Raw genomic sequence first — 72,089 nt, forward strand, 5'->3', positions numbered from 1 at the left:
CCGTCGTATACCTGCCCGTCGCCCCCTGGACTCCGACGCCTTTCCACGGGGAGATCCACGAGGACGTTGAGGATTGGCTACAACATTACGAACGAGTGGCCCGCCATAACCAATAGACACCGGAGCAGTGCCTTCAGAACGTCTACTTCGCTCTGGAAGGCACAGCACGCACCTGGTTTGAGAACCACGAAGCGTCGGTTTCGTCGTGGGAAGAATTCCAGGCCGAGCTGCGACGCACCTTTGCCAACCAGCAGCAATGACAGCGTGTCGAAGAACTCCTGCGAGCAAGAACCGAAGGGCCGACCAAGAGCGCCACAAGCTTCGTCGAAGACGTTCTCCACCTGATGAGTCGCGCCAACCCAAACGCTCCCGAAGAGAAAAAGCTGCGGGTCTTGATGCGTGGCGTGAAGGAAAACATCTTCGGTGGCCTTGTGCGGAGCCCGCCTATCACCGTCGAAGGTTTCATCACTGAGGGAACCAACATCGAGCGCGCGCTTCAGGCGCGCGCTTCCCACTACCAGCGACATCCAGGCGTCGCTGCACCCACGCTGCTTAACGGCGAAAACACTCCGGGTACGCCTGACATCCGGGAAATTATCCGGGAGGTTGTCCGGGAGGAACTGCGAAGGGTGCTGACAACGGCCAGTCGTCCGCCAACCCTTTCCATCGCCAAGACAGTCCGAGATGAAGTGCATCGGGCGCTCCAACCAGAGGTTCCCGTCACCCCGGTGGCACCGGAGGAACCGACGTTGAGCTACGCCGTCATGGCCCGACGCCCGCCTCAAGCTCCCCGCCAAGCCACGGCGCCACCCCAAGAGATGCCCCAACGCCGCAGTACCCCCGAAGACAGGAAGGTCAGGCGCACGTTCGACCAGAGCAACCTGCGCCGAGGAAGACAGACGTCTGGAGGAGGACCGACAGACGCCCGCTGTGTTACCACTGCGGGGAAGCTGACCATGTGTACCGCCGATGCCTATACCGACGACTCGGGCTGCGCGGGTTTCACCCAAACGATCCGCGCCCCCGTTATGGTGAACACCCTCGGGAGATCGACGAGTACCTGCGACGACCTCAGTCCCCCGAGCCTGCGTACCGCCGAGAGTCCCGGTCGCGGACGTCCAGCTTCGCCGATGCACCGACCCCGACGGGAAAGCCTGTCACGCCTCACTCCTCGCCGGGGAAACTAGGCGCGGCAACCCCTGGAGGTGGAGTTGCCGAAGACGACCGACGCCAAGATCCTCCACGAACGTCGGAGGGCCCCCACCCGAAAGCCACCAGAGACCGAAACGACGCTTCCGCAACGGTAAAGAATAGCCTAAACGATATAAAAATTAAATAGCGCAAAGGTTGGACAAAGGACAACGGACAGAACATATAGACAGGACAAGCGCTAACTCACAACTGGCGTTTTAATAGAAAAGAAGAGAAGGAAGCAGCATATAAATACACCGAAAAAACGAAGAAAGAAGATTTATAATAAAAGGAGAAAATTGGAAGGTATAAACGAAAAGAAAAGAAAAGAAAAAGAGAAGAAAAGAAAAGAAAAAGAGAAGAAAAGAAAACTGCGTAACTAAATTAATTCCGGAGAATATATTGAAATTAATAAAAACAATTATAGCTTAAAGAAAGAAGAAGTTGAAAAGACTAGGAATTCCCGCTGAATCAACCTCAAGTTGGCAATCGAAGGAAAAATAATTCTTTTTCAGTTAATGTCACCGATGGTGCACTCACACAGGCCTCTTCCTTTTCCTTGATGGTTTAGGCCTCGTATATTTCTCGTGAAGTTTTATCTCGGAACCGTCGTAGGATTTTGGTATTTGTCAGGATCGGTTGGCATTTACAGTCTCTAACACGTACTGCGAGATGCCCCGCTGGGCAACTCGCAGTACATCTATCCATTGAAGCGGAACAGGGAGCTTTCCAGTGAACTCTTCTTTCTACTGCGGAGAGATTTGAAACCGGCGCATCACGCTTGTGGGAGGAGCTTCTCCTACCTTCTTAACTTGTAACCGACTATAGTCTCCCAAGGAGTGACACAACACAGCGAGAAGGCAGAGAATGGGTATACTGTACTTCTCGGTTGCGCGTTCTCGAGAGCCGGCGGTCCGTGCCCGCCGACCGTGGTTGTCGCCAATCGTTCAGAGCTCGCAATCGGAGCTCGTGTCCAGGCCTGTTGATCGTCCTTCCTACGCCAGCGCTGGGTAGGCTAGCTGTTCCAGGCTATCACAGCCCGAGTCTCGCTGCAGAACCACCTCGGGATCGTCATGGTCCAGCCCGGTATGGCCACGGTTCGCCGTTTCCCACCGGTCCTGCTCCAAACCTTGCTGGTCGACCGCTCCGGAAATCGCCATGGGCCAGACTGGCTCCATCGTTCCTTCCCCGGCTCCAGCCTCGCACAGAGTGTTCTGTCCGGCGCCAGCTCGTGCCTCCTCGGCCCAACCGCTTGTCACGTTTCCCTCCGCCCCCGTTCTCTTCCCACCCTTGTCTCCAATAATCTTCAACCTTCGCAGACGCGAAACAACTAGTACTACAATAAAACAACAAAAAAAAAGCTTACGTAGGGAACAAATGAGCGACAAAAACGGGCGCCGCGCGGCAGTTTCCATCTAACTTGTGCGCACGCTGTGACGTGGCTGCTTGGCATAGGTTCACGTCACGGCGTCCTGTGCTGTTGCTATGGGAATCAGCACGCGGCGCCCGTTTTGGCCGCTCATCTGTTTCCTGATTTACGCAGTCCCCTGAAAGCACAAGGCGTTGAGAAATGCACGTGACTTCCTTCGAGTCCCTCCTGCCGACCGCCGCGACGTCTTTAAAAAAACCGTGACGTCACAAATGCCGACGTCACTCTGAAACGCGTAGCGTCCCAGTGTACCACATAAGCCCGCGGGGGCGCTTTAGTTTATGTATGTTCTGATTGCTCTAAAAAAACAACCAGGCTTCTTTGAAACAAAAATAAAAAAATTGGGTAGTGACCTGACAACTCTTCCATCGCCTCGCGTGAAAAAAAAAAATATATATATATATATATATTTGGCGCGTCAGTGGTTTCTAAAGGGGCTATAAAACGGTATTACATTTTAATGTTACGAACTATACATACGCATTCTGTCAGAAGTGGCAAACAACAATAGTCGGACGAGAAAAAAAAAACTGATTAAAGGGCAACTCCGGCCAAAACTCAAAATGAATTAAATTACTGGTATAGCTTTAGTGACACAAAATACGACCCCAGCCAAAATTTCACGTCCGTGGGACGCCGCATTCTCAACTAATGCCGATAATAAAAACGCGACCCGCCGCGAGCCGCTGCTCCTTAGCGGGCGGCCAGCGGGTTGGCGATCGCTAAAGCAACATTGGGCCGTGATGTCAACATCGTTCTCTTTTTTTCCTCCGTTCCGGACGGGCGCACGGCGCAGCCGTCGCGCGCGCTTCTTTGAGCCGCTACCACCGCTACTTCGGCTTGTAATTGCGTGTTTAGCCGTTGCTTTTACCCGTAGCCCGTGTAGCTTCGGTATAGCCTTTTGTTTATTTGCTTGTGAGGACTCCTAGACTCGTTTTAGCGAGCAACTCGGTGCGCCCAAGACTGCCCAGCTGTTCCTCGAAAGATGCCGAGTACAACTTGTAGCGTTGTGGGCTGCTCAAACAAGCCGCTGCGCAACCCGGAGGTGCTTTTTCACAAGTTTCCAACGGATCGAAAAATGGAGGAGGTGTGGGTGAACGCTGTTCGACGCGTGGACTTTGGAAAGCCTTGGACGTCGACCCCCAGATCGAAGCTCTGCTCCGATCATTTTTCGCCGGAGAGTTACGAACGACTCCTACGGGTGTTGGTTGCTTGTGGCTTGTCAGCGAAGGGGTCGAGACTTAAAAAGGATGCCGTGCCGTCGCTCTTTGCCCATCGTACATGTACAGAAAAGGTAAACAGGATAAAAGTATCCTGATCAATAAATAAAACAGTCATTGTCAAGTGCAGTGTTGAAGATTGAGCATTCACGCTCCATTGAATGTCTGTTGAATGGGGAATGGTGGGGATGTAGAGTACAACCACTAGCTAGCTCCAAACACTGAAGTTTGTAATGAAAACGAAAACAATGTTCTGCTTTGCGTCACTGCTTGTTTACTACGCAATCTCGTGCGTAGTATTCAGGTCCGTAACGACTACAAACGAACAGCCGGCGCGTGAAGCTCATGCGATATAAACATTCGCCTCCCAATCGTTCGAACCCGTTACGCAGCAGTATTAATTAACATTGCGCTTGTGAATACCACAAGGGACTTTAAAGAAATCGCGAAAGTTCGGATTTGTAAGTTACAACTCTCTAATTTGCCCGAGTTCGGCTGGAGGTAAATATAATATTTAAAAATGCAAAAAAAAAAAAGCAACACTTGCCTTAGTTAAAAGTTACGAAGGAAAACTTAAAATTCTATGTATTCTAATAAAAAAAAATTGTTGTGGGTGGGGGTGGGAATGTGGAAGGGAAAGAAAGTGTTCTCTCCTTGCTAACGTTCTCTGTTTTCCTTTATCACCCACAAAAACTTTTGCTAGCTTTGAGAAGAAAATGACTGCCCAAAGAACTTTTTTTTTTTTTAGTGCGGCAAGTTTTTTTTTTTTTATTTGTACAAAGATTCACTACGTGGACGAACTTATGGGGTGAATTAGTGTCGTAGCTTACAAATTCGGCTTTTACGCGCCTGAGGAAAAATAACGAAAAAACAGACGTCTACAGCTTGACACACGTCTGTTCGGTTGTCGCGGAACGCGCCGGACAGCCTCAAAGCTTCGTGTCTGGGACTGACCCGCCGCGCGAAAGCGCCAGCACTGTACGTCACAGGCAGCGCGGCGTAGAGCAACGCCGCTCCATCCACGGAACCCCGATGACAATTTCGGCCTAGCGACGAGTGCGGGAGACCGCACGCACGCTGACAGCTGCCGTGTACGGCACCGAACGAGTTCACTCGTTTTCCAGTCGCTAGCTTTTGGGTATACAAGCAACGAGTACGGCACGGCATAGCGCACGCGCGGCGGCGGCCGCCGAGTACGCCACCGAACTGACGGGTTTTCCAGTCGCTAGCTTTTGGGTATACGCACTAACTCTTGCTACATATGCTGGATAACTACCACGTATACAGAATTTAAAAAAAAAAAAAAATCAGCTTACCTTCTATCTTTAGACGGCTAGCGCAACAGAGGTAGGTGCCGCTTGGACTGCGTACTCGCTGAACGAGAACGATCTTGGCGTCACGTCCACATAGCGGCTGATTTCCAGTGTTGCCGGAACCTCGAGCGGCTAGTTTCGGTTTTGTCGGCCGCGCCCCAAACAAAACTTTGAGAGTCGATATCTTTAAAACTACGCACAATAATGAGAAAAAAATTACACCTTGCAATTCAGGGGCGCTAACTGCACTAAAAACAGCCATAATCCCAAAATCGAAAGTATGGACCGGAGTTGCCCTTTAAGAAGCGGAAGCTTCTTTGTCGCGGAATAAATTAAAGTATACCGAGTGTTTTACCTGCAGTCTTTCCTCACAAAGTTATTTGACGTGGTCGTAAGAATAATGATAGTGACATGGTCGTAGCACTGATCGCAGGCGGATCAAGGGGGAAACACGAGCAGTGTGGGACCGCTTTACATGTTTTTGGTTACAATAGACTGATCTCACCTGCCAGTTTGACTATACCGCCGCTGCCGCAATGCATCGAGGGAATTTTAGTCTTTCTGCACGTGCAACTACCTCTATGGAGGTCTGCGCGTGTAGAGCACGAGACGACACGAGCCACCTCGTGCACTGCCGTTTGCCTCCTGTGAACTAAAGTTATGGCGGCTTCACGCATGCGCCGAACGCTTGGTGAGATCGGTCTATTGTTATAGTGACCTAGAATGGGGTAATCCGTTCACCGCTCTTTCTTGCTCAGGCTTCGAGGTGAGGCGCTTTATGTTGAAGGCCGACGGGGGCGCTGGTGTCAACTCCTCCTTAAAGACCGACCAACGAAACCATTTTCCGCAAGGTAGGAAAATGACCCTCGTGCCCTCCTCTTTTCACCCTCTCCCAAAAATCACGTGACGGCAGGGGCTCGTTTCGTGTCGGCTTTTTCCGTAGGGATAATCCTCAAAAACCGCGAAATGAGCGGCTAGCTGCGAGCGCCACAACGACCTTGAGACGTCCAGGTGTCTTCCCTCGTTGACGCGGGCACGCTCAATCCGCGAGATTGAGGAAGCCAGCGCGACCGAACGCTTTTTTCCATGAGCTGCAGGTCCGAGGCCGCTCGGTCGGTGGAGATCGAGGGGTCTTGGTATGCTGGGTTCGTTCCAGCAGCCGCTTTCTGGCATCGCGCGGCTGCTGGAACCATTCCCGTGTCTGCACAAGGATTGGCTTGCGCAATAAAGGGTTCAGGTCGTTGATAATACATTTATTTTTGAAACTTATAAATCAAGTGGCTTTCCCTAATCTCTTCATTACTGTTTGAAACACATCTCCTCTCATAGGTTGTTCATCCCATTTTGGACTCTTTTACGTATTTATTCGTCCTTACCTCTGCTTGATGACTGTCTGATAAATTGATGAAGACCTTTAAATATTGGCGCGGGCTTGCGAGATCAACGCTGTCCCGGATTTACCCGAAATTGGAAAGATTGGCATCAGGAGGAGTTGAAGAAGCAAACTGAAAATCTTGCTTCTAATGAAGACGGCACAATCGTAAGATAGGTCTTTGCTTCACTTGCCTCCACAACGCACCATCGTTTGCACTATCGCAACTTCTCAGTAACATAGCTGTATACCACATTTTACTCGTGGTTACTATAGACATGGCCCCATAGGCTTTTCCGTTATGAGCTAGTCGACTTTTTAACGACCGGCGATTCTCCTGAGTGAGAATAAATATTATCACCTTCCCACAACATCCACCCCTTTCTCCCCCCTCCCTTTCCTGAGTTGGGGAGATATCAGGCCACTCCAGGAAGCAGCCTGCAGACTGCGCTTTTCGGCTACTCATTCTCAACACATTCAAACCTGGAAGTAAACACATTGCATGAACGACGCCCAGTTTATTTGCAACCGAAATAATGTGGCTCTATACTATTGGGACCCAATCAATTTCATCATCAATCATTATTTGTTACGATTTCATGGTGAAAGTGTGTTCGTCATGATGCCACAAAAGTGATTAATACAAAGGGAGAAATAGATGATTTGCAATTTTCCCAAGCGCCCCGGCGTGCGCGCGCGAGGAATTGTGGGAGAGACTGTCCCTCGCCTGGCCACTCTGCCTTGAGATCGCATTGCCTTTTCGCTTGCCTTTTCTTAATCCCCTGTTTTTCGATTCCATTACCTATTTTTATCTATTCCAGTGTATTTTTTATTGCTTCTAATTGTTTCTATTCTCTTCTGCGCGCGATATTTCTTGTATATATAGTATTTGTGTCTTTATTTTGCCTTTTTCGACGGGAGTGCCGACAGACAACACGCCGCTTCGCGCGTCGTTCCCGGGGTGAGTACTACCATTGCTACGGATTCCTATCGCGCTGTTAGGTGTTCATTTTGGTTTACTTGACCCGCGTGCAGTCGAGAGGAGCCGTTTATGAACACCCGCGCAGATGTCATAGGGGTAGGCAAAGCTCTGAATCAACAATCGCGAGGCAAGAGCCGAGTGCGCCGTGATTTGGCCATCCACGGTCCCTCCGTCGACTCGCACTATAGCCTATGCCTTCGAGTGCCGCTTACTTGACCAAGATACAGCACGCCGCTTTGCCGTCGCGAATCATTTCTGCGAATGCCTGCGAAACCGTAACACCATTCGGCATATCCAACGCTGCGGCGCCTGACAACTGCACGCAGCGGCTCGAGCCCTTAGCAAGCGCCGGCGGTTCAACGTCGCGGCTTGTAGGCGCCTTTGGCATGCATTCGTGATCAGTCTGCTCGGTGATTGTCAGTTGCTGACATCTTGACTCGAGAAATAAAATTATCAAAGGAACTACGAGTTTCAAGATGACTGCCTGGGCGACAGCACATCTCTGCACTTGAAAAAGGGTGTTTGCGACTGACAACCGCTTAGCAGATAGATTAAGAAAGCATACCATAAGCGCATACAAGCCGCGGCATTGGGCCACCGGCGCTTGCGAAGGGCTCGCGCCGCTGCGCGCAGTTTGTCAGGCACATCGCACGTTGGATATGACGAACGGTGTTACGGCTTCGCAGGCATTCGGATTAATGATTTGCAGCAATACACCTCTGCACTTGAAAAAGGGCGTTGGCAACTGACAACCGCTTAGCAGATGGATTACGAAGGCATGCCATAGGCGCATTCAAACCGCGACATTGAGCCGTCGGCGTTTGCGAAGGGATCGCGCCGCAGCGCGCAGTTGTCAGGCGCCGCAGCGTTGCATATGCCTCAGCCTCGCAAACATTCGGACAAATGGTTCGCGGCGACAAAGCGGCGTGCTGTATCTTGGTCAAGTAAGCGGAACTCGAAGGCACACGCTACAGTGCGAGTCAACGGAGCGAGAGCGGGCGGCCAAATCACAGCGCACTCGCGGCTCTCGCGTCGCGTTGATTCAGAGCTCTGCCTACCCCTATGAGACGTGCGCGGGTGTTCATAAACGGCTCCACTCGACTGCAAGCTGGTCGAATGAACCGAAATGAACAGCTAACCGCTCGATATGAATCGGTAGCAACGGTACTCACCCGGGGAACGACGCGCGAAGCGGAGTGTTGTCCGTCGGCACTCCCGTCGAAAAAGGCAAAATAAAGACACAAACACTATATATATACAAGAAATATCGCGCGCAGAAGAGAATGGAAACACAAAGAAGCTATAAAAATACACTGGAATAGATAAAAATAGGTAAGGAAATCGAAAGACAGGATTAAGGGGAGGCAAGCGAAAAGGCAATGCGATCTCAAGGCAGAGCGGCCAGGCGAGGGACAGTCTCTCCCCCAATTCCTCGCGCGCAGGCCGGGGCGCTTGGGGCATTTTGCAAAAGGTCTATAGGTCCTCGCATTTATTTTGTGGAAATACTCGCTCCTGTGACGCTCTAGTGCGTAAGGTAAAAGCACCCGAGGCAGTGCTCTATCTCTCTCTCTCTTTCTTTTTTATTCGCGCCACTACAAAAAAATAGCGGCCGAGCAACGAAATTCTATCAAAACCTCGCTTCTTAGAGAAAGTACACCAGGCTATAGGGTAGTGAATCTGCCAGGGAGTTTGTAGAAATAAAGGGCGACCATTGAATCTAGCCTTCTGCACATCCATGCCCGGGATATTTCCATTTTCCTTCCACGCGATTAGAAGGCAAGACGCTGGGAGAATTTATGTGCACTAACATGCTGCTTCTAAAAGAAAGTACCAGATTTCTAGTGCATGTCAACCTACACGTAAATAGTTTAATCAGTGTGCACAAACATTCGCAGCCTGAAGAACGACATGGAAGCATGGCGTAAAGCAGCTTGCTGGAAATATAAGTCTCTATTGCATTGCACTGGTGTGAAAATTATTACGTATTTTTGTTTTATTTCTTTGCGAAAATAAAAACAGCGTTTAGAAACCGAACACTGTGCGTTTCGAGGTGCGCTTCAACCCCTCCTGACGCCAATCTTTCCAATTTTGGGTAAATCCGGGACAGCGTTGATCGCGCAAGCCCGCGCCAATATTTAAAGGTCTTTATCAAGTTATCACAGTCGTCAAGCAGAGGTAAGGACGAATAAATACGTAAAAGAGTCCAAAATGGGATGAACGACCTATGAGAGGAGATGTGTTTCAAACAGTAATGAAGAGATTAGGGAAAGCCACTTGATTTATAAGTTTCAAAAATAAAGGTATTATCAACGACCTGATCCCTTTATTGCGCAAGCCAATCCTTGTGCAGACACGGGAATGGTTCCAGCAGCCGCGCGATGCCAGAAAGCGGCTGCTGGAACGAACCCAGCATACCAAGACCCCTCGATCTCCACCGACCGAGCGGCCTCGGACCTGCCGCTCATGGAAAAAAGCGTTCGGTCGCGCTGGCTTCCTCAATCTCGCGGATTGAGCGTGACCGCGTCAACGAGGGAAGACACCTGGACGTCTCAAGGTCGTTGTGGCGCTCGCAGCTAGCCGCTCATTTCGCGGTTTTTGAGGATTATCCCTACAGAAAACGCCGACACGAAACGAGCTCCTGCCGTCACGTGATTTTTGGGAGAGGGTGAAAAGAGGAGGGCGCGAGGGCCATTTTCCTACCTTGCGGAAAATGGTTTCGTTGGTCGGTCTTAAGCGTCCTGCATCCCGGATACGCCCGTCCGCGTGCGTTTACGTTCGGCTTTGGTGTTGGCGTTGAGTGAGTGACTGAATTTCCAGTGTGCTCGTCTGCGTGCCCTTGCCGTGTGCTCACTGTGATTAGATTACTGTTGTCTTGCAGTTTTGTTCCTCGACTCAAATGCCAGACTGTCTAATCGCCGGTGAAACTACTGTTTTGCATTTGGCTGCAAAACAGGATACGCTCGAGTGAAGGACATGCCAAAAGTGTCTGTTCGGTGCACCCGAAGACCAAGAAACGCAAACACTGTGGGATAAGAGCTTGTATCGAGTGGACAAGACATTGGATGTTACCTCTTTTGTGTGCGAAACACACAGTACACAATTAGAGATTACGTGCACGTCGTCAAATGTGAAGAGGTACGGATTCAGCGTGAGAAACCAATGTTTTCGGCCAACTCAGATCTTACAATTTTTCCAAATCTTTTCAGCTATCTGGCGAAAAAACACCGACGCACACACGTGCTGATCCGTCCGCGATCGTAGAAGCGCTCGGGAGAGCCTCAGGAGGAGTTGACCGGAGCGCCATCTCTCAATTTAGACGTGAGCATGCCTCAGCAAGTGGGCGCCCGGTGAGCCCACTGCCCCATTCAAGGCCACTGTACAATTATCGTGCCAGGAACACGTCTCCGTCTGGCGCTCGTACCGCGTTCTAAAACGTGGTCACCGGATTGCTGCCTAATGACGTCATACAAGTGGCACGCTGCCGCCGGTCGCGATCCTGGCGGTGTTACAGCAGCGATGGTGCATGTGGCCGACGCCTGTTTCGCTGCAGGTCGCTCTCCAGATGTTTAAGAGTCTGCAGAGGCTTTGGCGGTCAGGAGTTGGAACTCCGCGACGAGAGCGACACTCACGTTCGATCATTCTTTTCTTTTTTGCCGGGAGTTTGAGCAGCAACCTCAAGGATCAGGACATCCGGCAAGATAACACACCTGCCTCCGTGACGTCTTTTGTTTCTACTTCTGGACCACCTTGGTGTATGGGCGGGATGGGGTGCTATACACACGAGCCCAACACGCCTTCCAGTAATCGTAATTACAATCAATGCATTGGCAGACGTAGGTTGAGAGCCGCGTTAGATCACTGTGGTGACGGAAATGACCGAACTTTATGAACATCGAAGCGCATCATGTGGCCTGCGAACTGCCAACTCCGGCGCGTAGATGTAGTGAACATTGGTGGTGTAGAATTGGCATCGGGTCAGGTGTCTGCCCCGCTTGGCCTGAGAGCGAAGCAAGAAATCAGTACTCGTTTTTCTCAAACTCTTGCTGCACCTGCACGGGTATGGAGGCAAAAACTAATGCGCATTTCACAGGCTATGGACATTAATTATTAATTTTAAGCCGTATTTAAGATTTCCTGCTATTCACATTTTGTAAAAAAAAAAGAAACACAAAGAAATTTTTTTTTCTGTTTTTCAAAATACTGCAATTTCAAGAAGGAGTTTCTTGAAATCGCAGTATTTTGAAAAACAGAAAAAAAAATTGCTTTGTGTTTTTTTGTTGTTTTTGTTTTATTTTAACGTAAGTATGAAACAATTTTGTTGCTTCGTTAATAGTTGGTTACTTTTACCTTGTACGGGCCAAACTCCTAGTTCCCTAATATCCTTGTCTCAACTGCCAACTTCTTTCAGAACAAGTGAGTGAGACGGGTGGTGGAGGCAAGTATAATGGGTACCTCTGCGCGATTTTTGCATTTACAACACAGAGGCGTCACGGCGTGCGTGCCACAAGTGGTACAGGGAAGGTGCTCTCTGCCGGGTTGCTGGAAAATGCGAGTATCTTCCCCGGTGCTTTAATGTTTCCGGAAATGGCATTTTGATGTTGCGTAATCGGCTCAAACGGGACAAGAAACTAAAGGTACCTAGCGTTCTAGGAAAATGACTGCCCTAAGCCTGTCCTCGCATTGACTATACAAGTCCGATTGTGTACAGAAAAGAGGAATGAAGAGGCTTACAATATGAATAAAACAAAATCGTCTCCTTGGTGAACTCTGGGAGCGGCATTTGAAGGTATTTTTGGAAAGGTGGTGTTAAAAGAGAATTAAAGATTAAAGGGATGGCTGGATCGAAATCTGGATTCCACAGAACACGGTGGCCAAAGCGTGCAACGGGATGCTACAAACGCCAAAACATCACTCATAAAGTGATGTCTCGATCGAATGACCATATTTTTCCAAAAAAGAGTCGTATTTTGCTTACGTCTTCTTCTCGGAGAAGAGACTAGACGGAGAGGGAACGGCCTCGCGTCCTCTCCGCTTCGTCGCCTTGAGGGGGCGAAGCGAAGAGAGGAGGAAACGAGATATGTTGATATCACGCGCCTCGTCAACCTCGTTTAATCTCGACCTCTTTTTCCGAAAATACGACCGTCCATTCGAGATATCGCCTTACGAATAGTGTTGTAGGGATTGTAGCTTCCCGCCTACAGTTCCTGCATTGTTTTCCGAAATCCAAATTTTGGTTCACCATCCCTTTAAAGAAAACTTCAGGCAAGCCTCACGTCTGCTGAGCGGTATATCGGCTGGCACGCTAGGTACTTTCTCCCCACGGAGCCGTTCACGTAACCTGAAAATCCTTTTTTGTTTAGCTATTTTCGTTTGCCGGGAAAAATACGCCCATCCACCAACAAACCTGACTAGTAGCAGCGCGAGTCCAGCCACAGAAGCAATACTGTAACCGGGACCGACTGAAGCGGCGACGTGACCAGCAGCATCAGTAAACAAATTGGAGGTTGTAACAATAGAACCGTTATTACGGTTACGCGCAAGCCTCTGCCTCCGATGATCGGGTAACCCTGAGCTTGAGCTACCGCCTTCCCTCCTGCTGCACCCAACGCTCCAGCGGCCTTTGCCAACACCCTCTAAAAGTGAAGGTAGGCGCCTTTGCGCCTCGAGCGCCATCACTGGTGGATCCACGCATGGGCCGTCCACCTTGCATCAGCACTGCCGCCACGCGGCGACGCCAAGACGGACGCGTCTGCCACCTTGCGGAGACTTTCGTAGAACTTCAGAGTGTTTGCCGCTTAGGGCGGGTGGGCTTTGTCTTCTAGGCGGTATGGATTCTATGCGCCACTTCTCGGGCAAGCATATAGCCCACGCTGCTGAGCGCGTGTCTTCCGCAGCATACGAGTTGCGTTAAATCACAATACTCGTGGCAAAATTTTGGTTCGTTATTACAGTACTGGAAATTACAAATCGAAACAAGCAAAAGGGCAAAAAAAGTGACCGCGAACTTTGCGGTGAATGAATTTTTACATTTGAAGCGTGAACCTAACTCATTGCACATTTTGGCGTCCAGATGATGAGGCCAACTTTCCCAAGACACCCGGTAAGCATCATCAAAAGCAAGGCTCATTCGGTGTATGCATCGTCAGATGACTGGTGTTTACTCGAAAAAAAATTAAAGTCAAAACCATAAATACAGGCAAAGCGATTATTTTAAAGGGTAGGTCGCATAGGATATAGGAACAAAAAACGGGCCTGTGTTTCTGCGGTGCTTTGCTCCAGACGGCTTCGAAATATGATTGCACAACAAATTTTTATAAAGGCTATAATCTTCTGATTAAATTGCATCGAACCCTCTAGCGAGTTACAAATAGAGCGAGAAAATATCCGGCAAACGGGTATTCGGATAAACCGGAAGGACGCGGATCCGGCTTAGAAAGCCGGTTATCCGGATTTTAGATAACCGGTTTGGCAAACCCGTTATTCGATTATTTTGTTTTAGCTCACGTATAATAATCATAATAAGGCTTTTATTTAATCTTTATTTTAAAGTCTTGAAATCACAAGAAATGCATCATGTTCCTCTGGTAAAAATAAAATTGTAAATTTGCTGAGCCCTTTGAGTATGGTGAGAAGAGCGAATCATAGGGGGCGCTTTCTGTTGCCTGTTTCCTACAGAGCTCGGCGCTTGCCGAACACGAGGTCTCTGAACTGGGATATTCCGTCATCTGCGTCGATGCAGCACGGGGCGTAGATTTGACACGAGTAGAACGTCGGTGTTCGGCTGGCAATCGGGTTCGATTGGCGCTTCGCCGATTGGACGTGAACCCCAACCGAAATCTGATTCGACGTTCGGCTATGTCAGCCGAGCGCAGCGTTAGAAACGCAAATATTGTATGTTCTTGTAAACATTGGTTTATTTTTCAACTTAGCAGCTAGGGGCTCGATGGTTGGCTGTATGAATGACCTCTGAACATCCCCTTTTCTTCCCAAAACATGAAGGCGACTAAACGAAACCACTGGGCGAAAGGCTGAAGGGCGAGCATTTATTGGGGCCAAAAAAATCCCGACACGGGTGCGGAATAATGTACACAAATATTCGATCGCCCGGATATTAATCCGAAAGCATTAACTGTCCCATGGAGCGAGCCGACGTCACCAGATTGAAGCGCGAAAACGGCACCTTAAACCCTTTCTCCAAGTGCAGCCAGCTCTCAGCTATGAAACCACGCGAAAAGCCTAGACACGGGACCTAGTTTCCCCGATCCCAAAGAAGCGAAGTAAAGCTGATGGATTTCGGGCTTCGATCCCATTGGCTGGTGCGCGTCGACAACGCTCCCATTGGCTGCTGCGCGTCAGTTTCAACGATCGCTCACCCGATGGCGCTGCGTGTCTGCGAGGCAGCGGCTCCACCGTTTCACACCCAATGTCGGCGCTCCGTACACCGCAGACGAAAGAAGGGAGCGAAAAGCGGCGTGCGTGCTTTCGCATTCACAACTCATAAAAAGTGCTAAAAGTGTACCTCGAGCCTTTTTATTTTGTCGAATACGAGCGCGCAGACATACTCGAGTACCACGAGAGCAGGCGGGTCGCTGATGGCCGGACCAGGACAAGCCTCAAGTATTCGGCGGTACCGTTCCTGTGTACTTGAATGCACCATAACTGGTTATTTAAATAGCCGATTATCCGGTTTGCAATCTCAAACAATTTCGCAAATTCCAATTGCCGGATGACCGGTTATCTCAAAAATCGCTCTGTACTGTTCCCTAGTAACTAAGTATCAGTATGTCCGCACGTCTTTAATCAAGAAATATAGTCATACTCAGCAGGTCGCCAGTTCTGTCCAGCTATCCCCCCTCTTGAGCACACTCTCCTTCCTCTTGCGAGGCATTATGAAGACTGTGGTAGAGCAAATGAGCACTCCGTCCAGAGACCCGCGCAAGCACGAGAAGGAGCAAAGAACGGCACACAAAAAGCATTTATTTATTTACGAATACCCTCAGTGGTTCACAAGCGAAAGGCTTCAAAAGCCTTCCCCGTGGCCCCTGATTCGTTGACGACCATGAACTGGCTGGTCAGGTTAAACACTTTTTGAACGGTCTGCGTCCTTCGTGATTTGACCGATATATTCTTTAGAAGTGCATTTGTAGTGTCACTCTTGTAGTCGGCAAACACTGCCTGGCAAAAAAAGGAAGAAAAAGTCTCCCACTCAGCACGGTGGTTGAACGTAGGGCTCATAAGCTCGGGGACCTGGATTTGATTCTCCTTGGGAGACGCTCAAAAGTTTGTTTTTAGAGCGCAGCTTTTAGGCGCCCGTTTCCGGCTTGAGCGGCGCCGCCGTCGGCGCAATTGCGCGGTGCATTATGGGAAATGTCCCATAATGCACTGCGCGGGGAGGAGGAGGAAGAGGAAGACGAGCGGGAGGGGATGAGGAAGAGGAGGAGGGGAAGGGAGGAGGAGAGGAGGGGAGGAGCTTGAAGGAGGAGGGGAGGAGGAAAAAGAGGAGGGGAGGAAGAGTAGCAGGGAGGATGAGGAGGAGTATACCCTTCTCTCCTCCTCCTCAAGAGCTGTGCTCCAATGGGCCTGTTGCAAAACGTACAGCGCCACGACGGCAGGGAATTTTGGGAACCCGCGGTACAGGTCACGCGCTTTCTCGTTGCGCCTCCGCGACTGTGCGCGCGTTCCGGCAATGCCAGCAGCCGTTGCAGCCATCCGCCATACCGCCCATCCGCCGAGTCGTACGTCGCTGGCGGCGTACCGTATCTGTGGCAGCGTAAAGGCGTCGCGACAGGTGAACTTATTTGAATGCGTTATTAGATCGTAACTTACCTTTACGTCTTGAAGTGTCACCGAATCCATTTAGTTCGCACCGCAATAGTGGCAGGTTTCGACCAGGCTCGACAAAGCTTTGGTGCAGCAGACGAAAGAGCCAACACCTCCAAGCAGAGAAGGCCGTACCGCTCTTCTCGTGACGTCGCGAAGGAAGGCCATCGGGGGCGCGCGTCGAAGCGAAGGCAACGCGCGTGGATAACCCGTCGTAACGCGTTTTGAGTCACACAGGCGCATCTTATTGGCGAAAAAAAAAACTGCACATAGAAACGGGCTTAGAAAACATTTTATTACAAGGGGAAAATATTACACCGCTAAATAATCGGTGTGAAATGGCACGAGGTAGGCGTATAAGAGAAAACATTGAGTTAGACAATTATTGCTGTAGGAATGCATATTTTACACAGAAATACTTTGACATAATGGCGAGACACGCAGTGATTAGACACAGCAAATTAGATCACAGTTTAAAATCAGGTAGACGAAGTCAACGCGGACACGGCTAGACAAGTGTCATTACGCTTACGATGTTATCGCGTGCAGTCAATAAATTCTTGCATCATACTCCGGCCACATGCCAAAAGTAATGTAATATCGATCGAATGACATTATGGGGTCGACAAATCAGCTTGCGACGCTCGTATAATCACTCAAGACCGCGAGCTGATTAAGTCCCATATCAGTTAATGAAAATAGATACACTTTTCCGTGTGGCAGGGGTATTAAAATTACTCTTTACATTCAACTAATTTACTTCTCCCTATGGGCTCGAGCTGCCTTAGAACAAAATATATTATATTATAAACAATAATACCATTACCTTAATACAGTTAAGATTCAAGTATAAAAGCGGTAAAGGCAATAAAATAACTTTAGTGTAAATAAACACATAAGCACAAACAACGCACTTTGCATAATCCCACAAACTTCTTATTCACCTTCCAGTGAAAACTAGAATATTACCACGTATATTTACAAATGTCGACGCAACCACACACGAATAACGACGAACAAGATGCCATTTTATCACAAAAAACAAAAACAAAAAACAACCCGACTGCAGCACTTAACTCGCGTCCCACATGACCAAGAAAGCCCGTAAATAAGTTGGTTCTCACCTGTCGATCGTATTCATACGTCCCACAATACCCGTGAGGAAAACATTTGAACACGAACTCTCTCTGCCGAAAGCGAGGTCTATCGATTATCGACCAGTGTCATCGTTGGCTAGTGTCAACACATGTCACTCAAACCGTAGCAGAACTTGTTCCGCAAGTCCACGTAAATGCCGCAGTATCAAGCGAACACAAAAAAACTACCCCAGACTGCGGTGACGACCAAGAAACGACGGGAATGATCAAAAGAAAAACACACACGCACACACACACACACACGCACACACACACACACACACAATTTAATAAACTGTACAATGCTGCGCTTTTAAGAAATATATTAATGTCGGATAAACGCTCACGAACACCCCGCGCCACTCGAAAAAAAAAAACGTTTTTTTCCACATCGATGCCAGAACTTTTTCTCACGTAGTTAATTGCGCCATGGACTTCCTTCTCCGACATTGTGACGTAACAATTCGGAGCGCTACGCCCTTCTCTTCTATGAGATGTTGACAGAGCCGGTACAAAGGAGAGGGATGAGAAAGGGGCAGCCGTTGGTTCATCGCCCGCTCGGCTCGGCTGCTCAAAAGTTGCTGGCGTGGTTACCTGCGCCTGCTTGCGTATGTCACGTGGTCACGTGGTAGCGGGAGGAGGAGCGTACCGAGCGCTTTTGGGATTTTTGTAAAGGGTCTATTCGGCGTTACAGAGTGTTTTAAACGTCTTTCATTTTTTTTTTTTGTTCTCAGTTCATCTACTCATCTCTTTCCCGCGCATTCTAAGCTGTCTAAGGAAAAGTAGAAATACTGCTCGACATTTCTTATTAGGTTGTGTATCTCATACATCGTGAAAATGAAATAAATTTGATACGACTGCAGACAAAAAAAAAACACTACAACGCTGACTTTCTGGGCTATCGGAAAGGCTCGTGCAGCCAAGCGGAAAGGAACGTCCATGTCCGGCACTACTTCCTGTGTTATGTGACCTTCGATCCGATTTTGGTTCTCAGCGTTGAACGCCAACTGGTCAAAAGCCGATCCTATCTATTTTTTTTTAATACGCAACCGTTTATTAACCTCCCTCGTAAGTAAATCCCAATCATAAACCCACCTCTCCACGCAACGCACTATAGAAACAGGAATTTATGCCGCACATTCGAAATATCCTAATATTGCCGGCTGCGCTATCAACGCCTATGTATTGCGCCTACTGGGCAAAGAGCGCCAAACTGAAATTTAGTAATGAAAACAGTCGCGAAATTATCGTTCCTGGTTCAAGCATATGCAATGTCAACCCTCGCACATCCCGAGTGGCGTGGTATTCTTTTTTTTTTTTAAGACTGATATTAACGATGTCACAACTCACGCCGGCAACACATCGTAGCGATCAAGGCCATGGTGGTGACGTCACCTAAACAAGGACAGCGTAGGACATACATTGGATTGAAAACGAGTGCTGTGCCAGTGTTCCGCTGACACTCGTGTTCAATCAGTGAGAACAGGAGTCCCAGCCGAAGGCTGAGGAAAGCAATCATATCCAAATTATGTCCCGGGCTGGCCTTCTTTAGGTGACGTCAGTACTACGGCCTTACTCGCTAAAGGTGTTACGGGCGTGAATCCTGAACTCGCGAGTTTCAGTATTTTAAAAAATGACGCTCCCACTTGACATCTGCGAGGTTTGACTGTGCATATTCGTGAGAGCCAGCACCAATAATTTCGTAACTGTTCTCCTCAATACCATAGCGATTTTTATTTATGGTTTCAAGGGCAACCTCGGTCGGAAACGAAAGCAAAATAAATGCCTGGTATCGCTTTAGTGGTACGAATTGTGATCACAGCCCAAATATTACGTTAAAGTAAAGGCGCAGACTCCACAAAAACTGATTAAAGATGCCACCAGCTCTCTTTAGCGGGTGTCAAGCGAGTTAGCTTTTAGTCCAGGAACACTGACACAGCACACTTGTGACGTCCCGTCGCGGCCGTATGACTGATAATCAGTGTTGCCATCCCTTTAGCAAACAGTTTCGGTTTTGCCGTAGACGTTCGAAGCCAAACTTTGAACCGTGATATTTATAAAATTACACACAATATCGAGAAACAAAAATGCACGTTGTAATTCAGGGACAATGCTTTAGCCAAAAACAGTCGTAATCGCAAATTCAAAAATACTGACCGAAGTGGTATTTTAAAGGGGTCAGGAAAATATTTACCAACATATTCATCGCCGGCTTTTATCCTCAACTCAAAAACAAAATGAGAAATCACAAAGTCGTGACATATCATTGGACCGTAACCGGAAGTTCTCCCAGCCGTCTGGGGTCGTCAGGGTTATTCGTCAGTATACCTTGCGTCTGGTGCAATCGTCGATGAACGTTAAGATCAAGACTAAGGTAAACAGTTGTCGGTGTTTTACGCGCATACACACACAGATGCCACCTCGGGAATTATGCAAGCCTCGGGAATTTTCTTGGATCTTTGGTATAGGTCGCCGTCAACGCCGCTCTGTACCAACGAGCACGAAAGGGCCACGCTGGTCTCACACATGCGAAAGAGCTGGAAGTTCAAATAGGCCAATAAGGGCCCTGGATTTGCTCCAAGGGTTTACTCCGTGAAGAAGCCACCCGAGCGGGAGCACTTTCCGCTCGCTGCGTCTGCTCCGGCCTCGACAAGCGCTGGCTTGAACACCGCGCCACAGATGCCTCGGCTTCAACGCGTTTACAAAAATTGTTACTGCCACCGTGGAGACACACAAACGAGGTCAATGACGAAGCTCTTTCTAAGTCACACGCGTAGCGCCAGTGCCAAGTTATACTTGACGCCGCATGTCTAGAACACGACTTTAAAAACAAGCATGACTCCCACAGAGAAGCACGATGAACCGTGCTCGCGACAGGCTACCACTAACAGCGTTTCGATGAGTCAACTGGTGACGCCGTTTGGAACCAGCAAGAGGAAGGCGATTTATCTGGCAGCCTCGATGCGCATGGTGTCCACACCTATATATCTTACACCGCGAGGTGAACCAACCACAAGTGCACGCTTCTTTCCCTGATGCCACCATTCGGCAGGGAAGCGGGAGCGCCAGGCAAAGCTATTTTCCCGGGACTGTATTATTAATTTTAGTTCATGGTAAGGGCAGACGAACTACGCTTCTTCCCTTGCGCTACCGTTTTGTGGATTACACATTTGTGTCAGTGCTTCCACGTGTCACTAACTGGGCCATGACTGTTTCTGGGTGAAATAACTTACGAAGTTACCTAATTAATCGGTTTACTATCTCATTTTTCTCTCCCAGAGGGCGCCACTGACATCGACCAAGAAGGTACGTTGATTTGAGAGAATTTCAAAGCTATTATTTTGGACGGTGCTCAGGCTGTTCAAGCTAGGAAGCAAAAGCGTTGTTATGAGCAGCCTCAAATCTGTACCACAAAGAAAACTCTAAGGTCGGTACTCGCCACATCTTGTGTTTCCTAAGGCTCCGGGCTTATGGCGGCCATCTTGATGGCCGTGTTAAGCATTTAGATGGCGGCACCGATCCATGTGGCAGAAAAACTGTGAATAATTATAAACCGAGCGTGTTGGTAAGGTTCATATGCACACAGAAGAATAAACGTATAAAACACAGAACACGACATACTGAACTCTTCCTCGTTACAGCTGAAACCCAGAGGCACCCAACGCCACAAACTAATGGGGCCAATCAAACAGAGTCAAAAGCGCAAGTCGCTAGGCCTTCCTCGTACGTGATTGGTCCAGCGATAATGAACACGTGAATACACATTAGGAATACCATTATGGTGCGCTATTGAGGCTGTCTGATTGGTCCCACCCATCAGCACGTAGCATCTGCTGCGTCCGCCCCCCAAAGGCGTCAATAAATCATAGAAATAATAATATTTGCGTCAGAAAGGGGAATGTCCGAAGGAAAACGAGAATAAAATAGGAGACTTATGTCCCTGGAAAGGGAGATTACTAGTTTAAAAACCCTAGCGTCACGTCGATGTGTAAAACAGTCTGGTAAGTTCAGGTTTAAAAAATTCGACTTCTGCCTTCGTGAGTGAGAGTGATGAAGCAAATATAGAACAAATTGTAAAAAAAAAAAACTATATGCCAACGTTCTCCTGATAGTCAATAAGCCTGATAGTATTTTATTTTCATTTGAACATAGGTCAACCCTTTTCCGGCACTCTTATATCCAAAATAGAGGTCAACTGGCAATCGTGGTCAAGATCGACCTCTAGAATTTCCAAGTCCCACGAGCCGGGATGCTATGGTGAAAATGCCCCAATGCCGGATGGGAAAGCTTAACTTGAGCAGCGAAGCGCTACAGCGTGATTGCATAATTTACATAATAATAAATATTTGTACATCCTCACATAAGATACTAAACGCCCCAGCCGAATCTGTTTCAGGGACTGTAGCATCAGGAAGTCTAGGAGCGGAAACTAAGGGCTAATCAATACTATTAAAATATAATATAAATAAGGCTAGTTTTTTTTTTTTTTTTTTTTTTTTTTTTTCAGAACATCTCCAAGTCACAAAAATATAGGGTGGTCCAAGTCGCCAGGCTCGATCCAAAATGGACCGTAAAAATCTATGCCTGAACGTAGCAATCTAAACTTTTCGTCAAAGGTGTATTTCACACGTCGCTTTTTTCTTGTAAAATTACAAAGCGTATTTCTCTTTCTGTAAAAAAATGAGGCCAAGAAACTTGCCAGGGTCTTCGGCGGACAGCAACGCAGACGACAGGGGTTCACTAGCGGGGTGTGTTTGGCGTTCGTATTGATAGATGGCGTCGGGAGCAGCGTCCGAAGGTGCATTGTAATAACTCTATGGGTGCAGCTGACCAGCGAAAGCGCAGACGAAATCCGTTGGCAGCAAAAGCGCCGCAGTTATGCAGACGCGGTTTTTTACTTCAAGTTTTTCTTTTATTGCCCGCGTTTAGTTCTTTAGCCGAAGATGCATTTCAAAAAGATTATGTTCGTTTTAATAAAGCACGGTTGTCGCGAGCCGTCGCGATAAAGAGGTAGCGCCATCTATCAATACGAACGCCAAACACACCCCGCTACTGAACCCCTGTCGTCTGTGTCGCTGCCCGCCGTAGACCCTGGCAAGTTTCTTAGCCTTACTTTTTTACAGAAAGAGAACTACGCTTTGTAATTTTACTAGAAAAAACCGATGTGTGAAATACACCTTTGACGAAAAGTTTAGATTGCTACGCGCAGGCGTCGATGTTTACAGTCCATTCTAGATCGAGCCTGGTGACTTGAACCACCCTATACATCCGATATAATCAATTATAAATAAATCCACAAAACTTCAAAGAAAAAGGCACAAGAATGAAAGCATTTTACTATTCAAAACTGTCAAAGCTGTTGGACGGAGATCTTCATTGTGGGTGTTACTAGAGAAAAACAGTGCGAGAACCGGGACTTCATTACAGGTGCTCAATGAATCCTTAGGCACAGTGCTCAACAAAACGAAATGGGCCAGCGGAGCGTGCGACCTCCTGTACTGGAAGTGCCAAATGCCGGTAGAAACTGCGTGTCTTGGTGTCGCTAGTCAAACATGCTCCCAGCTGAGCAAGCACACAGTGGCTGTTCGCGCACAGCCCCCAGGGATAATAACTCCAAGCCATGAATCTCCAGAGTGATCGTGATCTTTTTGTTTGTTTATTCACTGCCCCATATAATATTACGATGTGATAAACCAGATTTTTTGCGTGTTTTGTTTCGGTCACAATACTTTGTCTGGCAGTCGGACGTTCACTGGGAAAACTCTGAACTACATAAAATTAAGAACCCCAAAAAGTTTAGTCCGTATTTGCAGAGCTTTAAAGTACGACGATGCTCGCGTGTTTCCTGTATTTCCAAAGAAACAACTCGCATTTTCATTGTTTTTTTTATATTTTGGGGAAGATATATTTCTTCGCGGCATTGATATAGTGTAAGGTGGGGAGAGTAAATAAGAAATATGGCGCGTTCGCTTTGCACATTCGTAACTTTCCGTTATTATCTGTGGGGGGTTATGTGCAAACCGCGAAAAGCCACCGTATGCTCGTTTCAGATTTGCGCATGTCTTACTCACGAAACCGAGATGTGCGGTTTGTACTGGCATATGGCACAGCAGGTACCAGGGACGAAAAGAGATGGGCGCTCCGCTGGCCCATTTTGTTTCGATGAGCACTGTACTTCAAGAAAGGTACTTCACAGGATCGCCAAGTCTTAGCAGGAGGTGTTGTGGATACGATAGCCAGCCTTATTCTTCTCTTGTTTGCTTTTACACTTTGAAACTTCTTGACTCTTTGTGATGGAAAGCCATTATACATCGCACCAGAACACAAAAAAAATGTCAAAACACAAGGACTACGATTTAACTGGTGAGAGGTTTCTACAAATTTAATAACCAGGACGACCCACCGATTTACCTTGCAATATACTTCGATGTGAAAACGAGCAACTCAGCGAGAACGTGCAGCACACCAAACGCAGGACCAGACGAAAACACTTTTTCAATTACCACCTTTCCAGCCGAAAGACCCTCAGGTCTGATTCAACCATGTAGAGGTGTACCTACATCTGGAAAGAGCCACTACGCAGATCGCGTTCTTACCCTGTCGGTGCCCACCTACCACCTCAGGCTGCTGACAAAATTAACCACAAGCTGTCTCAGCACTCCACACCAATCATCTCAAATCTGATCAATGTCATTGGAACACCTCACGGATCCAACGGCTACTGACTGAACAAAAGCTTGGGGACTGTCAAGCCTTAAAGCTCCTCCATCAAATGAGTCGGCCGCTGGGCTCACAAAATTCTAGTGAAAACGATACAATTCTCCACGAGCTCTTTCTGCAAAAGCTTTTGAAAGGGATGAGAATGATTCTTGCCGCTGTGGAAGACAGGCCGCCGGATCACTCTGCAGAGCTAGCACAACGCATTGCTGACTATTCCGTGCACGCTGTTCACGCAGTCACCAGGATGACTCACACACCTAGGTGATGGCGGCTGAAACGATGGTATAAAACATTGGTCGATTCAGCGCAACTCGGAAGTGACTTTCGTCTACATCCGGCACCTATTTCTGCGTTTCTGCGGGAGAAGAATCAACATGTCACATTGATGCCCGTGTAACCCGTCGGTTCGTGGTAGCGGCCATGAATAGAGCCAAGGATCGAGGTCTCTGCGACGGCTTTGAGCAGCGCTAGTAAAGCATGCCCATTTCCTTAAGCAGCACCCCCATTTTTACCAGCACCCGAAAAAGAACTCGTCCTGGCAGCAAGTCCGTGCCACTTTTGGCTTGACAACCTTGTACTGCGCCGCGGTAGCTCCAGCGAGTGCATACCGATGTGGTGCTTGTGCTTCAGTGCACGGTTCCGAAGGGGTCCCGTAAAAAGCCCTATACCGGAAAACAAAGAACGAAAGAGAGAGAGAGAGAACAAGTAGGCATACGTCAGCTCTGCCACTTCTTCTCTCAGAAGGCCTCGCTCGCACCGTCTGCTTGCGGCTGACAGATCACCCGATTGGCGCGATCAAGGAACTTTGTTCAAACAAAACAAATAATCCGATCATCATTCATCTCTATGAATCACATATTTGGGCACTGTGCCAACCCGAAAACCTTGCTCGGTCAGTATTGTTGAAACTTCATATATCGGTTCAGTATCCCTTTTATCTATCAGCGACTACTGAAGTGTAACAATTCGCGGGTGGGGACTGACTCCTTGGCTGGCGTAAACAATCTTGAGACCATAGCGACCACCAATGGCGTTATTGTGGTAAGTCGATCACTTGCTACAACATCGCCTTTTTTATTGCAGGACCGCGGATAAGGTAAGAGCGGCACCAGCTGTTTGGGAACGCACCCTTGGAGACAATCATACAGTCGTCCTGGTATGCAGAGGACGCGAGGATGGGCCATTTGGAAGCAACAAGCTGCTGTTCCTGGGCATTTGCTTCACGCCAGGACTGCTGGGAGCTCTGGGTCTCTTCATTATTATCTTCTTCTCCAGTACGTTACATAACTAACCTTCACGCTCACGTCATCAATAGAGGAATCAAGTTCACGACAAAGAGCGGGCCACAATGTCATCCCAGGCAGTACGTCAGAAACAAAACAAAAATAAAGCGCATGAGTTTGTCAATCCAAGGGGCTTAACCTGGGCCTGACGAGGCTTTGCTCCAAGGCACTAGTTCATGAAAGCCTAATTACACCTCATGTTTTACATAAAATGTCTGCGTAGGTGAAGTGGAATATATTTATATCTAAACCCAACAAAGTCAAGTGCATTCGAAAAACGAATTTTTTCCATCCTTTTTTAGACTGATTTATAATTCTTTGAACGAACCATCAACTGAAACTTGAAGCTCGCGGTGCCGTTCTTTACAAGTTTAGACGCATACGTATATGTACTACTCGTATCAATTGATTGCTTCAGAAGAACGTCCTGAAGAGCTGTTTAGTGGCCAGCTGTCGCATGATTCAAAGGGGCGTATTTCTTTGTTGCATGAAGGTCCTGTGCCGTTGGTCACAAAAACAAACTATGAATGCTTATGATCCATGCATACATAGTATTACATACGTATGGAGCAAAAATGCTTCCTAAGTGCTTGAAGCGCCCGCAGATATTTCTTTAATCACGCCTGTAGCGAAAATTATGTCTTTTGTACGATGTATAATAATGCTAATATTAAAATGAATTTCTAATTCGAAATATACGAAAGGCGGAAGCAAGAATAAAAGTTTGAAAAACAGCTTGACGAGGACCCTTGCTTCCTTACAGTTTTATAGGCATAAAAAAAAGATAAAACATAACATGGGCAGTGCGACTCAGGCCTTAGAGTTTCTTTGACAAAAAACAAAATCATTTCAGCGCCGGGAGGTACTGACAGAGGCAAAGACCATACCGGTAAGCTTCCGCATGGGCGCAATTATTTTTATACTATTGTATACCCATTTAATTACCTGTTTTAAAGGCTCCCAGGGGGTGTAGCAATGTGTGCAAGCATTCACATTCGTAACTAAATAAAAAAAAAAACCAAGACCGCGTTATACAGGGTGTCACAAAAAAAAAATTTACTTGGTTTTTTTCACCGCAAAATTAAACTAGGCATTGCTGAACGCTCATTCTTCGTCCAAAGGTAGCGCTAGAGGTCACAACCATGCGCCAAAGTTTCATCCGGATCCGATACCTTATTCAAAAGTTATAAGTGATTTTCTTAAAATTTCAATGGGAAAATGGGGCCCATTTTTGCCCGTTTTCGGTTTCTGGTGCCCATAGAGCCCCTTGTATTCGAAAACTCCGTCTGCCGCCATTTTCCCATTGAAATTTTCAGAAAATCACTTATAACTTTTGATTAAGTTATCAGATCGAGCTAAAACTTTGGCATTTGGTTGTGACCTCTAGCGCTATCTTTGGGTGGAGAATGAGCGTTCGGCGATGCCTAGTTTATTTTTGCGGTAAAAACAAAACTGTAAACTTTTTTTTTTTTGTGACGCCCTGTACAAAGTGGAAAAAAGCTTCTTTCTATATAATAAATCATACAATCTTAATAGTGATGCCATATATCATATCAACCAGGAAGATAACCTGATCAAACTAAAAAAAACGTCAAAAAACAAAAACAAACAATAGTGGCCAACGTTTCCTATTTATGCCTCATGGAGGCGTCAATATATACGATACAATGGCGGTCGGACGGTAAGGACTTGATTCGAGAACTTGGCTGTACCAATATTTTGCAAGATCGGCGAAACATCAGTACAAATAAGCACAGCTTCTCGTACAAGTCACGGGGCAACAAAAACTTTAACAATGAATCATGTGTAAAAAGAAGCGCCATCTAGCGTACTTCAAGGGGTGGTGCAACGATATTCAGTTAGAATAATTTTCACCTTACACGGGCTTACCGGCACTAGTGAAACCCAAGTCTCCACGCAAGAACCGCCACTGACCAAGAAACTGTTCTGTTGCAGTGTGATGTCAAGGAAACAAAAACGAGCAGTTTCTTTCGATCTCCCCATCGCAAAACTTGATGACGCAGCTTGGAGGTCGCAGCTTTGGTATGGTCGCCCCTGTGACGATATTTGAATGCGGCTCATATACTGGACCCGAGCATTGCGTGAACACTCGATTTGGGCTCGTGATAATCAATAGCTGGACAAGCATTCGAGTAATGGCTCGTTTCCAATCACTGTAATGAGTACGATTGCCAAACCTTAGCAATGTCTAAACTCGGCGATTGTCCTATGTTTTGCTGAGCCCAGCGCGTGGTTAGGACAGACATTGGCGGCACATAGTCGGCTCTAGGTCATGTGAACGCTTGTTCTGGCTGCAAATTAAGAGAGTAAACGCCACTCGTTTTTTTCTTTTTTCCACGACTTTTATTTTGAGTGGAGAAAAACTGATGCGTGTTTCATAGGTTTGCTCTTGCATTTTACCCTCATAGTCAATATATGTTATTGCCTATAACCCCATTGCAATCATGTGTAAATTATTTTGGGCATGTAAACTTCGACATATTTTGGCAATTATGATAATTTCATGAGGCAGCTGAATGATATGCTTATCTTTTCTTAGTAGCGCATTTGTGCTGGATTGTACACGTCACCTAAAGAAGGCCAACGAGGGGCACATATTAGGCACGAGTGCTGCGGCAGCGTTGGGGTGGGACTCGTGTTCGATCAGTGACATTGATCATGAGTCCCAGCTGAACGTTGAGCCAGCACTCGTGCTGCGTCATTGTTCAGCTGTTACCCCGCGCCGGCATCCGGTACGTGTTATTATCTATTGTAAGTTACAGGCTAAGAAAGGTTTTCGAGGGAAAGAAAGGCTGAGGAGGAGGAAGCAGACGGAACGCAGGAGAGAGTAAGAGTTTTCCTTCACTCCTCTCCAGCATTCCATTTGCTTCCTCCTCCCCAACCCTCCTTTCCCTCGAATACTTTTCTTAACCTGTAACTGACCATTGGAGGTGTCGGCTTTCCTAGGCTTGGCACAAGACAAGGGCAGACTAGGGGTTGCTGTGTCCACACGGCACAAGTGAATAACCGTGGTGCTAACGTTATTACGTTCGGGGTTACTTTATCATTTCCCTACGAAGTGGGGTATGCCAGTGCATCCAAAATTCAGCATGCCTCACTTTCTCCCTCGATTGACCTGAAGAAGAATTAACATTTTGACGCATTCTGATAGATTAATAAAACGTCTTGAGCAAAACCATCGAAAATTGGGCTTTGAAATGTACGAAATGGATCAGAGACCTGTGCACATTTTCGCAAAAAATCCTGCTGGACAGGTCATCGAGATAAATAGTCGGCTTGTGCCGGCTACAGTCACCGAGTAGGCAACGATTATCAGACGAGCGTGTTTCAAAAATTACCTTCAAATTTAATGATCTGCGCAAAAATAATTCCACCCACGTAAAGCGGCCCTCTCAACATACGCGTGGTGTAGTAACTTAGTAATAAAGTGTAGCAAACCCAACATTTACCTCTCACGCTTAAGATAACAATCCTCGGTGACTTGGTATCATGTTGAGTCGATTTCCGATGTTCAATTTCCAGAACGTGGACTAAATATTTCCCATATCCGCGGAAAGTGTCATTTTGGACGTTGCACATGTAGTCAAAGTTCGGCATGCCCATGCTTCGCCCTATTGAAGCCCCCGTCTATACTGACCCTTGCCCCCGTTTTTCCGTGCGTGAAACCCACGGGGCTATTGCATAGGCAGCCCAAGTTGTTCACGTCCGCGCGTTTCCCCCGCAGAGCCCACCTGTGTGTTAATGCCACCCCGCATAGCAATGCTGCAGTCCACGGGGGTATTGCACGAGCAACCCAAGTTGGGCATGCCCACGCGCTTCCATGCTGAAGCCTACGTCTGTGCTACCTTTGCCCCCGCATAGCCGATGTGGAACCCACCGGGTTTTGCTTGGGCAGCCCAAGTTGGGCATGCCCGCACGTAGCCCAAGTGAGACCCACGAGGTGCCCTAAAATTGCCCACAAGTACGTTAAATTTGCCCTCTCATATGGGTGTACGACAGGGGTAGCTCAGACCACTATTCCCACATCGGGCCCAAGTGGGACAACACTGTGCGGTCTGCAATGTGCGGGTTACTGAAGTAAAGTAACTAAATACCGTCACTCATTACTTACTCACACCGTGACCAAGTACGTTAACCGTTACACCAAATCTAGAGGGAAAGGTGTTACGTCAGCATGAATGTAACGCGTTTTTCTCGTTACTGCGAATGTGGTTTTTATTAAGCAGTAGCCGCTTGCAATATGTGTCGTCCAGGGTGTCGAACCGGAACCGAACCGTTATTTTAGCTGAACTTGAACCGAACCAAAATCTTCGCCGCCATCTTGAAACTGAACCGGAATTAGTATCACAAAATGAATACATGGGAATAACAAATTGGCAGCTGTATCTCTATCTATTGATCACATCGTCATATACAGAATTGCAATGTATGATAAATTGTGGGTTTTCGTGGTGCTTTTTTATTGGCACAATGATTAACCATGTGTCACGTGACGTGATGGTGTGACTACAAGCTGTCAAGTAATGTCACGTGACCCAGTGACGTCACGTGACTAACTGCGTCAAGTCGATTTAAATTGAGGAAGTCGCTAGATATACTAACCTTGTTGACAGCGTGACGTAACATGACATCACGATTTTGCACCGAGAGCCACGTGACACCGTGACGTAAGTGATTTTCATAACCCCTAGTCGAGTGCTCGGGTTCATGACAATCAGCATCGCCAAACATTCGGGTAATGGCTCATGTTCAATTAAATATGATAATAGCCCAACTCTAACAAGATCTGAAGCTCCAGTTCAAGTTTTTGCTTTCCAAACTCTAGCGCATGACTATGATGAACACTGACGGTATATAATTAGCGTCAGATCACGTGGCCGCTTGTTCTAATTGCGAGTTGAGGAGGGGATCGACAGCTGTCTCCTTTCTTTATTTTTTTGCATCTGCTATTGCGCAGAGGGGAACACTAATGGATGCTTTCGCAAGCTATCGACTTCAGGGGTTACTTCTTAACGGTATTTAGTGAAAGTACAAACAAATGTTGCAAGAGCACCTTTACATCACTGAGGCACCCAAACATTTTTTGTTGTTGCTGAACTGCATCAAAAAGATGTCCCCAAAAATAGAAGTAATGAAATGACTAAATACGACTTATTAATATGACGTTACATAGAACTACATGTGTGTACGGAAAAAAATGCTTTAAAAAAAAGGATCGAGGCCTCAGAGGGACAGCCGAACGTTGGCAGTCGCTCTAATACCCCTGTTAGACGGGCAGCTAAAAGGACCTTTACGCCAAAGGACCTTTAGTGTAAATGTCATTTAGGCAGTGCCACACGGCAACTGAAATGGCATTTAGCGTAAAGGTCTTTTTTGTGAACCTGAGTTCCCGCAACTCCTTTACGACTGCTAAAGGCCTACTCTCGTTAGCAGCGGCCTACACTATAGAAGCGAATTGAAATAAAAGATCGTACCGATATCTAAAATCAATGCGTTTACATTTTTATTATTGAAAACGAGCGTCTTTCTCATACATTCTGTAAAAACCTCGCTCTACGAATAGTTTTCTGCATTCGCGGCCCCAGCACCCAGCCATCTAGTAGACTTTGTCGTTGCCTGCTCGCGTCGTCCGCTTCGGTACTTCGGTATTCCTCCTCTCGATTTTCCTTACAATCATAGTTGCCTAGCTTTTATTTCTCTACTTATATTATTGTCCGTTCTGTATATACCTAATGTTTTTTTGTACATATATATTTCTGTATCTCACTCTCGCGTCGTGCGATACGTCGAACGACGGAGGAGCGTCCACGAGTAGGAACCTGGGGTCGCCGAGGCTTCCTTCGGAGCTTTGAGGCGACCTGGGCGCTGATACGACTGTGGGAGGATCGTCTGGAGGAGCTCCGACGCGTGCGATGAACCTCAAGCGTGAGCGCGACGCCAAACCGAACAGGGCAAAGGCGTAGCAGAAGCACGAAAAGGACCGGGAGAACAGAGCAACGTTAGGACCGAAGCGGGAGACGCCCAGGGTCGCCGCCAATCGCCAAAAAACCACTTTGTTTGGGCTTGAAGTGGACTTCGTTGTAAACACTCGACTAAACTCGTAATTTTGTCCCGCTTAATATATTGTTTGCGTCAGAAAAACGTAAAACAATATTTATATCGCCAGAATATAACTTTTCTGGCGTGAGCATGATTTATGCGTTTGAACCGAGCTACGAGACTTCAATCGCTGTAAGCATCGTCTAAATGACATTTACTTGCGCTATGGTGCCTGGGCGTTTGGGCCTTTGGCGTAAAGGTCTTTTTAGGTGCCCGTCTGACAGAGGTATAAGTCTCACACGAGTGTCGTTCTCAAGTTATTGCCCAAGTTTCGATCACCTCTGTATTTTGCTTAAAATATCCATAAAAAGATTTCTACACATTCAATAAATACTACTTAGAATCACTCCTTAACGTTAATAACTGAATACACTTGGCTTTTCTCTTTTTTTTCTAGGCAATGGCAGTCGGCAAAAAAATTAAAGGAATATGAGCATGGTTCATCCCCTCAACCTGGAGTCAGAAGCGACCACGTGGCCTGGTGCCTATCTTATGTTGCCAACGCTAATCACCCCCTCGCTGGGGCTGGAAAGGAAGAAAACGCGTTCTGGAGCTCCAGGCATTGTTAGAGTTCGGCTATTCTCATCGCCGCAGTGGTTGGACATGAGCCACTACCCAAGTGTCCGCCGAGGCATTGCTTGTTACGAGCCAATGTACAGTGCTCACGCCGCTCTCGTGTCCAATCCATGAGCCGCACTCAATTGTCGTCAGGCGGGTGGTTTTGATCCCACAATTACGTCATCATGCTTTGCGAAGGCAAGAGTAAAAGAAATAGTCTTATTTTCGCCTCGCAATTTCACCGCGACAAAAAAGCTTTTGAATCAGTGGCGGCCTGTGCGAGTAAACTTGGGCCAGACTAGGAACTGTACGCCTCTGAAAAGTCATGAACATTCCAACCCGATATCGTTTTATGGCCCCTTTAAACTTCACGGGGTGCAAAACAAAAGCAATGGAGGGTTGCTGTTAACAAGTGGCAACTAAAATTGTCGAATTAGCACACCCAAACGGAAGAAGCGATTCGTCAGGAATAAAAAATATTTTCTGGAGGAGCAACAAAAAACTTTCAGCTTTTCCACTCTGGTGAAGAAGGAAGGCCAGCGAAGCTGCACTGCGGTGGGAATGAGTTAATGCCGGCCGCCCGCAAGTCGGAAAGCCAGAGTGGAAAGGCTGGAGAGGTTGCCGCCATTTATGCGCTACGACGGCAATTAAACAACCGGCAAGCCGGTTGTCTGGTTGCCGCTGTCGCTCATAGGCAGCGGTAGCTGTCCAGAGTTTAGTGTTATCATTTGTTTGCTGACGAACCCGATACTAGGGAAACTAGCCCTTAACAGCTCCGCACGCACACACACACACACTCACACACGCACACACACTTGTTTGTGCGTGCCTATACACCAACTCATGTTTACAAACAAACCGGAGCGCCCGGAGCGCCCCTAGCGGAGGCCACCGGCGCCGCGCATGCGCGATGGGGGTGTGGGCAAAAAGCTCGCCGTCGCCCATAAACAAACCATTGAAATGCGATGTTGTCGGCGCCGGTGTGAGTCCCCGCGCTCTTTTTCGCGTTGGAACTGTTGATTCCACGTCCTCCTAACGATGTCTGACTACTTGAGCAGCGTCAGCGAAATTAACGAGGCTCGTTACACGGCAAAACTTCGTGTGAATCATCTGATATGCGGCGATTCATTCCGCGTGGACGCCGCAGAACTTACGCTAAAGCCTGATTCGCATGATGAGATTTCGCTCACAATTTTCAGTAGCGACGTCGCTCGAACTGCAAAAGCGTGAACCGTAGCTGAGATGGTCGACGTCGATACTGAAAATCGCAAGCAGAATCTAACCAAGTGAATCAGGCATAACAAGTCGGTGATGGCCACTGGTAACAATGATCAACATCTCCTTGTATCTGCTGTTTACATCGAGCCTGCTTACCAACCTTCAAACTTAAGTCTTTTAAGGCCTGCACTTAATTCTTATCGCTTGCAAGTACCGGGCCCACGTTTGATCTACGGGCCGGTGTCCTCTAAAAGAGCAGACGACAAGCAGAAACGTTTGAAAGAGCAGACGACAGTTCGAACGATTAGGCGACCGTTTGAACTTGAAGACGCACTGAACGTAGTCCGCAGGTGGTCCATACAACTTGATGGTTTTCCGGAGTTCATTTTGGAACAAAACAAATAAATCTGATGACCACAAGTATCCGTGAATTCAACCCAAAGTGCTTCCCGCCCAAGCAATCGTGGTCCAACGGCGTCTGGTTTTCCCTTTTCACGGCACATATCCGCGTTCTCGGACGAACCGAGCGCATGAAAACTGACCTTCAAACCTTTCTCGACACTTTTGGTTCGGCCCCAGTCCCGGCGTTTTGACGAGAGGCAGGTTTTTGTCTGGTTCCTTTCAAAACAACGCAGGAATACACGTCTGGCATGGGGACTTCTGCCCACAGCCCCAGACCGGAAGTGCGACCGACGCGCCACCACCGCGCCGTGACGTAACAGAGATGAGTTCGTGTATATGTGTGTGTGTGGGGGGGGGGGGGGGTAGTTTTAAAGACATACTGTGTTGTAAAGGTTCCTCTTTTCCGCATCTTCGGCGCAGACCAAAAAGCGTAGCCCCGGAAACTACTTTGTTTGCAGAAAACACTCTTGCCAAAAAGCACGTTTTTGTCGTGCCAGACGCTTGCGCCGTTCCTCATAACAATGTACTAAGAATAACACTACATGCCATTCAAATACTTGGCTTTCACTGAGCTTAAACCTCCTACAGCGTGCATTTTGCACCATTGATTTTGATTTTCCCAGCAAGAAGAAATCACAATGACCACCATCATATAGTGTGATTACCATGTTAAACAGTTAAGATTTCTGGTGAAATACGATGTTTGCAACACTAGCAATACATGTCCTAATTGTAAGGTTGCGCAGTATTTACAGAAGTCTCGCGATGATATACGGCAGCTACAGAAATGTTGGAGCTCATAACTATTGAAGCATAGTGTTGTAATGTGAGGGCCCAAAACAAGCGCAGGTAAACCCGAATATAACATTAGCCTCCCGAGGCAGTATTTCGCGAAGTTTCAAGCTCATTCAAGTTGATGAAATGCGATTTATATTAAGAAATTAAGAATCTTTGTTTGTTTTTCGCACTATTTCTGTAAAATTAGAAATTTCATTGGATGCATCTTTATGCATATTTTTTTTTTTTTGCAGTAAAGTTTTCTGTAAAGGATTATTTAAAAAAATACCATTAATTATATTCCACTTTTTGAAAATTTCGTGTATTTGGCTTCCCATCTATCATGTGAGCACAAAGTCCTTTTTGGGTACCCTGCAACCCGATGTTTCACACTGCCGATCAGCGAACAAAAAAACACTTTAAGCAGACCCAACAGCTCGCGTAGTTTCGAGTATCGTCCTTCCGTGTCGGTCTCAAGCGGTTATGTGAACTTTATAAAGTAAAATTTATTGATCATTATAAAAATATATTTAATTACTAATTCAATATTTGACAACATAAATAAAGGGCCGACCACCCTAAAGAAATGCCCCCCTCCCCCCCCCCCCCCCCCCCCAAAGTATCTGAAAGGTGTTCTGCCAATCTTTTCCGACGTTTTTATCCTCGACAAGCACGTTGTAAGTGATCAGGGACATCCTTACACACATTTCTGATTTTGAAGCTAATTTAAATAACTATGTGTTCCTCACACATATAACTTCTCAAACATATAAAAGTCTTTTTACACACACTACAGTGCACTATTGCAAACAACACTCACACCTTACACACGAAAAATAAAGCAAAATTCAAACAAACCGCGCTGACTGACAACTCGTTTTTATATATACTTTGTCTTCTTCTACCTCTTGCACTACCGAATTTCCCGAATCACGCGCATCGATCTTCTAGACGCCTAAATTTTTTTCTCTTTTTCTGTCAGGTTTAAAGATGATGCACTAATACAGTTTTTATAATTCCTGGCGATGTGTTCAGCTTCTATAATTTCTCTAGTTTATTGGTTACTGTTCCTACCTAAAATTGTACAAGATGGCAGGTGAACCTCGCACCCACAATCACGGCAGTGTATGCCCAGATGGCCAGAGTTAGCTCTGGTGTTGTTGTTTTTGTGTTATTTCTCGTGTGTAAGGTGTGAGTGTTGTTTGCAATAGTGCGCTGTAGTGTGTGTAAAAATGAGCAACCAACTCGCCCAAGCTGCCAAGTTAACAATATAAAAGTCTGTTATCGCCTCTTTTATGTGGTGAACATTATTACTTTTTGTGTCTGTGGGCTGGACAAAAACAAAGAACACAGGGGCGCGCGGCGGAACTATGATGGTTACTCACGCAAATCGTCAGAAAGTGTCCAATTTAGTAGCTGCCATGTCGAGTAGAACGTAAAATACTACTTCGTTTTACTTCAAAAAAGAAGAATTTTGGGGGCGCTTAAAGGGATGCTGAATCGAAATCTTGATTCCACAAAACAGAGCGGCAGAAGCGCGCAACGGGACGCTACAAACAACAAAACATCACTCATACAGCGATATCTCGAACGGATGACCGTATTTTTCTAAAAAAAAAAAGGAGGCGGATTTGACAGATATGTTGACGTCGTTTCTTTGAGAAGAGTCGAGAAGGAGAGGAAGCGGCTTCGCGTCTTCTCCGCCTTGTCGCCTTGAGGTGGTGAAGCGAAGAGAAAAGGAAACGAGATATGTTGACATCACGCGCCTCGTCGGCCTCGTTCAATCTCGACCTATTTTTCCAAACATACGGCCGTTCATTCGAGATACTGCCTTACGAGTGGTGTTGTAGGGATTGTAGCCTCCAGGCCTACAGCTCCTGCATTGTTTTCTGAAATCTAAATTTCGGTTCACCATCCCTTTAAAGGGGTAGTGAAACGAAATTTTAGCGCCGATCTTGTTGCCTAAATATGGGCTAGGGACAGGCACCACCTCGGAAATATAAATACTGCGCTGTAAAACACAGGAGAACTAATTTTAAACATAATTAAACGATTTCAAATTCTCATCTGGTGGATGGGGGGAAGTTCTCGTGACATCACTTGTGCCATAATAGCAGCGCCGTTCTGCGGCAATACGGCGTGCCGGCATAATTCGCCTAGGCCTGAACGCGTTTGCAAAGCCTTGGCTGAGAAAGCCAAAGCGTAGTTGGCCACAGTGAGCTCGTTCTCGTTGCGGCTCTTTGCACGACACGACCCGAGCATGCTTCTGGCACGGCCGGTATTAGTTGCTGCGAGTCGCGAGCTGCGAGCCGACGTTAAAAAGGATATGTTTGAACTACGAGGGTGTCAGCAAGAGCCACGCAGAGCCGTATATGTAGAGAGTTTGGCCATTCGTTGGGAAGTATAGGAGACAAATGAAGCGGCGCCATTGGCCGAAAGCGGGCTGAGCGTGTTCCAGGGCGTCTTCAGAAATTCGAATGTGACCAACCAGAAGCCGGAAATAATACCCTGGCGGTGGTCGCGAGAAACAAACCTGATAACTGCATTGGAGTAACTCTCGATGGCTGAAAATATGGTACACGTGATGTTTCAATCACACTGATCTAAAATGATGGTGGAAGAGTGCGACTAGCGGAAAGATCGACATAATCCTTACGCCAAACGCCGAGCGCCGGGAATCGCCGTCAGAGCGGCCACACTCTGTCCGCGCAAAACAGAGTTGAGTGGCGCATTCGTTTCTTACGTATTTCTGCATGATCATAATGAAACAACACGTGCACCCTATTTTCAACCACAAAGAGTTACTACACTTCACTCGTACGCACTTATTAAAACCATATACGAACATAGACCTTCGATGATCGATCGGCTCAGAATTGTTTCTCGCTACCACCGCTAGGGGATACTTTTCGGCTTCTGGTTGGTCAAGAGAGCATGCCAAGCCCTCTTTCCGAGTCTGCCACACGCCCTGGCTGTGCCCGCGCCTCCCATTGACCAAACTCTCTACATATACGGCTCTGGAGCCACGCAAATACCTGTTCACACTCGGAGCGGACACGCGCGTTTGATCGAAGTGCTGGATTCGCTCTGTTAGACCGCGTTTCGGTCAGCGCTTCTGGACCGATCTTTTACGATTGCAACTCGATAGTGACATGACACTCGGCAAAGAAAGGTTAGACCGACATCGCGTAGCTCCCACGAACTGCTATAGCTCGACAGTGACGTAGCGTCGAGTCAGAATAAAAATGGCATACTAATAACAGAGTGTACATACCGAGTTGCGAAGTTAATCCGTATGGCGTTTATTTGAGCTCTATATCACACAAAACAAGGAGATAGAATCAATGAGAGTCCCTTTTCGACGACAGCGTTCGTCACCGCTGTCTCGAAAAACAAGGTGATCGAGATGACAAGGGGAACATATTGACCTCTGAAATTTAGTTCAGGGATCAAACTACTCATCTGGTAAAGGTGTATCCACACGACGGACCGGGCCGCGGACCGATTGATCACGTGATGCACGGCCCGCGGGCCGCCCGGCTGCAATGAGCATCCACACGGCGGACCAAAAGAGCAGACGACAGAGCGAACGGGCCGGTCTAACCCTCGACCTCACAGCTCCGCCAAACGCATGCAGTGAGCTGCTTTGAGGCTATTTGTAAGGAGCCTAGATGGAGGTTGAACGAAAGAGACGTCTGGCCGCGGTGGCCCTGGCGTTGAATATTGAGGACGAGGAGGACTTAGTGAACCGAAAAAGGCATGGGGACATCTTTAGATGATTATTTGGGTAGTCGTCGCGACTATTGTCCCACGGAGCGGAGAATTGCTCCATGAGCGCGATGAAGTAAAAAGTTGCATCGCCGCATAACAAAAGGTTCGTCTTCTTCGTCTTCCACAGTTGGCGCCAAAAGAAAACGACTTTGGATTTAGATTTCAATCCAAACAACAAAAGTCAGCTTGTTGCCAGACTTAGCTCTTCAATTATACTAAAAACGCCGCGGTCCGCCGCCAAGGTCCGGGCGAGAGAAGTCGCTTGGCATTTCTCAGAAGCGAGGGCCGCGGACCGCCGGCGGACCTCAAAAACCGGTGACGTAAGATCACATGATGCGCGGCCCGCGGACCAAAAGAGCAATTTGGTCCGTCGTGTGGATACACCTTTAGGGTCCACAAGGGTCGCGCGGGCATATTCCATTCAGCAGGCCAGCCGGTCATGGACAGACGGTCTTGGCCAAGGACCGCCGGAGCAACGGTGCGCCGAGTCGATGTTGCTGCTAGGCCTACTATATTCTGCCGAGCTCGCTCGGTCGGCAGAATCGTGGCCGTTGTAGCTCTTCTCGTGTGTTTGTGGATCCTGCGTTCTTGATCGTCGTGGTCTGTTTTAAGTACTCCTTCCTTTTTTCTTGCTGGTTGAAGTCGGGACGCACGAGAAGAGCACGTAGAAAAATAAATGTCCGTTGATGGCCGATACCAAGTAACTGAGCGACGCTGTCGGCCTTGTTGATTTGATCGTAAAAAGTGCGTAAGACAGCTTCGGAGCTGTCGTAGGATTCTGTCGTAACCTGCGCAAAGGTTACGACAATTTCGTTTCGAGAGTACGGGTTTTCTCTCAAATTTGTCGTACGCACTTTTTTCGTCGTGAGTTCGCTTTGAGAATCCGGCCTCAGAGCTGGTTTTGTCAGTGCTGCCGTGGTTGCCGACTTGCCGTGGTGCAGCGTGCGTGCAGCCCTTGCACATCTCAAACGGCCACGTTGTCACAGGTTGGATGGATGGATGGATGAATACGGCTGAGCCCTTTGGATCGGGCGGTAGCTTACGCCACCTAGCCATTTTGTTTCACCATTTAAGCTTAGAATATTTAAATGTGAAATCTATATTCACTCCGCAGTGCAAAGAAAGTGAGGCTTTGAAACCCCCTTGCCATCAGTGAATAAGAAAATACCTAGTTTTCTCTCGATTTCTGCCACCATTCACTTAATCTTTGCTTGGTAATCTCAACAGTCTTGAAATCCACTCTCCCTTCGCTGTCTCTAAAACCCAATGACTTTATTAAATCTATGTTGTCTTCGGTAGGCATAGGGTGAAGCCCTTTACAGTAGAGTATCAAGTGCTCAGCCGTCTCGTCCTCCTCTCCACAAGCAGTGCACACTGTATCAATTTCCTGGTACTTCCCTCTGTATGTTCTGGTTCGCAGAACACCCGTTCTTGCCTCAAACAGCAATGAGCTTCCCCTAGAATTGTCATAAATGCTTTCTTTGGCAATAACTCTTTTGTTTAATCTATAGCTTTCCAGAGCCGTCTTTGTCTGCATTCCCTCTAGCCACCGATCTCTTTCTGTGGCCTAACTTTCTTCTTAACTGAGACTTGCTCTTCCGTATCTTCGCAATAGCCCAAAAACTTTCCTCTTAATTTCCTAGTGTGCTGTCTCCACTTTGTGTCTACACTTCTCATGTATAAATAGCTGAAAACCTTTCGTGCCCATTGCTCCCCGTCCATTTGCCTCAACCTATCCTCAAATTCTACCTTGCTCACCGCTTCCCTGCTCTCAAATGATGCCCATCCCATGTCTCCTTGTACTCCCTGGTTTGGCGTTTTGCAATGTGCCCCCAAAGCCAGTCTACCTACTCCGCGCTGTTTCATTTCTAGTCTCGCATGCACTTCGGATTTCATGCATAGCACTGCGTTTCCAAAAGTCAAGCCAGGCACCATGACCACTTTCCAAATCTCTCTCACCACCTCATACCTGTTGTAATTGCAAAGTGCTCTATTTTTTATTACAGCTGCATTTCTGTTGCCCTTACCTATTATATACTTTTCATGCTCACTGAGATATTCTCCACCATCACATATCCATTCTCCTAGATACTTGTATTTACTAGCTCTCTCAACTGTAATATTCTGTATCTTCAGCCTCTCAACTTCATCCTCGTTAAAAATCATGACTGCCGATTTTTCGCTACTGAATTCTAAACCTAATTCCTCTCCTTCCCTACCACAGATGCTCATTAATTCCTGCAACTCTGTCCTGTTGTTAGCCATTAGTACAATATCATCCGCATACATCAATCCCGGTAAGGATTGCTGAATTTTTTGGCCTAGCTTACTGTAAGAAAGGTTGAACCCAAGCCCACTCTTCTCTAGTCTATCCTCCAATCCTCTCAGATACAACATAAACAGCAAAGGCGATAACGGGCACCCCTGCCTAAGGCCTCGTCTTATCTCTATTTTCCCTGTCGCCTTTCCTTCCCATGTTATAATCACCTTGTTATCTTTGTAAATGTTCCTTAATAGTGCTGTTAGTCCTTCATCTAGGTTTAAGTTCTCCATTATGTCCCACAGGTTTCTTTGGTTCACATTGTCATAGGCACCCTTGATATCCAGAAATGCCAGCCAGAGCTGTCTGTTTTCTTTTTGCGCTATTTCTATACACTGTGTTAGAGAAAATAAATTGTCCTCCAACCTTCTTTGTTTTCGAAACCCGTTCTGTAACTCGCCCAGTATGCCCTCGCAATTTACCCATTCCTCCAGTCTGTTCTTTATAATCTGCATTACCAACCTGTAAATAACCGGTGTCACGGTTATAGGACGATAATTCCTAATATCAGACTTATCTCCCTTTCCCTTATATATCATACTCATCCTACTAAGCCTCCATTCATCTGGAATATTTCCTTTTGTTATCATGGTACTCACTACCTCCCTTAGTTTTGCCTTAGATTTAGGACCCAAATTCTTCACCAGCTTGATAGGGATACCATCTGTGCCTGTCGACGTGCCACTAGGTACTCTTCGTTCCGCCTTTTCCCATTCTCTTTGTCCAAAATCCGCGATGTCACAAACTGGACTGCTACTTCCTTCGGTTCTCCTATCTTCCACATGTACCCCTTCCCGAAATTTCTCCTCCATCACTGCTCCTATATATTGTATCGCATCATCTCCCTCTGATTGATCTCCCTGATGCGAGAGAATGAACCTCTGTCTAGCTTGCGTTGTTTCACCGAGTGAGTTCAAGTGCTCCCAAAACTTCTTGGCAGCGTTTCTATCTTTCTTACTTACATTACTCATCCATTCCTCACCCTTTCTCTGAATTTTCGCATTGATCAAACTGGATGCCTCTCGGCGACATGTTATAAAATTGTCCCATTTTCTTTTTACTTCCGTTTCGGACTCCCCACTACGCTTGGAATACCTGTGTTCTCTAGAGGCTTCCTGACGTTTTTGTATCGCTTGCTTCACTTCTTTGTCCCACCAACTTTTTGGTCTATGTCCTTGCTTCCCCTTTCGTTTACTCTTAACTTTGTCTAGTTCTAGAGCAAAAAGCCTAGTTAGGCTATCATAGGTCCAATCTGTATGCCGTTGCCCTGAAACTGCTGCCTCTATTCTTTCAACAACTATTTCCAACTCTTTGTCGCTGCACAAAGTTTGCTTTGAATTATGTTGTCTAGTTTCAGCATTTACTTCTCTGGCAAAATTCAGCTTAATACGTTTGTGATCACTACCAAGACTTTTGGAACCTTCTTCATCTATTTTCATTACTTGTAACTTACCATATATTTTGTGTGACATGAGTACGTAATCTATAGTTGAATGCAGATTGCCAGTTTCCCAAGTTATGTGCCCGTCACACTTCTGACTGGTATTACATAAAACTAAGTCATGTTTTTCCACCAGTTCTAGTAATATGCTTCCAGTTGAGTCCGTATACCCATCCAGACCCTCAATATGGGCATTCATGTCTCCCATAATAATTATTTCGGAGCCTTCCCCTAGTTCACTAATGTCTCTTGATATGCAATCAATCATTTTTCTGTTTTCCTCTTTAGCACCTGTCCCTGTCCATAAGTAAACCACTCCAAGGACTGTTGATTCCCCAGCGACTTTTCCTTTCAGCCACAAATGTTCGGCGCACTCCTTTCTGATCCTTTGAAAGTTCATATTCTTCTTAATAAATGCTCCAATTCCACCTCCCTTCCTCGTTCCCTCCATTCTGTTGCATTCTTCCCACACATAGTCAGGGTTGCAAGGTGGCTGCTCCATGTCTCTGAGATGTGTTTCCACAAACCCATACACCATTAAATCCTCCTTTCTTAGTTGCTCCTCTACCTCTTCCCATTTTAACCTATTTCTACCACCCTGCATGTTAATATATCCAATGTCTGATTGTGCTGTTTTTTTATACCTGTTCTTACGTTTTCTCCTATTTTTAACCCTGGGTGCCTCTCCTGACTTCGTTGGGTTTTCAATTACTTCAGTGCCCCCAGGGCCCTCGGTCCCCCCAAAAAAGCAGTCACCGTGCGGCCCATCCTATCCCCCACCCTGTAACCCGTGGACTCACTGTAGTGAATGCCATCTGCAAAAGGGCGGGAGCCAGCCTCGTACACTTCTCTGTTTACTTCCATTACGTCGTACCGAAGCTGTCGACTCATACCCTTCATTACTCCGTTGGCTTCGACAACCCTCCTCTCCGTTAACCCGGACTGCCCCGAACTTCTGGAATGGTGCACACAACCACATGCACATTCTCAGACACGTCCCTCAGCTTACGTATTCCCACGTTTAGCTGCTTTCCGAGGTTCTGGCTCCTACCCTTCAGCACATCATTAAGCCCCGCATGAACTATTACTAGGTTCCTTCCCTCCCGGTTATCCCACACCCCCTCACGTGCTGCGGTCATAGCATCCACCATACACTTCCCTGGCTGGACCTCTACGGTTACCCTCTGGTCTCCCTTCACCCTGTTATGTACACCCCTCCTAACCCGTGCTACGTTAGAGCTCCCCACTACCAGTACCCTAGATCCCCCTGGTGCCTGCGCGCCTTTGTCCTGCGACTTATCTCCTGTCACCTGACTGCCCGACGCCTGCTGCTCGAAGGCGCCATTGAGCTGAGGTTCAATCAGCTCTCCAGCGTCGTCGAGCCCGCCTGCCAACAGGCCGGACTCCCGACCACCAGGGACCCCAGCCTGCAGACTGGTGGTTCGTCCCGCTAGAACTGACACTTCCTCCTTTCTTCCCTCGCTACTCTCACTCGCTCGAATTACCCCTTCCAGGCGCTCTACCCTACTGTCACACTCCCTCTTACGCTCCTCTAAACCCGCCTTCCATACTTCCCCCAGCTCTTCCGCCTGCTTCTCGAGGCCTACCCGCTGCTCCCTCTCATGATTAAGCTGCCTAGTCAGCTCCTCTACCTGGGCCTCGAGAACCACCCGCTTCTCTCCTTCTGCCTTAAGCTGGGCCTCAATCTCCCGAACTCTACCCTCCCATTCCCCAGTTACCTGCTGAAGCTTCACACAAAGCCGACACTCGAAACTCACCCCCGCCGCCTTTTCCAGGCTCCCGAAACCCGTCTCCTCCAGGTAACACCATCTCCCACATCCCTCGCACTGCACCAACTCGTCCCCACCCTTGTCATGCCGACCCAAATCTAGACCCATGTCTAGACCGGGAACAAACCGTCCCTTCCCGCCAAAAATTCAAACAGAGCCTACTTTGCGAAACTAACGTTAACTGCTGCTGTTCAAACCTAATACTGCTACCGCATAGTCACTTCCAATCAACTCTCAAAAAAAGAGAGAGAAAAGAAGGAAAACTGGCACTTAGCTTCGGATGCTCGAGGAGAACCAGGAAACACGTCCGCTCACCGCAACTCAGTCGAGAGACTCAGTCGAGGTCGCAAATCGTCGACGCGCCACCAAGTGGCAACGCTCGTAACCACAACATTCACGCCGTAGCCTTTCCCGTCTGGCACAAGTGACGTCACGAATGCGCCCAATATCCCAAGACGCATCGCGCTCTCCGATGGCCGATTTTTGAGCGCGCGCCCAATCGGGCCCATTAGGGTGAAAAATATAGCCATCCGTTCAAAATACAAACGCGCGATTATGATTTATGAATATCATTGATCATATTGAACCTATTTATGACCATAATAGGTGTATTTTAAGTTTCGCTTCAGTATCCCTTTAAGCTTCGCCTTTAAAAGTGAAACGCGATAGATTTAACTGGCCTCGTTTGCATCGCCTTCTTATTTGCCGTGCAAACGTGCCTCGCGGGGCCTAGTCAGGACTCTGACTCGGAACCGAAGGTTCGTGGATTCGAATCCCGCCTAAAATTCTTATTTTTTTTTTCTTTAAGGCAAAGGAAATATTTTATAAAGTGAAATCATTTGAGACAAACGGCGACCTTTAATTCGCATTACATGTCATGTTTTAATCACTTTCATTCCACGCGTGATGTCACGTTTCACGTGAGCATTGCGGGTCGTTTGAAATTCCTGCGCGAGGGCTTCTGTGACGTCATGACTATATCGACCAATCAGGATTTTCTGGTCACGCCACCAACATCCAATTTTCTGCGACATGAGCTCCTTAACGCTATCACGTCAAAATAATCAATTAGCAAGGGTGATGCTCATTTGCAAATTGAATTGACCGGCATCTTGTCAAGAACAAACCTCGAAATCCATGGCTATGTTAGCTTACACTGTATAAGAAAATGTTCACTTGGGCAAGCGCTATTTTAGGCCAGATTCGATCTGAGCGTGAAGGTGCGTATAAATTAGTGTGAACAATTTCGATTACTCCTTTCTGCATGAGTAGTCGCATGCATCGCGGTGCTGAGTGTAAACAATGTTTGGGTAGAAAAACAAGCAGTGTGATGGGCGCTCGGTGTTTCCATACAAAATACACTGAAAGGGATTGTCCTAAAACTTTCGTGGCATTTTGAAAATTTCATTGCTTTTATCTCAGTTGTGTCGTCCTTATATATATATATATATATATATATATATATATATATATATATATATATATATATATATATATATATATTGTGAAACTTATCTCGTAAACCGTATTCCAAAATATATATGGCCACGAGGTGGCCATTTTATGATATGTCTGCTGTATTTAATCCCTTAGTTCAAGGACACAATCACGATTTCACTTTTAATATTGCGAGACAAAGTTGTACCATTCACAATATTTTATGCGACCTACCACACTTCGCGACATTTCATACCGTGTAAATAGATCAGCTTGAACTTTAAAATTTTACTTAAACACGAAGAAAGGACAGTATAGTTCTAAATTTCAAGCTGATCTATTTAGAGGTATGTACCAAAAAGCTCAGTTCTGTACTCCTGTACTTAAACATTCTGATTCAGGTCAAATATATGTTACTGGTAAACCAAGAAATGTTGAGTTTTATGAACACGACGTTATGTCCGTTAATGTAGATTTTCTTCTACTGTTGCGGCGAAATCAAATAACTGAATTTCATATTTTGGGTAACTGAAAACAAGAGTGAATTGCACGGACGATAGAAGAAACTATATAGGTAATCGTTTCAGGGCGTAAATAATGTCTATTGCCAGAACAACGTGGAAAATATATTCTCAATTTAGCGATTCAAACCGGTTTGAACCGTTATTTTTTGCTCCCCGGAACTGAACCGGAACCGGACCAAAACCCGTGAACCCGAACCGGAACCGAACCGATCAAAATTTCGGTTCGACACTCTGGTGTCGTCGCTAACAGTGGCCATATTTACGTACCATGTGCACATCTTTTTATAATATATCTAGCGTTTTCTCGTCGTGCGAGTTATAGGCGTGAGCTCGGGTGAAAAATAGGCCGGAGACTTGTATTGTACACCTTTCCCTCCAGGAGTAACTATAATCTTTACACGTTACTTCGACAAAAAGTAACTAAAATACGAAACTCGTTCCTTATCTCGAAAATTAACTAAATCAGGGGTGGCCAAGCTGCGGCTCGCGAGCCGCATGCGGCTCTTTGCGTGTTAAAGTACGGCTCGCGGCTCCCTCCCTTACACCCCCCCCCCCCTCTCCCCACTCTCCCGCCTCCCTCTTGTTCACGGCAGGGAGCACTTTCCCAAAAAGAGAAATGGAATGAGTTTTAAATCGAAAGACAGGTTGCGGTTTGGTAATTGATGCCTTATGTACAATTGGACTGCTTTCGACTCTGATAGATTGAAAGTAGTTTAAGTTTCCTTTATTGCTCTGGACAAAGTTTGCCCCCCCCCCCCTCCCCCCCTTATCCCCCTTTTTCCGCGGCCCTTGGAAGTTTTGTGGTTTTGTTTGCGGCTCTTAGACCGGGTCAGCCAGGCCACCCCTGAACTAGATCCTTATTTCGTTAGCGAAAAATGTAACTAGGTGCAATTAACGCGTTATGTACAAGTCTGGGCTCAAAATATATTTCAAATATTTTTTTTTGTTTGTTTTATACATGTGCACAGTAGACCGATGCCACCAAGCGAACTGCGCAGGCGCGCGCATTCCGGAAGTATAGCCGCCGCCATGCTACTTGTAGTCATCGCTCTCCGGCTTCCCGGCTGAAAAGGGCTCATGTGGGCGTACACCATAGTTTGGGAAGCCCTGGTGTTAGCTTGGATTCTCCTGCATATCAGCGCTTTATAAAATTGTGTTGTTTGTGATGCCTTAGTTTGTCATCAAGCGCAAAAAAAAAAAACAGTTTCGGTTGTCTTATCGCTTTAGAATCGCTTTGTCGTCTGCTTCGTCGTCGTCCGCTTCTTCGCCTTCGTGAACGCGCGTGAACCCACTGCGTTCACGCGGTGGTCTTACTGCAACAGTAGGAAAAACAACGAGGCCGCTACTCCCTCGAGCACTCCGGATAAACTTGGAAGCAAGTGAATATCTACCACAACGTGAAAGAGCACAAAATTCGAGGGACCGTCGGCTCGGTGTAGCACCGCGGAACAGCGTCAAATGTGTCGGTGAAATACTGAGCTATGTAGTGCGCAGGCTTGGGCAAAACTTTTATTCGACAATGAACACGAGCTCAATAGACATTCTCGGAGAGCGATCGTTTTCTAAAACTCGTTTTATTCTGGTTGACAGCCTTTCCGACAGGGTACAGATGAACTGCGGGGGGAAGCCTGCACACAAAGAAACGATCCACAAAAAGAACCTGCCTGAAGAGCCGTAACAATTCGCATTTGTCAGAATGAAACGTAACCATGCGAGATGCCTGAGAACTTCGGGTAGAGATGAGTTTTTGTGTACAGTTTCTATTCAATTTTATTTGGTTAACGGTAAGAGCTGTCCGACGGAAAATGCTTTTTTTCCGCTGTGTCGATTGGTGTTAATACGGAATGGATCAGTAACACCAGCCAAAATCAGGTTGTGGCATAATAGCCCACCAAAAAAAAAAATTAAGTCTGATTTGGAAAAAGTCGTTTTATTTCAAGTTATACCTGCCAAGAATCGCTGCTTTTTCTTCAGTGATTGTACTGATCTTTTGAAGCACAGTTGTGCTCAAAACATGTTGTATCAATAACAGTTGTAACCACCAAAATGCATCAAGCAAACATTGTATTAAAAACGGTCGCAGCAAGGCAGTGTGGAAGTTCCGATTGAGATAGACCAACGGATATACCGCTACGGAGCGAGTGCTCAAGGAGATTCCGACGTACGGAACACTTTAGCACGCCCTACTACGTCTCATGCCCTGTGTAAGCTTACCCTTTTTAGTTATCGTGCACTGGGGTGAATATAAATTATGAATCAAATAACGAAACAAATCTAAAAACTCTTTTTCCTGCCGCTCTTCTACCACTCTCTTTACCTTTTTTAGACACTCTTTTCGTGGGCTGCTTTCTTTCGGGAAGACATAAAATCCGATGCCTTTTGCCTGGTGCGGTTATTGTAGCACCTTGACACAGAACGGGTGAAGACGCCCACTAAAAACCGTGAGTAAACGGCCGACTAAAAGACTCGTGCTAACCTGAAAATTCCCAAACGCCGCGCGTACAACGCGCCTTGACGCGGCCAGAAAACTGGGGAGAACTACAGGTACCAGAATGCACCGCGGCAGCGGTGGCGTCGTGCAACTGCTGGTGAGATCGGTCTATTAGTGCACGTTTGGTGTCCATCTTTTTGCTATGGGCACAGACACTTGGCAGCAAAATGGGTGCAACTCAAACTTTCGCAAAGGGAATCACGTTGCTCAAGCTCCGGTCGTTTTCCCCTGGCAGAGGAGATCCCCGGCTTCCTTATCTGCTCCATGGAAGGCCTCAACGAAGCACAGCTGGTCCTTGTGGCCAGTCTTTGTTCGCACCTCATCTATGCCGGGAGTATTGCAGGTTAGTCCCAAAGGGGCAGCGTAACAATATTGCATTGGATGTTTTTTTTTTTTTCACTTTATACAAGCCTATTGCCACTAGTGGGACCGAAGTATACACACACGAAACACGCCACCACACTCAGTATCTCTAGAGGCCCGTTCACACACTTGCGTTTGCTTACGACCGAGTTCTTGTGATCTCTTACGACGACAGAACACAGACTGGCATTTTGGCGCCAGCTATAAGGTGACCATGAAACCCCAATTATCTACCACTCCACAGTGGTAGATACTTGGGGTTTGACTCCCGTCATTCCCGGTGCCACAAAGCGTCGGTGGCCTCTGCGCTCTTCAGGCGCACCTTCGCCACCTGCTCCACAAAGAAGAGTCTCCAGGAGGAAATCAAGGTCGTAACATCGGATCTCTGTGAGAGCGGCTGCCCTCGACGGTTTATTCTTTGAATACTTGAAAATTCGAGATATCCAACCCCAGGGCGCAGCATTCCCCCTCCGATCGCGTCCTGTGCCCTACATTAGCAGCGCCAGCAGCAGCGAAGCCCTTTCCCGCGTTCTCGGTCGCTATGGGATTGGGGTGACTCACAAGCTTGTGTCAGCAATCAGTCATCGACTCCCCCTCCTGAAGGACTGGACCCCCAAAGGAAACGCCCAATGTTTGGCTTATCGCATACCGTGTAAAGATTGTCTGGCCTCATACGTTGGGGAAAGTCAGAACTTCGCAGAGAGGCTTACGCGACACAAATATTATGTCCGGAAGGATGTAGAGGCAAGCGCCCTCGCGAAACATGCAGAAGCAGCAAGCCACACAGTCGACTTCGAGAAAATCACCGTGCGGGCCTTGGAGAAGAATTGCCGAAAGCGGCTTTTCGTAAACTCTTGGTTTATCCAACGCACAAGAAGAAACCTGAATCGTTATTCTGCTACCTGCCAAGCAGCTATGTCGACTGCCTGACGTCACCAGAGCCCAATACATCCGTATGTTTATTTAAGTGACGGGTGTTCTTTTCGTCACTCACCCGTGAACAAGGAACCGAACGGGTCTCGAAACGTCGGGTTACTGTTTATTAAACTTTTGCTTAGAGTCCCTATTTTTGCCTAATGTCTATTCCCAACCAGGACGAGGGCAACCGAACGTTTACCTTCAGGTCAATCACTCTCGCCCAAAAGAAACCTTAAGGCCAGGCTGCAAACTGTTACAGCGGGAACATACCTGGTCAATCCTTGTCATGAAGAAACACTTGATCATTTAAAGCCAAATGGCTCGCAAGTTTTTGCCTGTGAAGGTATCCTTTCAGTACTGACACTATAACCGGAATCACGACTACTGCATTATTTTTTGCAAAGCAGCGGGGCCGATTTTATGGGTGCCGGCTTCCTTATTCAGCACCAAGGCGCGCAAACGAACAAATCGAACCAGATCAAGAAAATAGTTGACGTAGGACTCTAGGCTTACGCCAGTCCCGCTACGAAAACAAATCACCAGCACAACGCTTCGGAAGGCGAGTACTTGCGACAGCTGTTCGCTGCAAACTACGTCGGTTGACGATATCCTGCTCTGAGCACCTCGCTGAACACGAAACGACTTTCACTAATAAAAATAGACGAGCCCAGCGAGCTATGCGGTGTACGGAACTGCTTTCCGCAAACTCCGGCAGTCGTGTTTGTTATCGTTTGAAACCAAATCGGAAAAACGCGATCTCCTGATATTTTTAAAACAACAATGACTCTCTCTCTTTAGTCAGATACAACCTAAGAAAGAGACAATGTGAGAGGGAAAAGGGCGGGAACTAGGAAAGTTGAAGTGGAGAAGAGCAGCCTCCTTTTCATAACGGCTTTTTCTCACGCACCCTTTCCCCCTAGCACTGTCTTTCTTAGGTTGTATCTGACTAAAAGTCGTTCGTTTCTCGAACATAAAGAGATGTCGAACAAAAAACTTCTACGGCAAAAACAAACAAGTTTACAACCAAAATTTCCACGTCATTCTTCTATCCAGCCAATAAATGCTAACAACACCTCCTAGATAACAAAGCCGTATAGTGCTGAATGAGATGGCGTCATCAGCTGGCCAGCGCTGGGCACAGAGAAGGTCAACGCTGGGCAAGAACATCACGACGGTGCGCTTTTGATGAATGATCGTGTGTGCTCGTCTGCTTGGTCCCAGGCTGCTCATGACTTTAGCTGAAACGAAGGAGAGTTAGCTAAACGCCTTTTGCTAACGCGCAGGGCCTAGAGCTAAAGCCGCATCTGTTAAAAGTAGTGCAATGTGCGTCGATGCACGAGGCACGTGCAATTAGCAGCCCCTGGTAAGATCATGGCGGCACAGCGCAGCTGTGAGCTAGATTTCAGAATCCATGTTCTTCCCAGAAATGGCGCCCGGCATGTGTTTCAAGCAGTTCCACAACAATGAATCACGCCACTTTTTCCAGGATAGAGGGTATTGACCTAGAGTACACCGTGACCTAGAGCAGGGCTCCCTCCACCTAAGTTACGTCCAACGGCGTAAATGCAGAATTGTTTTTCCTTGAAATTTTTTTGGGCAAAACACGTGTACCATAAAAGCATTTTGAATGAAGTTGTTTTTTCTTAAACACCAAGCGTACACTCTAAGAAATCGGGAGTTTACAGGGGTACATCCCTTGTCCCATATGTAACACCCTAAAACTACATTTCGACCTTCTGTCCAACGACGTCGAGCTGGCGATACCAACTTCCACGGGCGGCTTTCTTTTCGAGCGATACAACTTATTAAAATAGCTAATGTACTCATTAAGACAATCAAGGTTTTTTTGGTCCTGCTGCAAAACCTCAGTATTTTTTGTAGTTTTTGATATGCACATTAGCTATTTGGTACATTATATCCAACAGCTATCAAGCTGCTTGTAAAAGTTGATATCGCCAGCTCGACGTCAGTGGACAGAAAAGCGAAACGTAGTTTTGGGGAGTTACATATGCAGCAAGAAGTTTACCCCTGTACACCCCCTATTTCTTAGAGTGTACGTTTTATCAAGCAGCTTCAGTCTAGCGCACTAAACCTTACTTTTGTGTTCCATGGACAGGACCTCATTTCTCGATATTCTTGAATGCCGGCGCATCCAATTCCTCTCTCTACGTCAGTCAAAGGGCGAGCGAACTTGTCACCGCCGGTCTTCCGGCGACAATAGATCTCATCAACAAGCATAATCTCACCGGCATCGAGCTCGTGTTCGTACCAACTGACCCGACGAACTTAGTAACCAAAGGTGGGCTTACATTTTGGATATGAACTTCTCATTTAAACCACGCGTCAGAACAGCCTCCTCTATGCGGAGTGTTTCAAACGTGTTTTTTGACACATCGAAACGAAAAAGGGGGGACCACGCCATTCAACAAACAGTGTAAAAAGCGCGCAAAAAAAAAAAACGCACGATCACTTGGCAGACAAGCGACGCCGAGCTTATTCAAATCAACCAATAAATAAATAAATTAATAAAGAGCACGGTGAAAGCTTCGGAATCATTGCGTTTTGAAATCAACGCATTCAAAGGTTACAGTCGGACATTCCTCTTATTTCCGTCGATGGAAACAAGATTAATAGCCCCGAAGTCGCCACAGTGAGCTTTTCGCCAATCGTGGGAAGCCGACCACAATGACGCTTTTGGTTGCACACGTCGACAATAGGGCGAAAGCGTGCGGTTGCCTCGTCAGAACCCGCCGCCTAAAACAGGAGAGAAAAAGCGTGAAGATTCACAAAATGGCATCAACATCACCTCCGCGACCACTCTTCATAACTGCCCCCCCCCCCCCTCCCCAACACACACATACACACCTTTTATTTTGCGTCTGGTGTGTGGACAACACGATTCTTCCGCGGAAGAAAACAAAAGTAAAGTGAAGTAGTTCGGCTTAGGCTGTAAGGGATATACCTACTTGACGCTAGCTTCACACCCTTTTCGCCTTTTTCAGCCGCTTCTCCGCTCACTCTTTTACCTCGACTTGGTGGTCACTTGTTCTGGCGGGGAAAACGCACTAGGACTATTTTTTAGGGCGGCGGATATTTGCGAGACACTTCGTAAGGCGGTCAGGGAGGGACGCGCTCTAAATTTCGTTCCCTACGTGAACTAGATAGAAAGGTCTGCTCTGTTTCACGGCAGTCAGGACGTGAAACAGATCAGTACTTTTCATTGAGCAAACCTTGCCGTTAAAACATCGGACACTAAAGTGTCTGGTTCTTGCCAATGTAACGTCACCATGCCGTGCGAACGGGGCCTGGAACGCGTCTTCTACTGGTGCCCTCATTTATTGAATTTGAGTGACCCACAAAGAGCTTGACGCCTCCTTATACTTGTGCACTTATCAATGCCAGAGAGTATAGTAAAACCGTCTGGAAACGACAAAAAAAAAAAAAAAAGTCAGGGCAAGAAAATGGTAGCAGCACACTTTGTAAATTTACGCTCTTCATAAAACATATCTAGTCTAACCGCCGAATTCAGAAACCTCACTCAAACTACACTCAAACTGAAGGGCCCCTCCACTTCCTCGAGGAAGGCGCGAGGGCCGGCGCTGGCCAATCGCGACGGCGGATCCGTTCTCGCGATTGGCCAACGCCGGCCCTCGCGCCTTCCCCGAGGAAGTGGAGGGGCCCTTCAGTTTGAGTGTAGTTTGAGTGAGGTTTCTGAATTCGGCGGTAACATTCCCACGAACTTATTATAAATGATCACACGTTAATTTAAGGCGTGTCATGGGTGCTGAGTGATATAAATCAGAGGGATAAAACAAAAAGTAAAGTCTACTAGACCTACGAAGAACGCGGAAGTAGACATGACTTAGTAGCAACGCCTACAAAAAAGTTGCCCCTCAGTTTCAGATAACGTCATAGAGGTGTCACGCAGACGGCGGTTGCGAACCTGACGGTGTCACAGCAGCAGTGGTGGATAAGGCAGGCGCATGTTGTACGCCCGGCGGCTCTCCAAGCTAACAATACAAGTCAGCTCGCGTTTTTTTTTTTTTTTTTTTTTCGTGCTTGTTTCAAAATTTACGCGCCCAACCACCAGGGTGGCAACATCCGACAGCATGACACTCCGACTTCTGTGATGTCATTTCCTGCCACTTTGGGACTCCTTTCGATGCGTGCCAGCCATTGTATTGCGCGTGCGCACGTTAGAGTAGACCGGCGTCTGTAAAGCATTTGCACTAAACGCGAGTACATAAACACAGTGTCTTAAAACTTGCCACTGGCCTGTGGGTATCGGTGACCGAGGGGGCTAGCGCACGCCAGCTCGGAGCACGTGGAGCGAAAGCTCGCGTTGCAGAACCCAGGTATCCTGGGTTCAATCCCCACACCTGCCCGATTGAATCTGGATGAGCATCGTACCGGCGTGCGGTTGTGTGTCACTTCTGCGTGACCAATATTAAAGGCCCCAGGCTAGCGATTGTACTGCACTTGCTAAATTGCTCATCCACACCTGAGACACCCGACGCCCACCGGTGCTAACTGGAACCACTAAGTAAGCTACATTTCAGAGTAACGACACTTGACCATATTGTGCCTTAAAAACACGGCTCCCAGTTGTCTAAAGCTTTATCTGAAATCATGAGAAACGCTTTTCCGTCCTCCGGTAATGTTTAAACAATTCGCAACAGAGCAAAGTAATATTACATGAACTACCTAACACCGAATCTAATGCTGAGGAAGTCGCACTTTTGAATCATGGCGATCGGCAGTTGCGTCTGCTCCGCACAAGCACCAAAATGGCAGCGCCCACGACAATGCCGGGGAACAGAGTGCCGATACTCTAAGGGCAGCCCATTTAGTGGCTCTAGTGCTCACTAACTTGCACTGATCGCACGTTCGGGCTAACCATTACTGCGCTCGGTTTGCACGCAAGCCTCGACGATCGGCGCGGATCTGGTCAAGCAGAAGGGTCCCGCGGCGCTCATTGTTCGAAGCCGCGCCGGACTGCCCGTTGTAATCACCACGGCGCTCGCCAACGTACTGATGACGCACGCCGAGACTACACGACCGCTGAGCGCAGTCACCTTCCTGAACAACTTCAATAGGACGGACCCCGGACAGCCTCAGGCAGGTTTCCGCTACTTTAGCTGTATTACCCGAAGGCCCCTCCGACTGGTGTGTTTAGCGCGTCGACCAAAGTGGTCTCTCGATTTTCACTTGATGACGTCATTGAGCGTCATGCTCCTGCCGGCCACGATCATGGCGGTGACACGCGCAACGGTAGTTGGACGCGGCAGACGCCTGCTCTACTGCAGGTCGCTCATCGGTTCGACAGTCCACGGAAACCTCTCAAGCCAGGAGTCCGAACGCCGCGAAACTCGAAATCGCAGAAATAATTAAATTCGTCGGCATTTAAATAAAATTCTGAAAAATACTGACGCATTTTCTGGAATTTTTAATGGGAAAACGGGGCCAGTTTTCGCCCGTTATCAGTAACTGGCTATAATCGGTTCCATGTATTTGAGAGCTTCGTCGTGGCCGCCATTTTCCCATTGAAAATTTAAAAGAAAAAACACATAACGTTTTAATAATATAGTGGTTAATCCTAAAAGCTTGGCACCTGGATCGGACCGATAGCGCTACATTTAGACTGAGGCTGAACTTTCGACGATACATAGTTTATGTTTGCGCTACAAAAAGAAAACAAAAAACAAAAAAAAAGGTCAGTATTTTTTGCCGGGGGGGACACCCCTTAGATGGCAAGGCCGAAAAATGGATTCCCTACGTCACCCATCGAGGCCACTGCTGGGCGCTGATTGGAAGCGAGTGCTCCGTCAAGCATTTGGTCGGGACTGGTGTTCCACCGGGTACGCTGTTTCCAAGCTAAGCACCGCGCTGGCCTCCGGTTCGTGACGTAGAAAATTCCGCACTGCGGCCCTCGTTTCACAGGAGGAGTTGGCACTGCAGCGGGGTGTATCTCAAAACAACCCGTTCCGATTTAAACCTTCTCGTTTCAACCCATTCGCGAAACGCCCTTCGCGTTTAACCTTTCGCATTTCAACCCGTTCTCATTTATACCCGTCTCATTTGAACCAATTCTGATTTGAACCCTTCTCGTTTTAACCAATTCGCAAAACACCCTTCGCGTTTCGACCCTTTCTCATTTGAACCCGTTCTCATTTGAACACCGTATTTGAACAACGTGCTCTAAACGAAGGGCAGTGAGGCACAGAAAGAAGGAGGAACAGTTGAGGATGAAGCGAAGGTGGTACATAGATGCTGCAAAGTTGCACCATGTCGTGCATAGCTCATGGAACAATTTTCGTGTGCCTGTGCCGCCCCGAGTCTTTTGACGTAGCTACCTGTGCACATGGTGACGTGTTGAGATGGTTTCAAAAGTGATAGCGCTGCTTCGGTATTTAATTTCCCCTCTGGCGCTGTTGATGTCGTTAATTTGTCGTCTTGTGGAGCGGATGGCTCATTGTGCTCGTCCTGTGTTATTGCTTGTCTTAAGTACCGCAGAAAGATTCCGCAGATCATGATGTTGAATTAATTCGGGTTCGGTGGTCACGTCTAGAATGCGAGTATTATATGCATACTCTTTCGAGATGAGCACGTCTGCGCTGGGCGCTGTTCATTGCTCCAATGCTGGGGGGGGGGGGGGGGAGATAGCACGCCATAACGCGTTGGGAGCTGCGGCATTTTTTCGAAATATGTAGGTGCAGATGTTGTGTACGTGGCTTAGGGGCTTTCTTACCAGGCGCAGCTTTTTTTCTTCATTTCAGTCGTGAATCGTCGGATGCAAATTATGCTCATCTGGCATGCCCTGTGAGGATATCGAATTATTTACAACCGATGTCAGAGTGGTTCTACAGATCTACGATCATTGTATATTTGCCTATGTGTCGTCCGTCATGCCGTGGATTGGCATGACCTCTAGATGTCATTCTCCAAGTTGCATTTCAAGGCGCAATAAAGCTTCAGGTCCCTGGACTTCATAATATCATTGGTTCCTTTATTTCGGTTCTCCGTGAGTGTATGCTGAGATTATTGTTTTTCCCTAGCCTGATCATGTACACGGTTAAAATGAGAAAAGCCCTTTTGAGATAATCAAAACCTGAAAGTATGTTTTTAGTAAGTTTGAAAGGGGGGAGAGAGGTGAAAATGAGGAAAAGTATCTTTGAGAAACGTTAAAATGAGAAAAGTAGTTTTGAGAATCGTCAAAACCCGAAAGTATGTTCTGAGAACGGTTTAAGTGAGAAAGGGAGAAAAGCGAAAGTTGTTTTGCGCTGGGTTGAAATGTGCACGCCACCACATTGTTTAGATACAAACCCCCGTTTGGCCTTACCAGCTGTGTACACTCCGCGTGCGAAGAAACCAAATTTGCGAAAGATGAAGCATCTGAGCATGAGCAGAGGCGAAAGCAGTGCCACTGTAGTGGCGTAACGTCAGAAAGCTAAGCTGGTGCATAAAAGCGAAGTAGGAAACTCGCTCGGTGCATCTTGGAAGGCTTGTTCGCAAATTTCCATTCCAATGCGATACACTGCGTTACGACGGCTTGTGACCTCTTACGACGAGAGAGAATTTAAGAGAGAACGCACACCGGTGGCATCTATCGGGCAGCTCCGGAAACATTGCAGACCTTGAGTAGGAGTAGAGTGAAGGATCTGCAATTGTGGTAAGATAAAATCTACGCAATATCCGTGAGAAATGGATGCTTATAACTGGTCAACATTATTTCGAGTCTACGGTAAAAAAAAAAAAAAAGATGATGCTTAAAAAATTGGTATATATACGAAGTTTGAAAGTGTTCCGGAGGAACCCGATAGATTGCGCCAATGTGTGCAAGGCCTGCACATGACGTCATCGGTGGTGGATCCCCGACGCTGAAACTTGACGAGAGTCGACGCGAAGAGGCGGCCACGTTTGTCTTGCCAGACGCAGTAAGACACACTGACGACGATGCTCACGCGATCTCGGCGGCACTGCGTGGATCCACTGGCGATGACGTTGGTACTGCATGGTCCATGCAGTCAACGCAAATGTGCAAACCGGAGCGTCAGGTCAATGTTATCTTCTTTAGGGCAATGACACGACCATGGTTGCTCAAATGGAAGCAATGCGAACACACCTGGGGACTTTGAAAGAGACTAAGGACAACATGTGCTACAGCCTAACGTTGCTCGGCTTCGACGAAATCAACAGGTCAGTTGTTGTTGTTGTTTTTACTAAAATATAAAAGCGGTGATTTAAAACGTGTCTTAGTCCTACGCGTGAACTCGGGAGACACCAAGTGCAAAGCGTGTGCTTAAAAAGGCCGACCTACAGAATCCTCTCCTGCCGGGCAGAAAAGCGGTTCCCAGTTTCCTTCTCTCTATTCCCTTTCGCACACTTTTCTCCGCCTCTCCCCACAGGAGCGCGTCTCTGAGCTACTCCCCGCGGAAAGCAGGAGCGCCTCCCCCTTTCTCCAAATGAAACGAGGTATTGAGGGAGAGTTTCTTTTCTGCTTTTTCGTCGGCTTTTTAAGCAGCGCCTGGGGTCCGTTTATGAGCTTTCAATGTGAAAGCATTAACTGTCTCCTGCAGTGAGCCGGCGTCATCAGCTTTGAAACCGCACCAAACGGCACCTTAAATCCTTTCTCCAAGTGGAGCCAGCTCCCACCTATGAAACCACGCGAAGAGCTAGTCAACGGCACCTAAATTCCCCGATGCCAAAAGAGCGGAGTAAAGCTGATGGATTTTCGGCTTCGGTCCCATTGGCTGGCGCGCGTCGACGAGGCTGCCATTGGCTGCAGCACGTTAGTTTCAACGACCGCCACCCCATGGCGCTGCGTGTCCGTCCCCGCACCGCTAACACGGCGCCTCCAAGGTTAAAGCGGCGAGGAGAGGCGCCCTCTCCTCGCCGGTAGCCTTTCCCTCAAAGACGTTTGTTATAGCTTTTAAAAATAGAATACATCGCTAAGGGTAATTACTGTTGAATTATTAAAAATGAAAAACAGAAAAAGAAAAAGGTTGAGGCAAAAAAGGAAATTGCCGAGGAACACGAACACCATTCGCAGATGACAAAAGGACGAAGATGAAGTTTGAGGCAAACAAAGGAACATAAAACTTGCAAGCAGGTTTCTTGTCGTCAAGTCGCGAGAATAAGGTAGTAAAGTTCCTTTTGTGATAAGACGATCGACGGGGCGCCGATGCACGCAGCCCCACTAGACAACATTTTGTGAGCTTCGTACAGCTCGCGTGTCCTTTTAGTCCTGAAACACCTTAGGACGTTGGTATAGTTAAACTTCGCAGTGCAGATACAATCCTTACGTGTACTGCTAAGTGGCCAGCTGGTGATGACCTCAAGGATAAGGCATGCTCTCGTACGCGGTCACTGATGCATCGTCCGGTTGGACCCACATATATTTTGCCGCAGGTGCAAGGAATTTTATATACTAAACCTCGTTGGCACTCGATGTAATTTTTGCTGATGTTTCGCTTTGCACTCGGCTTCTTGTGGTTGAAGATTGTTGATCCTCGGACACAACCGCCTCAGCTTGTCCGGTGTAGAAAGTGCCACTTGGACTTCATATTTAGATGCAATTTTTTTTTGTATTGTGTGAAACTCGATGAGTGGATGGCAGTACTGCTGGTCGGTGGTTCCTGTCTCGTGTGCGCTCTCGTTGTCCACCAGAGGTGATCAATCACTCAGCGACTTCAAACAATATGGAACTTGGGAACCCAGATGCCTTGAGACGCTGCACTTGAGCTTGAAAACTCTCAGCCGCTGAATGTGTACATTACTTTTTTAAGGCAGCACTCACTGTACTTTTTACAATCCCTCTCTTGATGACTTGATGATTTTTGAGTGTGCTGAGTCAAATTGCAGCAGGCCTTTATTGGTTCTTGGTGAGTACTTCTAGCAAGTGTGCTTTTCCTTGAACATCAGTTGGAGACCTGGAAATTGAAGGCTTAAATTCGTTGGAGACTGAAGAGTGAAATTGAGTTCCTATCCTTCTTCCAAGAAAGTAGATTTGATGGTGTCGAAGGTCTGGTCTTTATTTTCCATGGTTCTTTTTGACAAAAGCACTAGATAATCGTCCACGTATCGAAAAATGCGTGGAACTTGCCCGTTGGTAAGTGCTTTAGAAGTGGCCCGATCACATTGTGAAAGGTAAATATCACAGAGTACTGGAGCCACGCAAGACCCTATACATATTTCTTTCTTTCGTAGGTAGGTCGTATCCTCGTACGCTAGCACGGTGGCAGAGAGGCAGAGCCGTAAAATTTCTAGGAAGGATTCTATCTGTATTCCACGTTCATTTTGAAAGGACGTAATCCTGTTAGCCTCAATACACTCGTTGACAGCTACACGCAATTTGATGTGTGGAATCGAATAAAGTTCCTCCAGATCAAGTAAAAACCCTTATTGTATTGCTGAATTGCTCTGTTGTAAATGTTGTATAACCTCCTCTGAGTTGGGGTTGAGGAATGAATCAGACAGTCTGAGGTTAGACAGATGTTACTTGAGATATCGTGACATCACCCCTTGCCACAATCTATTTTCAGCAACTACCACACGAAAGGGACACCCCTTTTCTGTGTATTTTGCAGTGAAAAACATGTCTAAGTGGGCCTTTGTGGAAGTCGAAATCATCATCTTCATTTTTGTCATTGCAAGTTTGGTGCATATAATTGGAGCGCAATAACTTAAGTTTCATTTTTTTGTCTTGATGTTTGATTGGTTAAGGTTTTTGTCTATGGCCGCGACAGCCTTCCCTTGGCAAATTTTTCTGGAGATAACTACAATTTCCCCCTTATTTATCTTACTCTAACAGATTTAACTCTTTCTCTGTGAAGCAATTTAACATCCCGTGTCTTGTTCAATCTCCCTTCACGACCATACCAGATCTTAAAAGCACATCTACGCAGTCTTCTATACAACGGGATCTTACATCTTCATGTGCCTTTTCTGCTATGTCATATACGTTGGAAAGCAGCTGTATACCCTGTTTTTTGGTGATGTGCAGAATTTCGGTCCTTTGTCTAGAATTCTGGTAGTGTCCCCCAAAATAGTGACGTTTCGTCCTTTGTTTTCCTTTTTTTTTTTGGATCCGGAGACCTTTTATATGAAGTACAAACGACCACCATAGGTATTATGTTGCTCTAGAGGTGTAGTCAAGCAGGAATTTTTATTGTCGACCTTGCCCACCTCTAGTACCTCCAGAGCCAGCTAGGACCCAGAGACACGCTCGGTGGAATCTCACCTGCCTCCACATCTCTGAGCGTACGATCCTGCAGATCGTTCTAGCGTGATGTTAGGATGTTCTCGCCGATCCGAAAACCATTTGAAGGTCTGGTGGAACCACTCCATTTCTGATGGCCACTGAGTAGAACCTTGTCTTGCAGTTTGAGAAGGCAATCGCATTAATGTAAAAAGGAACATAGTCTAGATGAGATACACACGGAAAAAGGCCCATTGTAGGAGAAAGGAACTGCAGTAAGACGACCTGGCGGGCTAGTTGGTTGTCCATCATAAGGAACTATAGCGAAAAACAACAAGGAAGATAGGACGAGGGAGACAGAAGGAGCGCTAATTGGCAACTGACCAAAAGACCCAAAGACCGACTATCAAGAGAAAGAGCACAGGGGCGTGGTATACTGGATCCCATGCAGAGAGTGCCCAGCCACCTACATCGGGGAGCCAAAAAACGTTCACAAAAGAATGCGCCAGCACAAGAACGATTTGCGTAACTTCGACCGTGAACGCAGCGCAGTTTCTGAACACTGCGAGGCGCGTGACCATCCGATTGACTTCGCTCATGCGCACGTGATTGGTACGAAGCTAAATTTCCGGAAAAGGCTTCTCTTGGAATCTTGACACATCCAACAGACGCCAGGAAACATCAACAGATCCCTAGGTGTTTTACCGTCTGTGTACGCGCAAGGCCCTTGTCACGTGACCAAAACACCGCCTATTTAAAAAGAGGAAATGTTTCCTCGTGTATGAAGACGCTGTGACTGTCCGATTCGATCTATAGCCACCCCTAAAGAAGGAGCCAAGTAAGCTTCGAAACGTCGGGACTACTTTTTACGGTTTTGTGGTTGAGAATTTTTTTTTAGTTTAACTAACCATCATCCCATGCAAATGTTGTGTGCTTTTCTGAAAAATTCAATGTAAAACTGGGATACGTTTTTGCTTTTCAATTGGGTAGCTGGCGCCGTTCAGCACCATGCACTCGAGAGCTCCGTCGATCGCAATTTTTTCAGCGAAATTTTCGGAAAGTCACATAACTTCGAACAGTACTGGGTAAAGTACATCTAAACAGTACTTGAAGCAAAGTACAAAGTAAATGAGAGGTGATGTACTACAAGTAAACGAGTTCACCGGGCGCAATGAACTTCAACTAAAGTACTATAAATCAAAGTACTTTCAAATTAAAGCACCAATTATTTTTTAACATAATCTTTTATGATGCCCTTTCATTCCCCTATATAGTGCATTTTACTTTTTGTTTAACTGGTATGCATTGCTCCACGGGTAAACGGGGTTGCAGCACTTCTTTTCCGAAATGGCGGCAAATATTGGATAATGTGAATTGGCCACAGATCAGTTGTTATACTCTCGCTGGATAACTGTTTAACTCGATCAGCTTATAAGACACTTCTTTTTCACTCGGAGAAATGGCCATATCAACCATGCGTCGTCTGCTCGAGTTTCTGGTGAGAGTAGAATATCCCTTCCAGTATTTCTTCTGAGTTGAGAAAGCGTCAATTTTGAGATACAAATTCAACACGATCAAATTTGAGGTACGCACTTTGAAATCGAGGGTTATGCTTTCCTCGGAATGTACCAAAATAAAATACTTTAAGTAAAGCGCAAGCACATACACGCAGAATGTATTTCAATAAAAATAACATTTTTTTCTAGACCTACTTAAAGGGATACTACAACGAAATTTCGGCGCTCATTTTTTGGTCTTCATGTGTTCAAAAAAGCACCATCAAATCGAACATACCAATATCTTGTTAAAAAAGTCACGAAAAGGAATTTTAAAACGAAGTAAACGATTAGCAAAGAGCACCTGGTGGATGTCGCTAACGCCTCGCTTGTAATGCCCGTCTAGCAACCTTGGCAGCTAGTGACAGAGGTTGTCTCGCCTCCGGCCACGACGAGAGAATAGGGTGAGGAGGAACTTTCCTCTTCCCGAGAATGCCTTTTGTGTGTCACAGAAGTCGCTATTGTCCCCCTACAAGATTATAGAAGATTAACCCGTCACTCAAAATTTGTACAAAAGCAGCGGCTTCGGTGGCCGGAACGACTAGGCCATCCTCTCGACGTCAGCCTCGCCGTAGCTTTGCTCGTCTTGAGACGACCTACGTCACGATTGCGTTGGATGTCACGTGGTCTCCGCTGGGCCTTCTCCGAGCGCTTGCCAGAGTGGGCCGTTTATAACGAAAAATACAGCCACCAGGCTCAAAATACAAACGTGCGATTGTCATTTACGGATATTGTGGACAATATTCAACCTATTTTTGAACACGACGGGAATATTTCAAATTTCGTTGAAGTATCCCTTTAAAGTTGTATATTCAGTATAATATATGCCTTTAGTACAAAGTACTTATCCACGCTGCTTTTGAATGAGATAGCGGTTCATTCTGAAACTTTTGTCTCTTGCTAAGAAAAGAGAATGGGCGTTTGGCGATGCGCAAATTATTTTTGCGGTGGAAACAAATCCTGTATATACAGGCCGCGAGAGAAACAATTGAACCCGCTTTCGCGTCGCATAGATGAAGTTCCGGAAAAGCTGAAACTCAGTGGGAATACTAGCGGTGGGGAATAGAACACGAAAGTTTCAGAATATGATGTTGCCTGGATCAAACCATAAAAAGGATAAAACAATGTATAAGAACCGACCGCCACTTACGCCCAATATTCACCAAATCAAGAAATGGCGTTGTGGACGCCTGTGAGAATCATTTGAACTACAAAACTAGTTACCAAGAAGGACACTTTTGTTTTCGTTCTTGCTGATTAGTTTTACTCCCCGAAATAAATATCACAGGCATTTACAATGTCGATTTATTTCTTTGAGGAATGAAGGGCCTAGGTAGACGTTAGCTCGTAGAGGAATTTTGTCTTGATGATTCAACTTATAATCTAACATAACACCACCGCTAGCGTGACATGTACCCCAAGTTTCAGCTTTCTGCGATGTCTATGTTTATACGGGCCAATAAACCGGGCGCCATTTCCTCTCCCGGATCCAGTACATTCCCTGCCCACCGCGTATCCTCAACTTTAGTTGAACTTCGTTGACATTTCCTGGGTGCACCTCCGCCCTCAATAGGCGATGAGCCAATATATTTATTACTAGCTGATATGGTGTGTTGTGTTCCCATGCCACTCTTAGTGCCAATATGCCGGCGCTCCTTTGTGGAATTTTTTGAGCCTAACTCAACCCGTGACCTCATGCATATAGCGCCACATTACCAAACCACTGTCCACAATAGCTTGAGTTTCATATCTGGAATTCTTTAACCTCTTCTCTATCCTTATGTCCTCGGAATTCCTCCGGATACTTTCGTACATCAATGAGACATACCCCCAGACAATTGTATTTTTCTGCGTGGTGTATAAAGTGAAAAACAGAAAAAGAGGAGCAAATGAGAGCGTGCTGTGATGTCAAAGAGCCGAGCTATGATTGGAAGGATTAGTGGGTACTCTCTTCCTCCAGTCAGAGAGAAGCGTCGTCTGCACCTCGCCCGGGGTCTGGCGTTCGGCGTCCGATTGATTTCGGCGTTCTGAGTTTAAACGCCAGAACCCGTGCGTGGAGGCAGACGACGACTGTTCTCCCTAACTGGTGGAAAAGAGTGGGTGCACAAAAAGGTGTCTAGCATTTGCGCCTACCCCCTTATCCTTCCAATAAGAGCTCGGCGCTCCGACGTTTGCCGCACGTTCTACCTTTCTCCTCTCTCTCCTCTTTTATTTTTTTCACCGTATTACAATGCTTTGCATTTGCCGAGAAACACCCTTTTTCGTCTTTAAACATCGCTACTCCAGACCTGTCACCACTAAAACTCAGACCCCAAGGTGGCCTTCCCTTGCTTACTAGGAGGGGTCGTGAAAAGTAGTTCAATCAGAAAGCGCGAAGCGTGCGCCGGCCTTTGGCAACGATAGCAGAGCCGGCTTGCACTGACGTCACACTAGTGACCACCGCGGTGACTTTGTTGCTGAGCGCAGCTTCTGGAGCGTAGAGGATCAACGAAACAAAATGCGCCAGCGGAGCGCGCGTGGCCTCAGGCATATACAGTTACGCCAGCGACGCCTAGAGTAATTAATAGGCGGAGCCATATATGGTCAGGCTACGCTAGAGTAACTAACTGTATATGCTAGCTTTATGCGCCAGAACAAATGAATGCGCCGAGAAAGAGGGAGAGGAGGAGACGAGAGGGCACGGGGACGCCAGAACGCATTCGAACGTGGTCGCGACAAGTCCAATGGAGACAAAAGCAGCCTTTGTCTCCAAGTTACGTCACTGAAATAACCACTCGGAGCACTATGGTCTTCTTTCCTAGGAGGTGTTGCGCTGATGCTCCTCAAGCCGAACGTATTTCGCTACTCTAGCGAGGCCAAGCGCTCCTCTGGTCTTTTTCGCTTTGTTAAGCAGTGTACATTTCGCAGCATTGAATTCGTTTTTTGTGTTTTTTTTTTCCTCGGCAAGAACGAGTGGAAATAACCACCAGCATATACGTCAGGTGCAAGCCATGTATATGCCTGAGAGGTATAGATATAACCCCGTCTCCGCGACGTACGCAGTGCACCGGTGCCGTACGCGCACATCTGCGAGCTGGTGAAGGATCCCAGTGCGCAGCAAGTGCTCGAGAACCGGGACAGCCTGAGCGAAACCCTGACTTACACGGACGGTGCTGGCATCACGAGGCGGTACACTTTCGACGGCAGCCAATCCCTCCAACGCAAGGCCGACACGTAAGCCGGGCTCTAGGGAATTGGCTTTTCACGGAAACTAGGGAGCTTTCGTAGACCGCGTTTCCCCCTCCACTAAGCCCTCCGCAACGAAGAAGCCGCTATATACTGCGCCTGCACGCCGATGGCCTTGACTGTAGAGTTCCGGGTATCGTAGCGGGTTGTGAAGAGCGTTGCGGGGCTGCGAAAGCCATCTACGAAAACTGCCTGCTAACACAGATTTCACGAGCGTCTGTTCCGCGCGTCGCGTGGCATGGTGGTCCCAACCGGAAATGGTCGGATTAGTTGATTGCCATCTAGCTTCATCTGACCCCTCGAGCGGTCTCAGTTGGCCCTTCGGCTGGTCCTGGTTGGACACCTATCGGTCCCCATTGATCCCCACTTGGAACCATCCGGTTCCAGTTGAAACCAGTTAACATTCCAGTTGGTACCAGTTGAAAATTTTCGCCTAAGAGACAAGGTCTGCGCACCCCCTCCCCCTTTCCCCCAAAACGTCTTCACTAGTGGATCGGCCACAAAGCAGGAAGCGTAAACATACAAAGCCACGCCCTGCATTTCTTAAGCTGTCTGCCGCTTTGAGCCTTACTCTAGTCCAGCCTGTTTGCCGCTTGGAGCGGGTCGGGAGTCCGCTAGCGATGACGTATACGTGCGGGGCCTTGTCTTCTAAGTGGTATCGGATTACGCAGCCGCGATCGAACCACCGCTCGCCGTGGTACGTACGCTCGTCCAGGTGGAAGCGAGCGGAGGTCGCAGTCTTGATGCCCTATGCAGGATCGGAGCAATGACGCCGTTCAAAAATTGGTGCACGGCTGCCTACGACGTGCAGTCCGACGACCTGGACAACGTCTGCGGAGATCCAGCGCCGCTTCTACACAAGTTGCGCGAGATCTCGCGTCGCCACACCCACTTCCTGCCACGGACAGTGGCCGACGTGGCGCCGCCTCGTGGGAGCGACCAACTGGGGCCTTGGGACAGGCTGCCCCACTGGATGACGCGCCGATAGCCGAGTGCAACCAAGGTGCCTGGAACGCGTCCCCGACTGGCGTGTTTACCCAATATTAAAGTCGAGTGCTCACTAGTGGATCTTCGACCTAGCGCCAAGCGGAAAACACGCCGGAACTCGGCTAGATTACACCACAAAGCGGAGGGTTTACCGCATCTTCAAACGGGGTCCCTCCTGGCGGAGCAGAGAAAAATGGATCAGGCAGACGCCTGCTCTGCTCTGCGTCCTTCTGCAACCAGGACAGTAGGTGGAAACATAAGCAGACGCGAGTTTGGACGCCGCGACGACAGCGACCCTCGTGTCGGCTCGAGTTTCTCGCAAGCGTTACTACAACCAACCGCCAGGACCGCGACATCTGGACAGCACGACACTCCGGCTTCTGTGACGTAGTTGGTTGCCACATCAAGGCCCTTTTCGGTGCATGGGTGAGATAGGATGGTAAACACACCGGTCTAATAAGACGCTTTCCAGGCACCGTAGTGCAACAATGGAGTGTTCTGACCTCGGAAGTGACGTCACACCAAGAGGGTACACCGGGTGCATCTAAGCATTGAGGGGCGCACCCGACGTATTTACGCTTATATTTGTATTTGGGTATTATTAAACTAATGTTGCTAATCTCACGGGAGGCCAATCTGCGGTATACATGTATAGCTTGTGGTTTCAGAGAACGACCGAACAGTGAAAATATAGCCGCGGCTTGATAGCCCCTCAACGGACCATGCGCAGTGGCGTACCAGCTTGTTTTTGAGAGAGGGCGCAAACCGGACCCTCCCCCCCCCCCCCGCCCAGTGGCGGCTGTTTCAAAAGAGGGGGGGGGGGGGGCAAAACACATGCTATCGCCCTCCATTCAGAGAACTGGGGGGGGGGGGGGGGGCAAGCGGCGCCCCCCCCCCCCCCCGGGTTACGCCCATGACCATGTGCAAGGTGCATCCGATCGACAGCTGAGGCATACACTACGAATGTTTCCCAAACTTATGGGGAAGACATGAACTGCGTGTTTTCTCGTGCAAACATTATCCTGGGGGCGGCTGAGCAACGCTCAATGTCGTACGTAATGTGAGAATCGGCCCCGCCATCGCCGTGAATGATCACAAGAATAAAACTGACTTTGGTTTTCTTTTTCTACGCGTAATCTCGTTTGCTCGTGTGCCCCGGTGTATGGATGGACTGACGGCGCTCGTGCGGGCTGGCGCAAGGACAGTTTGGAAAGGAAGAAGACAAAACGGACGGCACAAGAGGTGACATTTTGGGGGGCATTCGGAAGGTAGCTGGATTTGTAAATAGACGTCTTTTCTTTTTTCCTATCCGCAGAGTCGTGGCTGTTCTTCTTTTCGATCAGCGACCATCAGCTGCCTCCGTTGTCGGGTCTCGGCGCAATCTCAAAGGAAGAACATCATCATTACTTGTAGTACTCCGTGATATTGTATCGTTTTAAGACGCCACGGAACCATCACTTGTTTATAATGCAATTAAATGTAAAGGTACAAGCGAGCTGGACAAGAATGACGAAAATAATCCCTGGAGAAGGGGAACAAGGGGGACAAAGGACAAAGGACAGCGCCCACATAGCGAGTATTCTAGCTGCTGTGCAGAGGATCGAGGCTACGCAGACAGACATGTTGGCGAAGGTTGTGTCTCTAGAGAGAGGGCAAAAAGCTACCGATATAGCAGTTCAACAACTCTTCTCTAGGATAAGTGCTGTGGAAGCAAAGTTGGCTGCGAGTGACACTGCATCGGTAACTACGTTTCAGCCTTCCCAAGGCATGTCTGTCGAGCTGGCGAATCTACAGAAACAATGTGAAGACAATGAAAATCGACTTAGAAGGTCAAATCTGTTGTTTTTTGGTTGCCCTGATAACCAATCTGAAACGTGGGGGCAATCGGAAGAAAGAATCATCCAGTTTTGCGCGCAGAACTTGGGCATTGCGCTCGACCCCTCAAATCTTGAAAGATCGCACCGACTGGGAAAATTCAATTCCGAGAAAAATAGACCAATTATTGTCAAGTTTGCCCGATTTAAAGATAAAGAAAACATTTTGTCCTCTGGTTTCAAGCTAAAAGATACCCCTTACGCTGTGCGCAAAGATTTTTCCGAGTCTGTGCGACTCGCTCGAAGCAAACTTTTTCAATACGGAAAAAACTTAAACATACCGTTTAAAGTACGTTTCAACAAATTGTATATTAACAATAAACGATTCGTATTTAACCCTGAGTCTCAATCTGTCATCGAACTCTCCTAACTAGCTCGTCGGAATGAAAACAAAGCCAAAACGTTACCGTCATCACATCAAGCTGCAACACGCGATAAAAACCAAAATGTTTCTATCCTCTTCCCACAAACATTCGCAGCGTCATGCCAAAACGAGACGAGCTTCATGACGTACTCGAGGATAGCGCATCAGACATAGTCATTCTCACAGAAATGTGGTTAAAACCAGACATTGAAGACAAAGAAATCTTTCCTATTAACTTTAACTATAACGTGTTTCGGCATGACCGGAGTGGACAGAGGGGTGGTGGTGTGCTCATTGCTATAAAAAGGCACATATCTTCTTTCGGCGTGTGTGTATTGAACAACAGCTTAGAATTTACTTGCATATGCGTTTGTACACCCTCGAGTAAGATTATCATAGGAGTTTGCTATAAGCCACCTGACTGTGCTTCATCCTTCCATACCGATTTGTGCTCTCTTCTCGTTGATATTAAAGGATTAAAGGTCGTTTTCCTAAAGCCGACATGCTGTTATTTGGCGACTTTAATTTTCCTTTCATTGACTGGTCAAAGTTATCCTCTGGTGGTACAGCAGCATCTAAACTATTCCTGGAAATGTGTCTCACCTTAAACTTCACACAGCTGATCAACCAACCCGTGCAGATAATATCCTAGACTTGATACTAACCACGTCACCCGACATCGTAAAATATATTCACTACTGTGAAGGGCTAAGCGACCACAGGCTACTACATATTACCTTATCACTTCCCGTTATCGTAAATCATCCTATTTCTAAGATCATCCAGGATTATAATAAGGCAGATTATGTATCAATAAACCGCGAGTTGGCAACCTTTTTTTACTCTTACGTTGATAATTTTTTACCTTAGATCGGTGGAGGAGAACTGGGTGCTATTTAAAACAAAAATGAATGAATTTGTGAAAATATTTGTTCCTACAATCCGTATTCGTACAGATTCGACTAACCCATGGTTTACAAAAACTTTGCTTTCATTGCGAAATAGAAAAAAGAGACTCTTTGCAAAGGCCAAACGTGTCGACACAATCGAAGTTTGGGAGGCTTACAAGTCTTGCCTCCGAGAGTACACCAGGAGCTTTGAAGCTGTCCAAAAATGAATTCTTCTTCCATGACTTACCGACCATTCTGCGGACTAACCCAAGGAAGTTCTGGAACTTAGTATCACCAAAAACTAATAACCCTATCGCACATCTTACCTATGAAAATGGCAACCTCATCCCTGAGAGCGAGTACCCTAAAGTACTAAACGACTATTTTTCTTTAATTTTCACCATAGAGTGCTTAGCCACTATCCCTACTCTCACTGAAGAGCTTTACGAGCGAATGCCCCCAATCAGTATAGACCCTGCCGGTATCGTTAACCTAATAGATAAATTAAAACTCTCATCGTCCGGTGGTCCTGACAACATAAATTCAAAAATTCTCAAAAACACCAGCATTATTTCTAGTGAATATTTGACGCTCATATATAATCAGTCCTTATCTGAAAGCGTCCTTCCTTCAGACTTGAAAATTGGCAAGGTTGTCCCGGTTTTTAAACAGGGAATTCGCTCTGCTGTCTCTAACTATCGCCCGATATCTTTAACATCTGTCTCATCCAAACTACTTGAGCACATACTTTACTCTCACATCATGACTCACTTAACAACAAACAGATTCTTCTTTCAGCATCAACATGGATTTCAAAAAGGACTATGCTGTGAGACGCAGCTCTGTGACTTCATTCATAATCTACACACTAACCTCGAGTGTCATGCCCAGACAGACGCCGTCTTTCTTGATTTCTCCAAAGCTTTCGACCGTGTACCCCATCAACGTCTCCTTTCCTAGCTGTCCTCTCTCCACCTTGATCCTTTAGTGTTCGCATGGATACGCGACTTCCTTTCCTCCCGCGTGCAGTTCACGGTCATCAATGATCACGAGTCCACCTTAACAAATGTCTCCTCTGGTGTTCCGCAAGGCTTCGTTCTCGGGCCTCTGCTTTTTTTAATATTTATCAATGACCTTCCTTCCACCATTTCCTCTAAAATTCGCCTCTTCGCAGACGACTGCGTAGTCTATAGCAAAGTAACATGTGTGCATGATCACAACCAGCTACAAGATGACCTTCTAAAAATTAGCCAATGGTGCAACACCTGGTTTATGTCACTAAACAAATCCAAATGTAAATTAATCCGCTTCACCAGAAAGAAATCTATCCTATACCATCACTACTTCCTCGACTCCGACCTAATCGAAACCGTTTCAATGTATAAATATCTTGGTGTAAGACTAACATCGGACCTCTCATGGAATAACCACATTGAAGCCATACATGCTGACTCATCGAGAACTCTAGGCTTCATCCGACGTAACCTGCGCAGTGCTCCTCCACTGCCCTGCAAAATGGCGTACGACACGTTCATCAAACCAAAATTAGAATATGCAGCTTCCATCTGGAGTCCCCATCAGGCCTACCTCATCAACCACCTGGAAGCAGTGCAAAACCGAGCCGCTCGATTCATCTTGTCTACTTACGATTTTTCTGTCAGTGTATCCGCGTTAAAAAGTCAGCTAACCTTGTCTTCTTTGCAGCTACGCAGAAAACTCTCTCGCCTCTGTCTTCTTCATGAAGTCTACTATCATTGCCCCGACCTCAAGAACTCTTTGTTATCCCCTCCTGACAGAACATCTTCTCGTCTTAACAACTCCTGCACAATCAAACGTGTCTCCGGTTCCACAAACGCATTCAATCAGTCTTTCCTTCCTCAAGCCATCTCCGACTGGAACAGCCTACCATCCTCCATCGTCACCATCGTGGACCCAGAAGTATTTCTGTCAAGCTTACGGATCCATTTTTCTTGGTATTAGTATTTTTTGCCAGTCTGTACGATTAATGAGCTTGACCTGGATGTGTTAATTAGCTTGTGTTTCTTCCTTTTCTTGTTTGTATAACATGTATATACCCCCCCTTATGTAATGCCCTAACCGGGCCCTTAAGGCGAAAATAAATGAATGAAAATGAAAATGAAACCCAAATCTCCAAACACAGCTAGGTGACTGGTGCGTGACCGAAAAACTCGTGACGGTCGCGCACCAGTCACCTAGCTGTGTTTGGAGACTTGTGTTTGTCCTTTGTCCCTCTTGGTCCCCTTCGCCAGGGATTATTTTCGTCATTCTTGTCCAGCTCGCTTGCACCTTTGCATTCAATTGCATTATAATAACAACCTTAAATTGCAAGCTTCACCCTTGTTGGTGTTAGACTGGTGGTGGCTGATAAAACCCGTTTGC

Source organism: Ixodes scapularis, unplaced genomic scaffold (assembly GCF_016920785.2).
Source record: "Ixodes scapularis isolate PalLabHiFi unplaced genomic scaffold, ASM1692078v2 PGA_scaffold13__105_contigs__length_92229423, whole genome shotgun sequence".
Taxonomy (NCBI): domain Eukaryota; kingdom Metazoa; phylum Arthropoda; class Arachnida; order Ixodida; family Ixodidae; genus Ixodes; species Ixodes scapularis.